Raw genomic sequence first — 72089 nt, 5'->3', positions numbered from 1 at the left:
GAAATATCCTTTCCTCTAACCTTAAGGATGCCCCAGAGTCCTTTGTACTGCCCTTGGGATGAATAGTTCTTTGAAAGCTCCTTGTATTGACCCTGAATATATTTGTATATAGTTATCATTTCCCCACAATGTGTTCACACAGAATTGGTATAAGCTGGCAGTGCCAGCCTCCTATACACACCACACAGCACCTGACAAACTTAGCTGGCTCGCAGGGTGACTTTGTTTTTTTTTTTTTTTTTTTTTTTTCTTCTCTCTCTCTCTCTCTCTCTCTCTCTCTCTCTCTCTCTCTCTCTCTCTCTCTCTCTCTCTCTCTCTCTCTCCTCTCTCACCTCTCTCACCTCTCTCACCTCTCAAACCTCTCACCTCTCTCACCTCTCTCACCTCTCTCACCTCTCTCACCTCTCTCACCTCTCTCTGCTCTTTCACCTTCACTCACTGTCACTTTGTCCTCTTTCTCTCCCTCTCATTTCACTCAACATTCATTCTCACTCTCACTCATCTCTCCCACTCCCTCTTCTCTTTAACTGCACCCTCTCTCCTCTTTCACTCATCACACTCTCTATTCCACACTCTCACCTCTCGCTTTCGCCTCTTTCACTTACTCTCTCTTCTCTCTCTCTCTCTCTCTCTCTCTCTCTCTCTCATCTCTCTCTCACTCTCTCTCTCTCTCTCCTCTCTCACCTCTCTCTCTCTCTCTCCTCCTCTCACCTCTCTCACCTCTCTCACCTCTCAAACCTCTCTCACCTCTCTCACCTCTCTCACCACTCTCACCTCTCTCTGCTCTTTCACCTTCACTCACTGTCACTTTGTCCTCTTTCTCTCCCTCTCATTTCACTCATCATTCATTCTCTCCCTCACTCTCACTCATCTCTCCCACTCCCTCCCTCTTCTCTTCCCTGCACCCTCTCTCCTCTTTCACTCATCACACTCTCTATTCCACACTCTCACCTCTCGCTTTCGCCTCTTTCACTTACTCTCTCTTCTCTCTCTCTCTCTCACCTCTCTCACCTCTCACCTCTCTCACCTCTCTCACCTCTCTCACCTCTCTCTGCTCTTTCACCTTCACTCACTGTCACTTTGTCCTCTTCTCTCCCTCTCATTTCACTCATCATTCATTCTCTCCCTCACTCTCACTCATCTCTCCCACTCCCTCTTCTCTTTCCCTGCACCCTCTCTCCTCTTTCACTCATCACACTCTCTATTCCACACTCTCACCTCTCGCTTTCGCCTCTTTCACTTACTCTCTCTTCTCTCTCTCTCTCTCTCTCTCTCTCTCTCTCTCTCTCACCTCTCTCACCTCTCTCACCTCTCTCACCTCTCTCACCTCTCTCACCTCTCTCACCTCTCACCTCTCTGCTCTTTCACCTTCACTCACTGTCACTTTGTCCTCTTTCTTTCCTCTCATTTCACTCATCATTCATTCTCTCCCTCACTCTCACTCATCTCTCCCACTCCCTCCCTCTTCTCTTTCCCTGCACCCTCTCTCCTCTTTCACTCATCACACTCTCTATTCCACACTCTCACCTCTCGCTTTCTCCTCTTTCACTTACTCTCTTTTCTCTCTCTCTTCTCTCTCCATTCCTCCTTCTCTCCCCCCCCCTCTCTCTCTCTCTCTCTCTCTCTTTCTTTCTTTCTTTCTTTCTTTCCCTCCCTCCCTTACTCTCTCTTTCTCTCTCCCTCCCTTTCTCACTCTCTCTCCCTCCCTCTCCTGTAATAATCATACAGATGGATTTGTGTGGTCAGAGAGAGTGCCAGTGTGTAGCTTCACACACAGCGGAGAGCGGTCATGGGTGAAAGCCTAAGAGGCCCCTGCATATGATGCAGAGATGCTAAAAATCAGTGATACTGACTCCAAATCAGTGACACTGACTCCAAATCAGTGACACTGACTCCAAATCAGTGAGTCTCACTGAAAATCAGCAGTTGATGTATATGTGTTTAACCCCTTCACTGTCAAAGACTATCAACGCACTGCATAGGGCCTTTGTTTTAATGTAGAAAGGGCACCAAATGCGGCCCCTTTCCCCAGTAATTTAGTTATTTTTGTGACTTGTTGCACTGGCCCTGTCTGACCAGCAGAGGGAGCTGTGACACCAGAATACACCAATGACATCAGACCACACCAATGACATCAGACCACACCAATGACATCAGACCACACCAATGACTTCATGCGCTGACTGATCTTCTCAAACAGAGTCAGATATCCCTGACATTTTATGGTGAACCCTGCTCCTGATTACCAAGTTTTATATCTAATGAATCTGGAGTCAGGTCAGCCTACATTTGATGAAAAACAAGGACTGTGTGAGCCTGTCCCTGATACTCTGCAGTCAGGACACTCTACATTACATATACATGTATGTATGTCTTTATTGATATAGCGCCATTAATGTACATAGCGCGTCACAGCAGTAATACACGTGATAATCATATAAATAACATATAATACAAATAACAGATCATGGGAATAAGTGCTTCAGACATAAAAGTAACATTTAGGAAAAGGAGTCCCTGCTCCGAGGAGCTTACAATCTAATTGGTAGGTAGGAAGAATGTACAGCGACAGTAGGAGGGCGTTCAGGTAAGTGCGTCTGCAGGGGGCCAAGCTTTATGTATCGTGTGTATAGTATTAGCCACGGTGTTACTCATATGCTTCTTTATGCAAATGTGTCTTAAGGTGGATAGAGAGGGTGCTAGTCGGGTATCGAGGGGAAGGGCATTCCAGTGGTGTGGGGCAGTCAGTGAGAAAGGTTTAAGGCGAAAGATATCCAGGACTCCCTGATCCAGTCACTGATAATCTGCAGTTAGGTGATCACCCTACATTACATATAAGCAAATAAAGCAGGGGGAGAGAGACAGGTGGGATACAAAGTCCTGGGAGAGAAGATGGGCGGGGGTTCAGATATAAGTGTGGAAATATTTTCTGTATACAGTGTAAATATTCTGGAAAAATTGTATATTTTTATTTAAGTTTGTTGCTTTTGTATTGATATGTTTGTAAGTATGTTTTGTTTTTTGTAAATAAAAAATACCCTACATTACATATAAGCATATAAAGCAGAGGGAGAAAGACAGGTGGGATTTAAAGTCCTGGGAGAGAAGATGTGTGTAAGGTTCAGATGTGTGTAAATATTTTCTGTATACAGTGTAAATATTCTGTAAAATTGTATAAATATTCTGTAAAATTGTATATTTTAATTTACTCTACAGTCAGGAGATCACACATCACATGACTCCTATAAGATCACAAGGTGTCTACTCTCACACAGGTGACAGGAGCTGTCCCGGGTGCTGAACATGAGACTGTGCATCTGCAGAAGGTTGTGTGTGGGGTATGGGAGATACAGAGACTGCTACACTAGAACAGATGCCAAGAGGAGGGTTACAGAGGCTGGCACCTGTATAACTCTACAGATGGGCACATAGCTTCAGAACCTGGCACCTCTAGGACTGGACAGCCTCAAGATCAGAGCACATTACTGCAGGGACCTCTAGGACTAGACATTGCAGGGGATGGTGGGATACAAGGATTGGCACCTCTAGTGCCATCCCAGGTAATGGAGGGGCAGGGATTCAGGCCCATTTCACCTCTAGATCCTGTCACCTCTAGGACTGTACAGCTTCGGACCAAGCACCTCTAGAACTTGACATACAAGACTCAGAGGCTGGGCCTCTTGGGTTTGATATCTCAGGAGGAAAGGGGGCCAGGGACATAGACCCTTTCTACTCCCAAGACTGGGGAGGAGCAAGTGGGCTCAGAACCTCTAGGACTGAATCAGCTCAGGAAATAGAAATACAAAGACCGGACCCTCTAGTCTAGGGCATGACGCTCTGGGAAGAGAGTGGCAGGGGCAGAGACCTAACACCTCTAGACTATACAGTGCAGGGGATCGGCAAAGATCCCCGCTAATTAGTAGAGGCGGTGAGACTGGGCAGTAGAGGGGGGGGGGGCGTGTATTTTGGGACAGGTCTATAATAAGGGGACGGCAGTTTGATGAGAGGAGGGTAGTTATAGGGGGCTGGTGGGGCTTGCTTCTCCCCCCTCCGGAATAATGTGTTCCCGGAAGAAGACTCATCCTGTTATTGGGAACAATCAATTAATTCCATTCCAAACCTTTTAGCTCTTCCCATAATGACCGACCCACTCAGCATGAAACAGCGGGTTTTAATGGCTCCTTAGGGGGGTACGAGACGTCCCTCCCTCCCCACCCCCATCAGTCCAGACAGAGGAAAAAGGAGTGCCTGTCTCCGGACTTCCAACCAGATGAACCCCTCAGTGCCAGAAGGCCTGCAACCCCTAAAGGAGTTAGGAAAATGTAAGGTATAGATCAAAGACACAGCGTCAAATACATAAATCTATTTTTTATATATATATATATATATATATATACAGTATATTCACTATAATAACTTTGTCAAAGGCTGTTGTGGGTGAGAAAATCAAGCCGGAAAAAGCCGGAAAATTCCCAGGTATGGTCCTGGTCTGGGAGCCATAGCTCTGCCCCCCCTAAGCAAGACAGTATCAATGACGGCCCCATGTCATCTAATTACATCATCTATAATTATGTAAATATGCCCCCAAAATGTGACTTTTTAGAGCGACGTCAGGGGAAATCGTCTGGATGGTTTCACACTAAATCGTATCACACACAAATATACACATATATGTGTTAACATATATAGTTATATCTATCTAATCTATCTATCTATCTATCTCTGTATCTATCTATCTATCTCTCTATCTCTGTATCTATCTATTTATCTATCTATCTATCTCTATTATCTATCCAGAGAGACGAGATATAGAGATTTGTATACAGTATATATATATAATGATATGTATGTGTTTCTATGTAGATACATATTTTCACATTGATTAAATGCTAGAATATGAGATGACCATGTGTTATTAACCATGCATTTTAAACAGATGCCATGTATACTATTTATATGATTTTTCGCCTTCATTTCCCATGCGAATATCTCGCAAACAACTGGACTCATTCAAACCAGATTTGCAGACAATCTCACAGGAGAAGAGACTATGGGTGTACCAAATGTGTTGGAAATTGGTTAGGCCGTTAGCAAGGTATATTTGTTTTTCGTCCCCATGCAATAGGATGGAATATATAATTGTTGCCTATGGGGAAATCAATAGAGACAGAGTGAGAAGGAACGGGGCAGTGAGTGTGAATCGGGGGAGCCGGGTTACATTCCCAGTGTCAGCTCCTTGTGACCTTGGGCGAGTCACTTTATCTCCCTGTGCCTCAGGCACCAACATTAGAGTGTAAGCTCTGCGGGGCAGGGGCTGTGTCTGTAACAATCCTGTGTTCTGTGTACCGCGCGCTTTACTGTAATTATGACGCGCTTTGTGTCCCATGAGGAGAAAAACGCGGTATGAAATAAAGTTATTATTATTATATAGATCATATACAAACCTCAAATTTCTCAAAAACCTACAAAATACCAAGAGGCACTTTTACTCAAGCCCTATGAGCCATAGAAAACTCCCAATAAACTGATTCGCCGTTTCTTAGATACAGGCGGCTGAAGATGCGGCTTCAAAGTGGAACATTGTTACTTTTTCACCTAATGTCGGACACGTCCATACCGCGATCGGCTGGATGGTGAAGCCATGTGTGAAAAACTAAGTACGCCTTATGATTCAATAGCTTGTAGAACCACATTTAGCAGCAATAACTTGAAGTAATTGTTTTCTGTATGACTTTATCAGTCTCTCACATCGTTGTGGAGGAACTTTGGCCCACTCTTCTTTACAACGTTGCTTCAGTTCATTGAGGTTTATGTGCATTTGTTTATGCACAGCTCTCTTAAGGTCCAGCAACAGCATTTCAATCGGGTTGAGGTCTGGACTTTGACTGGGCCATTGCAACACCTTGATTCTTTTCTTTTTCAGCCATTCTGTTGTAGATTTGCTGCTGTGCTTGGGATCATTGTCCTGTGGCATGACCCAATTTCGGCCAAGCTTTAGCTGTCGGACAGATGACCTCACATTTTACTCTAGAATACTTTGGTATACAGAGGAGTTAATGGTCGACTCATTGACTGCAAGGTTCCCAGGTCCTGTGGCTGCAAAACAAGCCCAAATCATCACCACTTCACCACTGTGCTTGACAGTTGGTATGAGGTGTTTGTGCTGATATGCTGTGTTTGGTTCCCGCCAAATGTGGCGCTGTGCATTATGGCCAAACATCTCCACTTTGGTCTCGTCTGTCCAAAGGACATTGTTCCAGAAGTCTTGTGGTTTGTTCAGATGCAACTTTGCAAACCTAAGCCGTGCTGCCATGTTCTTTTTAGAGAGAAGAGGCTTTCTCCTGGCAACCCTTCCAAACAAACCATACTTGTTCAGTCTTTTTCTAATTGTACTGTCATGAACTTTAACATTTAACATGCTAACTGAGGCCTGTAGAGTCTGAGAAGTAACTCTTGGGTTTCTTGCAATTTCTCTGAGCATTGCACGGTCTGACCTTGGGGTGAATTTGCTGGGACGTCCACTCCTGGGAAGATTGGCAACTGTCTTGAATGTTTCCCACTTTTGAATAATCTTTCTCACTGTAGAATGATGGACTTTAAATTGTTTGGAAATGGCCTTATAACCCTTCCCAGATTGATGGGCAGCAACAATTGCTTCTCTAAGATCATTGCTGATGTCTTTCCTCCTTGGCATTGTGTTAACACACACCTGAATGCTCCAGACCAGCAAACTGCTAAAACTTCGTCTTTTATAGAGGTGGTCACACTTGCTGATGATCAATAAATCAATAGCATTTGATTAGCAGCACCTGTCTGCTACTTAGCATCTTAATTTCTATGGAAGCAGTAAAGGTGTACTTAGTTTTTCACACATGGCTTCTCCATTTTGGCGTTATTTTTGTTAAATAAATCATGACCCGGTGTAATATGTCATGTGCTGTTGTTCATCTGAGGCTGTATTTACCTAATTTTTAGACCTGCTAAGGAACAGATGATTGTTATTATGTCCTGATATGTAAAACCATAGAATTCAAAGAGGGTGTACTTTCTTTTTCACACAACTGTATGTAACTTGAGTGAATTGTTGAAAATACTAACGTGTAATAGTGTTCTCCCATAACATGAACGATTAATATAACAAATTGCACAATATCACACGAGGAAAAGCAACACACAGGAAAATAATTGTTGTGTAACATACTCAACATTCCAAAGTGCTGGGAAACAGCCTCAGACCAGGAGAAGCCGGCTTGTGCAGCCAACTCAACACAGGCAAACAAATCCTTCTAAGTACAAGTCTCCTCTAAGACAGAGATACAAAGTAGGGCCCTACCCACACGTTCATAATGAGGTTCTCCATTCAACGTGACAGCCAAGAACAGTGGACAGACAAGGTTCCAGGTCCCACATGGACACCTGATGAAAAGTCCCAGCGGAACCTGACACGTTGTTCCTCCTCTGTTCTTGGCTGTCACATTCAATGGAGAACGTCATTATGGACGTGTGAGCGGAGCTTTACTTTGAACCTCTGTCCTAGAGGAGACCGGCACAGTGCCATCTTAACGCATGGGCACACTGGGCAGTTGCCCGGGGGCTCCACGAGCATAGGGGCCCCCACGCTAATCTACGCACAGACCAGAATCTAACACTAATTTTCCGATCACCCGCCTCAACATTCAAATCTCCCGCTAACTTGGTAGAAGGAGAAAAATGACGACTTGTAGTGGAGAGTTGGCAGGGCCAGGGCACCGCTTTGCCCGGGGGCCTATAATGCTGTTACGACAGCCCTGGACCTGCACTTCAAAGAAATTGTGTGTAATATACCCAACATTGGTACGCACATTTTTGTTGGGGGCCGTGATAGAAATATGATGAGAGTATTAAGATGTTAATCTAAAATGTTTGATGATAAATGTTCACCAATACATTTTATAAATGTTCGCGGAGACTTCCGGCAGCTTATTTGGATGCGCCACATCCGCAAAGGATCTCCAAAAGAGAAAAGCGTACGCTCCTTGGTGTACGTATAAAATGATTTTAATAAAACGTCTAAGAGGGGTGCGATATGCACTTACAGAATCATTTAAATGAAATTCATGGGAATTAAACTGTGTATAGTAACCATCCAGGACCTGGATACCATCGGCAGGTAGCCCGAAGCTAAAGTCCAAGGATCCGGAGAAAGGCGTCCGCCTGGGCCGAACCGCCAAATAAATTGTATCTCCAATGATGGATAGAAAGGTAGAATAATCTATAGCCATATCAGAGGAGCAGTGCTTGCCGGGGGTTCAAATAACTTCCCCGATATGCTCTCAAAGTGAAAGTAAGCTCCGCTCAACTCCGTCCACTGCCAACGACGTCACCGCGTCAAAACTCCGCCCTTCGCGTTTCGTCACCCGACACAGTAACTTCCTCGTATATAGAAGCGGCAGACTTTCAAACATTGAAATCAGGTGTTAAATTTTAAATACAAAAAAAAAAAAAAAAAACAATCGCATACGTTAAATGACATTTGCAAAGGTCAAAAATAACAAGTACTTGTCAAGAAAAAACGAGAAACGCAATTTCTTGTGACGGACACTTTCTAAGGTCCGTGTAATTATATGCAGCCAGAGTGGCAGTCCTGGGATATTTTCATTGTATAATTACATTTTTGAATATAATTGTATTGAATATACGTGTGACTGCCAATTACCAGCTGGGCATCCGGTTTTACCTGGGAGTCGGGGACTTGTAAGCTGCGGTTGTTGCTCTATAAGTTGGGTTGTCCAAAACCTATAAATGAGTGGGGTGATGGGGTTTTATGGCATAGAGCAGTGATTCCCAACAGGGGGTTCTGTGAGGTGTCTGCAATGGGTTCGCCCCCAAAAATCTTTAATGGCGGATCCAAGGCAGTATAGTGCAGGGGCCGTCAATTCCAGTCCTCAAGGGCCATCAACAGGTCGGGTATTAAAGATATCCCTGATTCAGCACAGGTGGCTCAAGCAGTGGCTCAGTCGTTGACAGCACCGCCTGTGCTGAAGCAGGGATATCTTTAAAACCTGACCAGTTGGTGGCCTTTGAGGACTGGAGTTGGCCACCCCTGGTATAGCGGGTTCCTGATCCCGTGTGGGGACTGCGCACTTAGTAAGGCCTCAGCATGGGCGGTATAGCTGTCACTTACAGCAGGAGCTTCCAAAGTCACTCCCCACAATGCTTTGCATCCACCGCAGCAAGGCATTGTGGGGCGTGACTTTGGAAGCTCCCGCAGTGAGTGACAGCTATGCCCCCCATACTGCCTGCACACACTGAGGGGCATTTGGGGGTTTTATTAAGCGGGTGTGTCCCCCACGAGCGCAGGGCACTATCCTGCTTGGGATCGGTTTGTTTGCGACAGTCTGATGAGTCGGTAAGGAGATGTATTCATTAGGCCGGGGGACTGCATTTGTCCCGGCAAAAAACGGTATAAATGGCACGCATGTGAGTCGTGCTTGTGACCGCGCCTGTGCGAACGGCGGGCGGTGAATGCACACGTGCGATGAGCGCTTATGCGCATGAGTGACATGTATGCGCTGCCGGTGCCAATAGAAAACCGTGACAGAGGCCTAACCCAGGACGCCTGGTCACCCTATCATTGGGAGTTCGGGGGGGCAAATATTTGCTAGCAAAGGGAACATAGTGTAAAAAAGGTTGTGAGCCGCTGGTGGAGGAAGAGGCATTTTGGGGCTGGAAGGAGTTGTTCTTATAACAGGGGTGTCATGGCCAGCGTCTCATTGGGGATACAACGGGGTGTCCCTTTAATAGGGGTCTTATCCCATAGAGACGAGTACATCATAGTGCTCTTATAAGGGTGGTGTTTGTATGAAGGGGATCCCTTTTATACAGAGAGGGACATCCTTCCTATAAAGCGGGTGTTCTGATTAAATGGGAGTTTTCCAATAAGGGTGGCAAGGAGGGGCTGTAAACATATGGCCTTAATAGGGGGATATTCTTATATGGGGGGGGGGGGGGGGTTCTTATAAAGAGAATTCATCCCATACAGAGAAGCACATTGTTCTAATGAGGAGATGTTCTTATAAAGGGGGTGTTTTTATAGGAAGGAATTCTCCAATCTGGGTGGCATATTTGGGCCATTAACATATGGTCCTATAAGGGGGGTATTTCTTTATATAAATAGGCACATCATTGCCATGAGGAGATGTTCTTATAAAGAGGTTGTTTTGTTATAAGGTGGGTGCTTTTTTGTAAGGGGCATGTTCTTATACAGGGGGTATCTCTTATACAACGTAATACTGGGGCTATTACAAGATGTTCTTACAATGAGGACGGTTTAGTTGCCTCTGGTGCTGAAGGAGTTAATCCCAAACACCTGCTGTTAAAGAGACAGTGACAGCCCACTCCCTGGAGCTGACCTAGAAACCAAGCCGAGCCCTCTAGGACCCAGCTGTAGCCAGTCATATGATGTGAGGAAGTGGGAAGGGGTTTGGGACTGAATGGAGGGATTAAAAAAAAGAGTGTTGGAGAGAAGAGAGAGATGGGGGGGGGGGGGGGGGATAGACTGAGGATCCATCTGAGACAGCTGAGATGGGAGAGAGAGATTCACACAGTAAAATGGATGGAGAGAGAGAGAGAGGGGGAGAGAGAGAGGGAGAGAGAGAGAGAGAGGGAGAGAGAGAGGGAGAGAGAGAGAGGGAGAGAGAGAGAGAGAGAGAGAGAGAGAGGGAGAGAGAGAGAGGGAGAGGGGGAGAGAGAGAGAGAGAGAGAGAGAGAGAGAGAGAGAGAGAGAGAGAGAGAGAGAGAGAGAGAGAGAGGTTAGAGGGAGAGAGAAGGATGGACGGAGAGAAGGAGAGAGAGGGTTATAGATAGAGAAGGTGAGAGGAAGGAGTGAGAGAGAGAGAATGTGAGAGAGCGAGAGAGAGAGGTAGGAGTGAGAGAATGTGAGAGAGAAGGATAGATAGAGGGAGAAATGGGGAGAGAGATGGGGAGAGAGGGAGATATGGACGGAGAGAGAGAGAATGATAGATAGAGGGAGAAATGGAGAGAGAGAGATGGGTATAGAGATGGGGAGAAAGAGGGAGAGATGGATGGAGAGAGGAGAGAGAGAGAGAGAAGGATGGAGAGAGAGAAGGATGGGGAGAGAGAGAGAGAGAGAGAGAAGGATGGAGAGAGAGAGAGAGAAGGATAGAGAGAGAGAGAAGGATGGAGAGAGAGAAGGGTAGATGGAGGGAGAGGGGGGGAGAGAGATAGGGAGAGATGGATGGAGAGAGAAGGATGGATAGAGAGATAGAGAGAAGGATAGATAGAGGGAGAGAGATAGAGAGACAGAGATGGATGGAGAGAGAGAGAGCGGTAAAGGAAGATAAAGGCACAAAAAACTGAAATTCACAAAAAGCACAAAGTGTTCACAAATGTAAGACCAATGTATCTCCTTCAATTTCACCAATTACATTTTTAATTCCCCATTTACACTTTCAGAGTTTTAAATCACGAACCATTTAATATAAGGAATCCCTTCATTTCACTCTGATTGCTTCTAATAACCAAACCCAGCACGGCACATCTACGCACCTTGCACCCACCCTGCACCCACCCTGCACCCACCCTGCACCCACCCTGCATCCACTGCTTCCCAAATCCTATCTCTAAGGGTGGCTAACTCTGCTTTGCCGACTGAAATATTATCTCCAACAACAATATTACTGCTCCTTCAAATGATCGCTGATCGCGTTCTAAACACGGACAGGCCGGTGTCTTAAGCGCCACACATTACATTTTTAACGTAATGCTTGGCGCACGGAGGCCTCAAACTTAATTGCGCTGGTGTGCGCTCAAATATACTACCCGTAGCTTTCTTAATGGGCTCCTTAAGCGTCGACGTTTTCGCCGGCTCACAAAATATTTGGGCGCTTAGGAATGGAAAGCGCTGGGCACACAGGTGTTAGCGCAGGGGGGGGCATCTTGAGTCCTCAAGGGCCACCCACTGGTCAGGTTCTCAGGATATCCCTGTTTCAGCACAGGTGGCTCAATCAGTAGCTTAGTCTGAGCTAGTGATTGAGCCACCTGTGCTGAAGCAGGGACTGATTGAGCCACCTGTGCTGAAGCAGGGACTGATTGAGCCACCTGTGCTGAAGCAGGGACTGATTGAGCCACCTGTGCTGAAGCAGGGACTGATTGAGCCACCTGTGCTGAAGCATGAATATCCTCAAAACCTGACCTGTTGGTGGCCCTTGAGGACTGGAGATATGTGACGACTAACAGTAGTTACATATAAATAAAATGGTACCAGTTGGGTATTGGTCATGACGCGAAGAGTCACCGATTCCTCCTGAACAAAGTACTGTACAAGTCACATGAAGACCTTCATGCGACGCCCGGTTATGAAAGGGTTCGTACTGCGTATTAGCGCTGAAAGGGTTCGTACTGCGTATTAGCGCTGAAAGGGTTCGTACTGCGTATTAGCGCTGAAAGGGTTCGTACTGCGTATTAGCGCTGAAAGGGTTCGTACTGCGTATTAGCGCTGAAAGTTTCATGCACAAAACAAATCTAAATATGATCTTGGTACGTAGGTCCCCACATGTTAAATATATTAGGTCAATAATTCAAAAGAACATTTATCCCGGGGCAAAATAAAAACATTATACATTGCATGCTGCCCTGGATGGAAAGCTATATATATATATATATATATCTATATCTAGATATCTATATCTATATCTATATATATATATACAGTTGTGTGAAAAAGAAAGTTTCTCCCTCTTTGAATTCTATGGTTTTACATATCAGGACATAATAACAATCATCTGTTCCTTAGCAGGTCTTAAACTTAGGTAAATACAACCTCAGATGAACAACAACACATGACATATTACACCGTGCCATGATTTATTTAACAAAAGTAAAGCTAAAATGGAGAAGCCATGTGTGAAAAACTAAGTACACCCTTACTGCTTCCATAGGAATTAAGATGCTAAGTAGCAGACAGGTGCTGCTAATCAAATGCCCTTGATTAATTGATCATCAGCAAGTGTGACCACCTCTATAAAAGCCGAAGTTTTAGCAGGTTGCTGGTCTGGAGCATTCAGGTGTGTGTTAAAACAATGCCATGGAGGAAAGACATCAGCAATGATCTTAGAGAAGCAATTGTTGCTGCCCATCAAACTGGGAAGGGCTATAAGGTCATTTCCAAACAATTTAAAGTCCATCATTCTACAGTGAGAAAGATTATTCAAAAGTGGAAAACATTCAAGACAGTTGCCAATCTTCCCAGGAGTGGACGTCCCAGCAAATTCACCCCAAGGTCAGACCGTGCAATGCTCAGAGAAATTGCAAAAAAACCAAGAGTTACATCTCAGACTCTACAGGCCTCAGTTAGCATGTTAAATGTTAAAGTTCATGACGGTACAATTAGAAAAAGACTGAACACGTTTGGTTTGTTAGGAAGGGTTGCCAGGAGAAAGCCTCTTCTCTCTAAAAAGAACATGGCAGCACGGCTTAGGTTTGCAAAGTTGCATCTAAACAAACCACAAGACTTCTGGAACAATGTCCTTTGGACAGACGAGACCAAAGTGGAAATGTTTGGCCATAATGCACAGCGCCACGTTTGGCGAAAACCAAACGCAGCATATCAGCACAAACACCTCATACCAACTGTCAAGCACAGTGGTGGAGGGTTGATGATTTGGGCTTGTTTTGCAGCCACAGGACTTGGGAACCTTGCAGTCATTGAGTCGACCATGAACTCCTCTGTATACCAAAGTATTCTAGAGTCAAATGTGAGGCCATCTGTCCGACAGCTAAAGCTTGGCCGAAATTGGGTCATGCAACAGGACAATGATCCCAAACACACCAGCAAATCTACAACAGAATGGCTGAAAAAGAAAAGAATCAAGGTGTTGCAATGGCCCAGTCAAAGTCGAGACCTCAGCCCAATTGAAATGCTGTGGCAGGACCTTAAGAGAGCCGTGCATAAACAAATGCCCACAAACCTCAATGAACTGAAGCAACATTGTAAAGAAGAGTGTGCCAAGATTCCTCCACAACGATGTGAGAGACTGATAAAGTCATACAGAAGACGATTAATTCAAGTTATTGCTGCTAAAGGTGGTTCTACAAGCTATTGAATCATAAGGTGTACTTAGTTGTTCACACATGGCTTCTCCATTTTGGCTTTATTTGTGTTAAATAAATCATGACACGTTGTAATATGTCATGTGCTGTTGTTCATCTGAGGTTGTATTTACCTAATTTTAAGACCTGCTAAGGAACAGATGATTGTTATTATGTCCTGATATGTAAAACCATAGAATTCAAAGAGGGTGTACTTTCTTTTTCACACAACTGAGATGAGAGATGAGAGAGAGAAGAACACACACACACACAGAGAGAGAGAGATGGTTAGGGACAGAGAGAGGGAGAAGAGAGAGGTGGATAGGAGCAGAGAGAGAGGTGGATATGAACAGAGAGAGGGAGAGAGAGAGAGGTGGATAGGAGCAGAGAGAGGGAGAGAGAGAGAGAGAGGTGGATAGGAGCAGAGAGAGGGAGAGAGATAATTAGGAACAGAGAGAGGGAGAGAGAGAGGTGGATAGGAACAGAGAGAGGGAGAGAGATAATTAGGAACAGAGAGAGGGAGAGAGAGAGGCGGATTGGAACAGAGAGAGGGAGAGAGAGAGAGAGATAGGAACAGAAAGAGAGGTGGATAGGAACAGAGAGAGAAAGAGAGGGAGAGAGATAGGAATAGAGAGAGAGGTGTACAGGAAGAGAGAGGTGTATAGGAAGAGAGAGGGAAAGAGAGAGAGAGAGCGGTTTATAGGAAGAGAGAGCGGTGTATAGGAAGAGAGAGAGAGTTGTATAGGAAGAGAGAAAGAGAGAGAGAGGTGTACAGGAAGAGAGAGAGAGGGGGGTGTATTGGGAGAGAGAGGTGTGTATAGGAAGAGAGAGAGAGTGAAGGAGAGAGAGAGAGGTGTGTATAGGAAGAGAGAGAGTGAAGGAGAGAGAGAGAGGTGTGTATAGGAAGAGAGAGAGAGTGAAGGAGAGAGAGAGGTGTGAGAGAGAGAGAGAGAGAGGTGTATAGGAAAAAGATATAGAAAGAAGTGGGGGGGGGGAAGGGGAAAGAAAGGTAGAGAGAAGGGCGAGAAGAATAGAGTGAAGCAGAGGGGGAAATAAGGGATGAGGGAAGGGCGAGGGGACAGAGAGAGAGAGAGCGAGCGAGAGAGAGAGCGAGAGAGGAGAAGGAGGGGGGAATAGAAGGAGGAGGGATGGGAGAGATACAGAGGGTTAAGGAAGGACAGAGAGAAAGAGCAGGTGGAATAGAGATGGAGGGATTGTGAGACGGAGGAAGAGAGAAGAAGAAGGGAGAACAGGGGAGAAAGGGAGGGAGGGAGAGGATAGACAAAGAGTGTCTGAGCTTGAGAGAGACGGAGAGAAAGGACGGAGAAAGAGAGATTGAAGGACAGAGGATAGACCGAAAGGGACAGAGCGAGAGAGGATACATAACAGGGGACGGAGAGAGAGAAGGATAGAGAGAGAGACAGGGAGAGACAGAGAGAGAGCAACAGGACAGGAAGAGAAGGAGAGGGGAGAGAGGGTTAAAGGAGAGAGAGAGAAGGAGAGAGAGAGAGAGAGAGACAGGGAGAGACAGAGAGAGAGCAACAGGACAGGAAGAGAAGGAGAGGGGAGAGAGGGTTAAAGGAGAGAGAGGGAGAGGGGGGAGATAGAGGGGGGAGAGAGGGGGGAGAGAGGGGGGAGAGAGAGAGGAGAGAGGGGGGATAGAGAGGAGAGGGGGAGAGAGAGAGAGAGAGGGGGGAGAGAGAGGGGGCAGAGAGGGAGGGAGAGAGGCTGGGCTTCCCCATTGCAGGCTGTGCTGGGCACTGAGTCTTATCTCCCAGCACAGGGACAATGAGCTGGCTCCTGTATGCAGACACACAGTGACTGGGGACACAGACACAGAGGGACGGGCAGCTGAGGCGCAAGGCTCCCCAGGAGCCCGAGGACAGGTCAGGACAGGGGAAGGCCCAGCCCATGGAGGGGGGAGGAGGGCAGCGCTGGCCCGGAGCTGTCTGATGTACAGGGGGAAGATGGGGTTCGTTTAAGGCCCCCCCATACCTTTCTAAGCACCGAACGAGCCTGACACCTGCACGGTCGGATACGGGATGAGAGAGGCGCAGGCGGCGGCTTTCTAGGATCCCATTACCACGGAGACCAGGTAAGGCAGGTGTGAGGGCAGCTGGGGACCTGCAGAGCATCGCGCCATTAACCCCATTCCCCGCTAGGGACCTGCAGAGCATCGCGCCATTAACCCCATTCCCCGCCAGGGACCTGCAGAGCATCGCACCTTTAACTCCGTTCCCTGCCATGGAACTGCAGAGCATCGCGCCATTAACCCCATTCCCTGCCAGAGACCTGCAAAGCATTGCACCATTAACCCCATTCACTGCCAGGGACCTGCATAGCATCGCACGATTACCCCATTCCCCGTCAGGGACCTGCAGAGCATCGCACCATTAACCCCATTCCCTGCCAGGGACCTGCATAGCATCGCACCATTAACCCCATTCCCCGTCAGGGAACTGCAGAGCATTGCGCCATTAACCCCATTCTCTGTCAGGGGCCTGCAGAGCATCGCGCCATTAACCCCATTCCCCGCCAGGGACCTGCATAGCATCGCACCATTAACCCCATTCCCCATCAGGGACCTGCAGAGCATCGCACCATTAACCCCATTCCCTGCCAGGGACCTGCAGAGCATCGCGCCATTAACCCCATTCCCTTCCAGGGACCTGCACAGCATCGAACCATTAACCCCTTCCCTGCCATGGACCTGTAAGAGCAACACACCATTAACCCCTTCCCTGCTAGGTACCTGCAGAACATTGCACCACTTCACCTGTTCCCTGCTAGAGACCTGCAGAGCTTCGCTCCATTAACTCCTTCCCTGCCAGAGACCTGCAGAACATTGCACCATTGACCTGTTTCCTGCTAGAGACCTGCAGAGCATCACTCCATTAACGCCTTCCCAGGCAGAGACCTGCAGAACATCGCACCCCTTCACCTGTTCCCTGCCAGAGACCTGCAGAACATTGCACCATTAACCCCTTTCCTGCTAAGGACTACAGAGCATTGCTCCATGACCCATTTCACTACTAATCTTAAATAAATATATATATATATCCTGCAGATCATCTCTCCTTTAACCAGGTTCCGCCTCCCCCCCTACAAACAGCCTTGCAAAATAGACCTGCAGTGTCAGTGTATTAACCCTTTCACCTGCAGAGCCTGCAGATCATCGCACCTCCCTCTCCCCACAGAGTATCACATTACTGCCTCGGGCCTGGCTTTCTGTGTCCTGGAAATTGTGTGCGTGTGTATTTGTGTGTTTAACAGCTTCCTTGCTGGCGGTGTATATTTCTGTTCACTATATATAGGGTCTGGGTGCTAGCCTGCAGAGCGTTACTCCTTGGAGCGCTCGCCTCTCACGCCTACAGAGCGTTTCTGTGCCCCCCCCCCTAAAGGGCAGCTTTGTGTGTGTGAGAGAGATATACAGTGGTTCCCTGTGTGTATATGAAAGAAAGACACCTACAGGGCAGCCCTGTGCGGGAATAAACCTACTCTGCAGCAGTGTGCATTGTGTGTGCGAGTGTGTGTGTGTGTGAGTGTGCATTGTGTGTGAGAGAGGCTTGCAGGCCGCTTAGCGTGAGTGTGTGTGTGAGTGTGCATTGTGTGTGAGAGAGGCTTGCAGGCCGCTTAGCGTGAGTGTGTGTGTGTGAGAGGCTTGCAGGGCCGCTTAGCGTGAGTGTGTGTGTTTGCATATATAAGTGTGTATACTGTACATGTGTGTGTTTGTGTGTTTGTGTGTATATAAATGTATATATTTACATGTACAGCATATATGTGTGTGTTTGTATGTATATATATTTTATGCTTCTCTTTTTCTCTTTCTTTCTCTCGCTCTGTGTGCGTGTGTATACATGTATATGTTTTACCTATATAAGTGTGTATATACGTACATATCTGTATTATATATGTGTGTGTTTGTATATACAAGTATATATTTCTATGTACAGTATATATATACTGTGTGCTCATTTGCATGTAATTTCCCAGAATCCCTTGCTGCAGTGGAAGCACTGTATGCTAGGTGATAATGATCAAAAGCAGGGCTGCAGACCTGTCTAAGGCATGAATGTGCTCACAAGCGATGTTTTTATTTGATATATATATATATATATATATATATATATATATATATATATATATATATATATATATATATATATATATATATACACTGTATATATATGTATGTGTCTGTGTATAAACATATATAGATATATAGATATAATGTGTGTGCACACAGGCAGACCTACCTGTCTGTTGTGTGCATGAATATGAAGGCACACACTCCTGCTGTGTACATGTAGGTATACTGCACAAGTAGTCTGTATGTATTGATACAGTATACAGATATACTATGTTGTATATGTGTATCTGACCGTGAGCACCCTATGTACATACACGACTTCACTGTGTGTGTGTGTTTACATGACAACACTCACATTGCAATACACCTTGTATATGGTGTGTGTATTGTGTATACAGAGACATACTGTACAAACAATGCAGGTGTGTGTGTGTGTGTGTGTGTGCTACAATGTGTTGGAGATGTGCAACATTGTGTGCGCGATTTGGGAGTGGAGACATGTAACTCAGTGTGGTGTGTGACTGTTACAGTATATATGTGTGTTGTGTAGCTGTTGTGTACACCTGTCGCCCGCTCATTTGTGACGTAAAATAACCGTTTTGTATTGCGCTGTCGTGGAGTTGCCTTATGACATCAGTCTTCCCCAAACCAATGACCACATCAGACCCCCACCCCGTCCCATCCAGCAGCAAATGGGTTAACCCACCTCGGAGGAGATCTACATCACAGGACACACGGCCGCGGCGATTCCCATGCTGCCCTCATCAGGGGCGCGTTACCAATTCAACAGGGCCTGAAATGCAATATAACACGAATAGAAATGATATATAAAAAATCAGGGCACGCACAAAACAAAAAATAAAGGTAAAGGGAGCGTGCCTACTGTCCAATGAGATACAGAAAAAGGAAAACAGGACAGGCACTCCTATTTTATATATATATATACACATATATATATATATACACATATATATATACACACATTTATATATATACACATATTTATATATATATATATATATATATATATATATATATATATATATATATATATTAATTACGCTGGCAGTTGGTTGCATGTTTTCTGAGACCTGGCACGGGATATCTTTAATAATCTCTCTCCTTGAGCTGCTGAGATGTTCTTCAGATGTAATATAATCCGGGGAGGGTTATTCAGCTGTCACCGGGAGCGCCCCCTGGGAGGGCGGCGGGGCTGCGCGGCGTGTCTGTCTGAGCAGGTGTGTGTTTGTGTGAGCTCCAGGGTTTGTCTGCAGCTGGGTGTGTTGAGGTGTGGCTCGGTGTGAGAATACACAAAGGCTGTGTAAGTATCTCTATCTTTGTGTGTGTATTGTATGTGTAGGCGTAAATGTGTATTTGTGTATGCATTGATCTGCATGTGTATGTATATAGCTGCACTGTATCCTTGCGGCGTGTACAGACAGAGCGCTGTATTCTTGCGGCGTGTACAGACAGTGCTGTATTCTTGCGGCGTGTACAGACAGTGCTGTATTTTTGCGGCGTGTACAGACAGAACGCTGTATTCTTGCGGCGTGTACAGACAGCGCTGTATTCTTGCGGCGTGCACAGACAGCGCTGTATTCATGCCGTGTGTACAGACAGAGCACTGTATTCATGCCGTGTGTACAGACAGAGCGCTGTATTCATGCCGTGTGTACAGACAGAGCGCTGTATTCTTGCGGCGTGTACAGACAGAGCGCTGTATTCATGCCGTGTGTACAGACAGAGCGCTGTATTCTTGCGGCGTGTACAGACATAGCGCTGTATTCTTGCGGCGTGTACAGACAGAGCGCTGTATTCATGCCGTGTGTACAGACAGAGCGCTGTATTCTTGCGGCGTGCACAGACAGAGCGCTGTATTCATGCCGTGTGTACAGACATAGCGCTGTATTCATGCCGTGTGTACAGACAGAGCGCTGTATTCATGCCGTGTGTACAGACAGAGCGCTGTATTCATGCCGTGTGTACAGATATAGCGCTGTATTCATGCCGTGTGTACAGACAGAGCGCTGTATTCTTGCGGCGTGTACAGACATAGCGCTGTATTCATGCCGTGTGTACAGACAGAGCGCTGTATTCATGCCGTATGTACAGACAGAGCGCTGTATTCTTGCGGCGTGTACAGACAGCGCTGTATTCTTGCGGCGTGTACAGACAGAGCGCTGTATTCTTGCGGCGTGCACAGACAGCGCTGTATTCATGCCGTGTGTACAGACAGAGCGCTGTATTCTTGCGGCGTGTACAGACAGAGCGCTGTATTCATGCCGTGTGTACAGACAGAGCGCTGTATTCTTGCGGCGTGTACAGACATAGCGCTGTATTCATACCGTGTGTACAGACAGAGCGCTGTATTCATGCCGTGTGTACAGACATAGCACTGTATTCATGCCGTGTGTACAGACATAGCGCTATTTTCATGCCGTGTGTACAGACAGAGCGCTGTATTCATGCCGTGTGTACAGACAGAGCGCTGTGTTCATGCCGTGTGTACAGACATAGCGCTGTATTCATGCCGTGTGTACAGACAGAGCGCTGTATTCATGCCGTGTGTACAGACAGAGCACTGTATTCATGCCGTGTGTACAGACAGAACGCTGTATTCTTGCCGTGTGTACAGACATAGCGCTGTATTCTTGCCGTGTGCACAGACAGAGCGCTGTATTCATGCCGTGTGTACAGACAGAATGCTGCATTCTTGCCGTATGCACAGACAGAGAGCTGTATTCATGCCGTGTGTACAGACAGAACGCTGTATTCTTGCCGTGTGTACAGACATAGCGATGTATTCTTGCCGTGTGCACAGACAGAGCGCTGTATTTATGCCGTTTGTACAGACAGAGCGCTGTATTCATGCCGTGTGTACAGACATAGGGTTGTATTCATACCGTGTGTACAGACATAGCGCTGTATTCATGCCGTGTGTACAGACATAGCGCCGTATTCATGCCGTGTGTACAGACATAGCGCCGTATTGTTGCCGTGTGTACAGACATAGCGCCGTATTCTTGCCGTGTGTACAGACATAGCGCTGTATTCATGCCGTGTGTACAGACATAGCGCTGTATTTATGCCGTGTGTACAGACATAGCGCTGTATTCATGCCGTGTGTACAGACAGAACGCTGTATTCTTGCCGTGTGTACAGACATAGCGCTGTATTCATGCCGTGTGTACAGACAGAGCGCTGTATTCATGCCGTGTGTACAGACAGAGCTCTGTATTCATGCCGTGTGTACAGACATAGCGCTGTATTCATGCCGTGTGTACAGACAGAACGCTGTATTCATACCGTGTGTACAGACATAGCGCTGTATTAATGCCGTGTGTACAGACAGAGCGCTGTATTCATACCGTGTGTACAGACATAGGGCTGTATTCATACCGTGTGTACACACATAGAGCTGTATTCATGCCGTGTGTACAGACAGAGCGCTGTATTCATGCCGTGTGTACAGACAGAGCGCTGTATTCTTGCCGTGTGTACAGACAGAACGCTGTATTCCTGCCGTGTGTACAGACAGAACGCTGTATTCATGCCGTGTGTACAGACAGAGCGCTGTATTCATGCCGTGTGTACAGACATAGCGCTGTGTTCATGCCGTGTGTACAGACATAGCGCTGTATTCATGCCGTGTGCACAGACAGAGCGCTGTATTCATGCCGTGTGCACAGACAGAGCGCTGTATTCATACCGTGTGTACAGACAGAGCGCTGTATTCATGCCGTGTGTACAGACAGAGCGCTGTATTCATGCCGTGTGTACAGACAGAGCACTGTATTCATGCCGTGTGTACAGACAGAACGCTGTATTCTTGCCGTGTGTACAGACATAGCGCTGTATTCTTGCCGTGTGCACAGACAGAGCGCTGTATTCATGCCGTGTGTACAGACAGAATGCTGTATTCTTGCCGTGTGTACAGACATAGCGCTGTATTCTTGCCGTGTGCACAGACAGAGAGCTGTATTCATGCCGTGTGTACAGACATAGCGCTGTATTCTTGCCGTGTGCACAGACAGAGCGCTGTATTCATGCCGTGTGCACAGACAGAGCGCTGTATTCATGCCGTGTGTACAGACATAGCGCTGTATTCTTGCCGTGTGCACAGACAGAGCGCTGTATTCATGCCGTGTGTACAGACAGAGCGCTGTATTCTTGCCGTGTGTACAGACATAGCGCTGTATTCTTGCCGTCTGCACAGACAGAGCGCTGTATTCATGCCGTGTGTACAGACATAGCGCTGTATTCATGCCGTGTGTACAGACATAGCGCTGTATTCTTGCCGTGTGTACAGACATAGCGCTGTATTCTTGCCGTCTGCACAGACAGAGCGCTGTATTCATGCCGTGTGTACAGACATAGCGCTGTATTCATGCCGTGTGTACAGACATAGCGCTGTATTCTTGCCGTGTGCACAGACAGAGCGCTGTATTCATGCCGTTTGTACAGACAGAGCGCTGTATTCATGCCGTGTGCACAGACAGAGCGCCGTATTGTTGCCGTGTGTACAGACATAGCGCCGTATTGTTGCCGTGTGTACAGACATAGCGCCGTATTCTTGCCGTGTGTACAGACATAGCGCCATATTCTTGCCGTGTGCACAGACATAGCGCTGTATTCATGCCGTGTGTACAGACAGAGCGCTGTATTCATGCCGTGTGTACAGACATAGGGTTGTATTCATACCGTGTGTACAGACATAGCGCTGTATTCATGCCGTGTGTACAGACATAGCGATGTATTCTTGCCGTGTGTACAGACATAGCGCTGTATTCATGCCGTGTGCACAGACAGAGCGCTGTATTCATGCCGTGTGTACAGACATAGCGCTGTATTCTTGCCGTGTGTACAGACATAGCGCTGTATTCATGCCGTGTGTACAGACAGAACGCTGTATTCTTGCCGTGTGTACAGACAGAGCGCTGTATTCATGCCATGTGTACAGACAGAGCGCTGTATTCATGCCATGTGTACAGACAGAGAGCAGTATTCATGATGTGTGTACAGACAGAGCGCTGTATTAATGCCGTGTGTACAGACATATCGCTGTGTTCATGCCATGTGTACAGACAGAGCGCTGTATTCATGCCATGTGTACAGACATAGCGCTGTATTCATGCCATGTGTACAGACAGAGCGCTGTATTCTTGCCGTGTGTACAGACAGAGCGCTGTATTCATGCCGTGTGTACAGACAGAGCGCTGTATTCATACCATGTGCACAGACAGAGCGCTGTATTCATGCCATGTGCACAGACAGAGCGCTGTATTCATGCCGTGTGTACAGACAGAGCGCTGTATTCTTGCCGTGTGTACAGACATAGCGCTGTATTCATGCCGTGTGTACAGACAGAGCGCTGTATTCATGCCGTGTGTACAGACAGAGCGCTGTATTCATGCCGTGTGTACAGACATAGCACTGTATTCATGCCGTGTGTACAGACATAGCGCTGTTTTCATGCCGTGTGTACAGACAGAGCACTGTATTCATGCCGTGTGTACAGACAGAGCGCTGTGTTCATGCCGTGTGTACAGACAGAGCGCTGTGTTCATGCCGTGTGTACAGACATAGCGCTGTGTTCATGCCGTGTGCACAGACATAGCGCTGTATTCATGCCGTGTGTACAGACACAGCGCTGTATTCATGCCGTGTGCACAGACATAGCGCTGTATTCATGCCGTGTGTACAGACATAGAGCTGTATTCATGCCGTGTGTACAGACATAGCGCTGTATTCATGCCGTGTGCACAGACATAGCGCTGTATTCATGCCGTGTGCACAGACATAGCGCTGTATTCATGCCGTGTGTACAGACAGAGCGCTGTATTCATGCCGTGTGCACAGACAGAGCGCTGTATTCATGCCGTGTGCACAGACATAGCGCTGTATTCATGCCGTGTGTACAGACAGAGCGCTGTATTCATGCCGTGTGCACAGACATAGCGCTGTATTCATGCCGTGTGTACAGACATAGCGCTGTATTCATGCCGTGTGCACAGACATAGCGCTGTATTCATGCCGTGTGCACAGACATAGCGCTGTATTCATGCCGTGTGCACAGACATAGCGCTGTATTCATGCCGTGTGTACAGACAGAGCGCTGTATTCATGCCGTGTGCACAGACAGAGCGCTGTATTCATGCCGTGTGCACAGACATAGCGCTGTATTCATGCCGTGTGCACAGACATAGAGCTGTGTTCATGCCGTGTGTACAGACATAGCGCTGTATTCATGCCGTGTGCACAGACATAGAGCTGTGTTCATGCCGTGTGTACAGACATAGCGCTGTATTCATGCCGTGTGCACAGACATAGCGCTGTATTCATGCCGTGTGCACAGACATAGCACTGTATTCATGCCGTGTGTACAGACATAGCGCTGTTTTCATGCCGTGTGTACAGACAGAGCGCTGTGTTCATGCCGTGTGTACAGACAGAGCGCTGTGTTCATGCCGTGTGTACAGACAGAGCGCTGTGTTCATGCCGTGTGTACAGACAGAGCGCTGTGTTCATGCCGTGTGTACAGACAGAGCGCAGTATTCATGCCGTGTGTACAGACAGAGCGCTGTGTTCATGCCGTGTGCACAGACATAGCGCTGTATTCATACCGTGTGTACAGACAGAGCGCTGTATTCATGCCGTGTGCACAGACATAGAGCTGTATTCTTGCCGTGTGCACAGACAGAGCGCTGTATTCATGCCGTTTGTACAGACAGAGCGCTGTATTCATGCCGTGTGCACAGACATAGAGCTGTATTCATACCGTGTGCACAGACAGAGCGCTGTATTCATGCCGTTTGTACAGACAGAGCGCTGTATTCATACCGTGTGTACAGACATAGCGCCGTATTCATGCCGTTTGTACAGACAGAGCGCTGTATTCATACCGTGTGTACAGACATAGCGCTGTATTCATGCCGTGTGTACAGACATAGCGCTGTATTCATGCCGTGTGTACAGACAGAGCGCTGTATTCATACCGTGTGTACAGACATAGCGCCGTATTCATGCCGTGTGTACAGACATAGCGCCGTATTCATGTCGTGTGTACAGACATAGGGCTGTATTCATGCCGTGTGTACAGACAGAGCGCTGTATTCTTGCTGTGTGTACAGACAGAGCGCTGTATTCTTGCGGCGTGTACAGACAGAGCGCTGTATTCATGCCGTGTGTACAGACAGAGCGCTGTATTCTTGCGGCGTGTACAGACAGAGCTCTGTATTCATGCCGTGTGTACAGACAGAGCGCTGTATTCATGCCGTGTGTACAGACAGAGCGCTGTATTCTTGCGGCGTGTACAGACATAGCGCTGTATTCATACCGTGTGTACAGACAGAGCGCTGTATTCATGCCGTGTGTACAGACATAGCACTGTATTCATGCCGTGTGTACAGACATAGCGCTGTTTTCATGCCGTGTGTACAGACAGAGCGCTGTATTCATGCCGTGTGTACAGACAGAGCGCTGTGTTCATGCCGTGTGTACAGACAGAGCGCTGTGTTCATGCCGTGTGTACAGACATAGTGCTGTATTCATGCCGTGTGCACAGACAGAGCGCTGTATTCATACCGTGTGTACAGACATAGCGCTGTATTCATGCCGTGTGTACAGACATAACGCTGTATTCTTGCCGTGTGTACAGACATAGCGCTGTATTCTTGCCGTGTGCACAGACAGAGCGCTGTATTCATGCCGTGTGTACAGACATAGGGTTGTATTCATACCGTGTGTACAGACATAGCGCTGTATTCATGCCGTGTGTACAGACATAGCGCCGTATTCATGCCGTGTGTACAGACATAGCGCCGTATTGTTGCCGTGTGTACAGACATAGCGCCGTATTCTTGCCGTGTGTACAGACATAGCGCTGTATTCATGCCGTGTGTACAGACATAGCGCTGTATTCATGCCGTGTGTACAGACAGAACGCTGTATTCTTGCCGTGTGCACAGACATAGCGCTGTATTCATGCCGTGTGTACAGACAGAGCGCTGTATTCATGCCGTGTATACAGACAGAGCGCTGTATTCATGCCGTGTGTACAGACATAGCGCTGTATTCATGCCGTGTGTACAGACATAGCGCTGTATTCATGCCGTGTGTACAGACATAGCGCTGTATTCATGCCGTGTGTACAGACATAGCGCTGTATTCATACCGTGTGTACAGACATAGCGCTGTATTAATGCCGTGTGTACAGACAGAGCGCTGTATTCATACCGTGTGTACAGACATAGGGCTGTATTCATACCGTGTGTACACAAATAGAGCTGTATTCATGCCGTGTGTACAGACAGAGCGCTGTATTCATGCCGTGTGTACAGACATAGCGCTGTATTCTTGCCGTGTGTACAGACAGAACGCTGTATTCCTGCCGTGTGTACAGACAGAACGCTGTATTCATGCCGTGTGTACAGACAGAGCGCTGTATTCATGCCGTGTGTACAGACAGAGCGCTGTATTCATGCCGTGTGTACAGACATAGGGCTGTATTCATGCCGTGTGTACAGACAGAGCGCTGTATTCTTGCCGTGTGTACAGACATAGCGCTGTATTCTTGCCGTGTGTACAGACATAGCGCTGTATCTTGCCGTGTGTACAGACAGAGCGCAGTATTCATGCCGTGTGTACAGACAGAGAGCTGTATTCTTGCCGTGTGTACAGACATAGCGCTTTATTCTTGCCGTGTGTACAGACATAGCTCTGTATTCATGCCGTGTGTACAGACAGAGCGCTGTATTCATACCGTGTGTACAGACAGCGCTGTATTCATGCCGTGTACAGACATAGCGTTGTATTCATGCCGTGTGTACAGACATAGCGCTGTATTCATACCGTGTGTACAGACAGAGCGCTGTATTTATACCGTGTGTACAGACAGAGCGCTGTATTCATACCGTGTGTACAGACAGAGCGCTGTATTCATGCCGTGTGTACAGACAGAGCGCTGTATTCATGCCGTGTGTACAGACAGAGCGCTGTATTCATGCCGTGTGTACAGACAGAGCGCTGTATTCATGCCGTGTGTAAAGACAGAGCGCTGTATTCATGCCGTGTGCACAGACATAGCGCTGTATTCTTGCCGTGTGCACAGACAGAGCGCTGTATTCATGCCGTGTGTACAGACAGAGCGCTGTATTCATGCCGTGTGTACAGACAGAGCGCTGTATTCATGCCGTGTGTACAGACAGAGCGCTGTATTCATGCCGTGTGTACAGACAGAGCGCTGTATTCATGCCGTGTGTACAGACAGAGCGCAGTATTCATGCCGTGTGTACAGACAGAGCGCTGTATTCATGCCGTGTGTACAGACATAGCGCTGTATTCATGCCGTGTGTACAGACAGAACGCTGTATTCATGCCGTGTGTACAGACATAGCGCTGTATTCATGCCGTGTGCACAGACATAGCGCTGTGTTCATGCCGTGTGTACAGACAGAGCGCTGTGTTCATGCCGTGTGTACAGACAGCGCTGTATTCATGCCGTGTGTACAGACATAGCGCTGTATTCATGCCGTGTGTACAGACAGAGCGCTGTATTCATGCCGTGTGTACAGACAGAGCGCTGTATTCATGCCGTGTGTACAGACATAGCGCTGTATTCATGCCGTGTACAGACAGAGCGCTGTATTCATGCCGTGTGTACAGACAGAGCGCTGTATTCATACCGTGTGCACAGACATAAAGCTGTATTCTTGCCGTGTGCACTGACAGACCATTGTATTCATGCCGTGTGTACAGACAGAGCGCTGTATTCATGCCGTGTGTACAGACATAGCGCTGTATTCATGCCGTGTGCACAGACATAGCGCTGTATTCATACCGTGTGTACAGACAGAGCGCTGTATTCATGCCGTGTGTACAGACATATCGCTGTGTTCATGCCGTGTGTACAGAGCGCTGTATTCATGCCGTGTGTACAGAGCGCTGTATTTATGCCGTGTGTACAGACAGAGCGCTGTATTCATACCGTGTGTACAGACAGCGCTGTATTCATGCCGTGTACAGACATAGCGTTGTATTCATGCCGTGTGTACAGACATAGCGCTGTATTCATACCGTGTGTACAGACAGAGCGCTGTATTTATACCGTGTGTACAGACAGAGCGCTGTATTCATACCGTGTGTACAGACAGAGCGCTGTATTCATGCCGTGTGTACAGACAGAGCGCTGTATTCATGCCGTGTGTACAGACAGAGCGCTGTATTCATGCCGTGTGCACAGACATAGCGCTGTATTCTTGCCGTGTGCACAGACAGAGCGCTGTATTCATGCCGTGTGTACAGACAGAGCGCTGTATTCATGCCGTGTGTACAGACAGAGCGCTGTATTCATGCCGTGTGTACAGACAGAGCGCTGTATTCATGCCGTGTGTACAGACAGAGCGCTGTATTCATGCCGTGTGTACAGACAGAGCGCAGTATTAATGCCGTGTGTACAGACAGAGCGCTGTATTCATGCCGTGTGTACAGACATAGCGCTGTATTCATGCCGTGTGCACAGACATAGCGCTGTGTTCATGCCGTGTGTACAGACAGAGCGCTGTGTTCATGCCGTGTGTACAGACAGCGCTGTATTCATGCCGTGTGTACAGACATAGCGCTGTATTCATGCCGTGTGTACAGACAGAGCGCTGTATTAATGCCGTGTGTACAGACAGAGCGCTGTATTCATGCCGTGTGTACAGACATAGCGCTGTATTCATGCCGTGTACAGACAGAGCGCTGTATTCATGCCGTGTGTACAGACAGAGCGCTGTATTCATGCCGTGTGTACAGACATAGCGCTGTATTCATGCCGTGTGTACAGACATAGCGCTGTATTCATGCCGTGTGTACAGACATAGCGATGTATTCTTGCCGTGTGTATGACAGAGCGCTGTATTCATGCCGTGTGTACAGACAGAGCGCTGTATTCATGCCGTGTGTACAGACAGAGCGCTGTATTCATGCCGTGTGTACAGACAGAGCGCTGTATTCATGCCGTGTGTACAGAGCGCTCTATTCATGCCGTGTGTACAGACAGAGCGCTGTATTCATGCCGTGTGTACAGACATAGCGCTGTATTCATACCGTGTGTACAGACATAGCGCTGTATTAATGCCGTGTGCACAGACATATCGCTGTATTCATGCCGTGTGTACAGACATATCGCTGTGTTCATGCCGTGTGTACAGACAGAGCGCTGTATTCATGCCGTGTGTACAGACAGAGCGCTGTATTCATACCGTGTGTACAGAGCGCTGTATTCATGCCGTGTGTACAGACATATCGCTGTGTTCATGCCGTGTGTACAGATAGAGCGCTGTATTCATACCGTGTGTACAGACATAGCGCTGTATTCATGCCGTGTGTACAGACATATCGCTGTATTCTTGCCGTGTGCACAGACATAGCGCTGTATTCATACCGTGTGTACAGACATATCGCTGTGTTCATGCCGTGTGTACAGATAGAGCGCTGTATTCATACCGTGTGTACAGACATAGGGCTGTATTCATGCCGTGTGCACAGACATAGCGCTGTATTTTTGCCGTGTGTACAGAGCGCTGTATTCATGCCGTGTGTACAGACAGAGGGCTGTATTCATACCGTGTGTACAGACATAGCGCTGTATTCATGCCGTGTGCACAGACATAGCGCTGTATTCTTGCCGTGTGCACAGACATAGCGCTGTATTCATGCCGTGTGTACAGACAGACAGAGCGCTGTATTCATGCCGTGGGTACAGACAGAACGCTGTATTCATACTGTGTGCACAGACATAGCGCTGTATTCATGCCGTGTGCACAGACATAGCGCTGTATTCTTGCTGTGTGCACAGACATAGCGCTGTATTCTTGCCGTGTGCACAGACATAGCGCTGTATTCATGCAGTGTGTACAGACAGAGCGCTGTATTCATGCCGTGTGCACAGACATAGCGCTGTATTCATACCGTGTGTACAGACAGAGCGCTGTATTCATGCCGTGTGTACAGACAGAGCGCTGTATTCATGCCGTGTGTACAGACATATCGCTGTGTTCATGCCGTGTGTACAGACATAACGCTGTATTCTTGCCGTGTGTACAGACATAGCGCTGTATTCTTGCCGTGTGCACAGACAGAGCGCTGTATTCATGCCGTGTGTACAGACATAGGGTTGTATTCATACCGTGTGTACAGACATAGCGCTGTATTCATGCCGTGTGTACAGACATAGCGCCGTATTCATGCCGTGTGTACAGACATAGCGCCGTATTGTTGCCGTGTGTACAGACATAGCGCCGTATTCTTGCCGTGTGTACAGACATAGCGCTGTATTCATGCCGTGTGTACAGACATAGCGCTGTATTCATGCCGTGTGTACAGACAGAACGCTGTATTCTTGCCGTGTGCACAGACATAGCGCTGTATTCATGCCGTGTGTACAGACAGAGCGCTGTATTCATGCCGTGTATACAGACAGAGCGCTGTATTCATGCCGTGTGTACAGACATAGCGCTGTATTCATGCCGTGTGTACAGACATAGCGCTGTATTCATGCCGTGTGTACAGACATAGCGCTGTATTCATGCCGTGTGTACAGACATAGCGCTGTATTCATACCGTGTGTACAGACATAGCGCTGTATTAATGCCGTGTGTACAGACAGAGCGCTGTATTCATACCGTGTGTACAGACATAGGGCTGTATTCATACCGTGTGTACACAAATAGAGCTGTATTCATGCCGTGTGTACAGACAGAGCGCTGTATTCATGCCGTGTGTACAGACATAGCGCTGTATTCTTGCCGTGTGTACAGACAGAACGCTGTATTCCTGCCGTGTGTACAGACAGAACGCTGTATTCATGCCGTGTGTACAGACAGAGCGCTGTATTCATGCCGTGTGTACAGACAGAGCGCTGTATTCATGCCGTGTGTACAGACATAGGGCTGTATTCATGCCGTGTGTACAGACAGAGCGCTGTATTCTTGCCGTGTGTACAGACATAGCGCTGTATTCTTGCCGTGTGTACAGACATAGCGCTGTATCTTGCCGTGTGTACAGACAGAGCGCAGTATTCATGCCGTGTGTACAGACAGAGAGCTGTATTCTTGCCGTGTGTACAGACATAGCGCTTTATTCTTGCCGTGTGTACAGACATAGCTCTGTATTCATGCCGTGTGTACAGACAGAGCGCTGTATTCATACCGTGTGTACAGACAGCGCTGTATTCATGCCGTGTACAGACATAGCGTTGTATTCATGCCGTGTGTACAGACATAGCGCTGTATTCATACCGTGTGTACAGACAGAGCGCTGTATTTATACCGTGTGTACAGACAGAGCGCTGTATTCATACCGTGTGTACAGACAGAGCGCTGTATTCATGCCGTGTGTACAGACAGAGCGCTGTATTCATGCCGTGTGTACAGACAGAGCGCTGTATTCATGCCGTGTGTACAGACAGAGCGCTGTATTCATGCCGTGTGTAAAGACAGAGCGCTGTATTCATGCCGTGTGCACAGACATAGCGCTGTATTCTTGCCGTGTGCACAGACAGAGCGCTGTATTCATGCCGTGTGTACAGACAGAGCGCTGTATTCATGCCGTGTGTACAGACAGAGCGCTGTATTCATGCCGTGTGTACAGACAGAGCGCTGTATTCATGCCGTGTGTACAGACAGAGCGCTGTATTCATGCCGTGTGTACAGACAGAGCGCAGTATTCATGCCGTGTGTACAGACAGAGCGCTGTATTCATGCCGTGTGTACAGACATAGCGCTGTATTCATGCCGTGTGTACAGACAGAACGCTGTATTCATGCCGTGTGTACAGACATAGCGCTGTATTCATGCCGTGTGCACAGACATAGCGCTGTGTTCATGCCGTGTGTACAGACAGAGCGCTGTGTTCATGCCGTGTGTACAGACAGCGCTGTATTCATGCCGTGTGTACAGACATAGCGCTGTATTCATGCCGTGTGTACAGACAGAGCGCTGTATTCATGCCGTGTGTACAGACAGAGCGCTGTATTCATGCCGTGTGTACAGACATAGCGCTGTATTCATGCCGTGTACAGACAGAGCGCTGTATTCATGCCGTGTGTACAGACAGAGCGCTGTATTCATACCGTGTGCACAGACATAAAGCTGTATTCTTGCCGTGTGCACTGACAGACCATTGTATTCATGCCGTGTGTACAGACAGAGCGCTGTATTCATGCCGTGTGTACAGACATAGCGCTGTATTCATGCCGTGTGCACAGACATAGCGCTGTATTCATACCGTGTGTACAGACAGAGCGCTGTATTCATGCCGTGTGTACAGACATATCGCTGTGTTCATGCCGTGTGTACAGAGCGCTGTATTCATGCCGTGTGTACAGAGCGCTGTATTTATGCCGTGTGTACAGACAGAGCGCTGTATTCATACCGTGTGTACAGACAGCGCTGTATTCATGCCGTGTACAGACATAGCGTTGTATTCATGCCGTGTGTACAGACATAGCGCTGTATTCATACCGTGTGTACAGACAGAGCGCTGTATTTATACCGTGTGTACAGACAGAGCGCTGTATTCATACCGTGTGTACAGACAGAGCGCTGTATTCATGCCGTGTGTACAGACAGAGCGCTGTATTCATGCCGTGTGTACAGACAGAGCGCTGTATTCATGCCGTGTGCACAGACATAGCGCTGTATTCTTGCCGTGTGCACAGACAGAGCGCTGTATTCATGCCGTGTGTACAGACAGAGCGCTGTATTCATGCCGTGTGTACAGACAGAGCGCTGTATTCATGCCGTGTGTACAGACAGAGCGCTGTATTCATGCCGTGTGTACAGACAGAGCGCTGTATTCATGCCGTGTGTACAGACATAGCGCTGTATTCATGCCGTGTGCACAGACATAGCGCTGTGTTCATGCCGTGTGTACAGACAGAGCGCTGTATTCATGCCGTGTGTACAGACAGAGCGCTGTATTCATGCCGTGTGTACAGACAGAGCGCTGTATTCATGCCGTGTGTACAGACATAGCGCTGTATTCATGCCGTGTGCACAGACATAGCGCTGTGTTCATGCCGTGTGTACAGACAGAGCGCTGTGTTCATGCCGTGTGTACAGACAGCGCTGTATTCATGCCGTGTGTACAGACATAGCGCTGTATTCATGCCGTGTGTACAGACAGAGCGCTGTATTAATGCCGTGTGTACAGACAGAGCGCTGTATTCATGCCGTGTGTACAGACATAGCGCTGTATTCATGCCGTGTACAGACAGAGCGCTGTATTCATGCCGTGTGTACAGACAGAGCGCTGTATTCATGCCGTGTGTACAGACATAGCGCTGTATTCATGCCGTGTGTACAGACATAGCGCTGTATTCATGCCGTGTGTACAGACATAGCGATGTATTCTTGCCGTGTGTATGACAGAGCGCTGTATTCATGCCGTGTGTACAGACAGAGCGCTGTATTCATGCCGTGTGTACAGACAGAGCGCTGTATTCATGCCGTGTGTACAGACAGAGCGCTGTATTCATGCCGTGTGTACAGAGCGCTCTATTCATGCCGTGTGTACAGACAGAGCGCTGTATTCATGCCGTGTGTACAGACATAGCGCTGTATTCATACCGTGTGTACAGACATAGCGCTGTATTAATGCCGTGTGCACAGACATATCGCTGTATTCATGCCGTGTGTACAGACATATCGCTGTGTTCATGCCGTGTGTACAGACAGAGCGCTGTATTCATGCCGTGTGTACAGACAGAGCGCTGTATTCATACCGTGTGTACAGAGCGCTGTATTCATGCCGTGTGTACAGACATATCGCTGTGTTCATGCCGTGTGTACAGATAGAGCGCTGTATTCATACCGTGTGTACAGACATAGCGCTGTATTCATGCCGTGTGTACAGACATATCGCTGTATTCTTGCCGTGTGCACAGACATAGCGCTGTATTCATACCGTGTGTACAGACATATCGCTGTGTTCATGCCGTGTGTACAGATAGAGCGCTGTATTCATACCGTGTGTACAGACATAGGGCTGTATTCATGCCGTGTGCACAGACATAGCGCTGTATTTTTGCCGTGTGTACAGAGCGCTGTATTCATGCCGTGTGTACAGACAGAGGGCTGTATTCATACCGTGTGTACAGACATAGCGCTGTATTCATGCCGTGTGCACAGACATAGCGCTGTATTCTTGCCGTGTGCACAGACATAGCGCTGTATTCATGCCGTGTGTACAGACAGACAGAGCGCTGTATTCATGCCGTGGGTACAGACAGAACGCTGTATTCATACTGTGTGCACAGACATAGCGCTGTATTCATGCCGTGTGCACAGACATAGCGCTGTATTCTTGCTGTGTGCACAGACATAGCGCTGTATTCTTGCCGTGTGCACAGACATAGCGCTGTATTCATGCAGTGTGTACAGACAGAGCGCTGTATTCATGCCGTGTGCACAGACATAGCGCTGTATTCATACCGTGTGTACAGACAGAGCGCTGTATTCATGCCGTGTGTACAGACAGAGCGCTGTATTCATGCCGTGTGTACAGACATATCGCTGTGTTCATGCCGTGTGTATATTCATGCCGTGTGTACAGACAGAGCGCTGTATTCATGCCGTGTGTACAGACAGAGCGCTGTATTCATGCCGTGTGTACAGACATATCGCTGTGTTCATGCCGTGTGTACAGACATAGCGCTGTATTCTTGCCGTGTGTACAGACAGAGCGCTGTATTCATGCCGTGTGTACAGACATAGAACTGAATTCTTGCCGTGTGCACAGACAGAGCGCTGTATTCATACCTTGTGTACAGACATAGCGCTGTATTCATGCCGTGTGTACAGACATAGTGCTGTATCCATGCCGTGTGTACAGACATAGCGATGTATTCTTGCCGTGTGTATGACAGAGCGCTGTATTCATGCCGTGTGTACAGACAAAGAGCTGTATTCTTGCCGTGTGTACAGACAGAGCGCTGTATTTATGCCGTGTGTACAGACATAGCGCTGTATTCATACCGTGTGTACAGACAGAGCGCTGTATTCATGCCGTGTGCACAGACATAGCGCTGTATTCTTGCCGTGTGCACAGACAGAGCGCTGTATTCATGCCGTGTGTACAGACATAGCGCTGTATTCATGCCGTGTACAGACAGAGCGCTGTATTCATGCCGTGTGTACAGACATAGCGCTGTATTCATGCCGTGTGCACAGACATAGCGCTGTATTCATACCGTGTGTACAGACAGAGCGCTGTATTCATGCCGTGTGTACAGACATATCGCTGTGTTCATGCCGTGTGTACAGAGCGCTGTATTCATGCCGTGTGTACAGAGCGCTGTATTTATGCCGTGTGTACAGACAGAGCGCTGTATTCTTGCCGTGTGTACAGACATAGCGCTGTATTCATGCCGTGTGTACAGACATAGCGCTGTATTCATGCCGTGTGTACAGACATAGCGCTGTATTCATGCCGTGTGTACAGACAGAGCGCTGTATTCATGCCGTGTGTACAGACAGCGCTGTATTCATGCCGTGTGCACAGACAGAGCGCTGTATTCATGCCGTGTGCACAGACATAGCGCTGTGTTCATGCCGTGTGTACAGACAGAGCGCTGTGTTCATGCCGTGTGTACAGACAGCGCTGTATTCATGCCGTGTGTACAGACATAGCGCTGTATTCATGCCGTGTGTACAGACAGAGCGCTGTATTCATGCCGTGTGTACAGACAGAGCGCTGTATTCATGCCGTGTGTACAGACATAGCGCTGTATTCATGCCGTGTACAGACAGAGCGCTGTATTCATGCCGTGTGTACAGACAGAGCGCTGTATTCATGCCGTGTGCACAGACATAGAGCTGTATTCTTGCCGTGTGCACTGACAGAGCGTTGTATTCATGCCGTGTGTACAGACATAGCGCTGTATTCATGCCGTGTGTACAGACATAGCGATGTATTCTTGCCGTGTGTATGACAGAGCGCTGTATTCATGCCGTGTGTACAGACAAAGAGCTGTATTCTTGCCGTGTGTACAGACAGAGCGCTGTATTTATGCCGTGTGTACAGACATAGCGCTGTATTCATACCGTGTGTACAGACAGAGCGCTGTATTCATGCCGTGTGCACAGACATAGTGCTGTATTCTTGCCGTGTGCACAGACAGAGCGCTGTATTCATGCCGTGTGTACAGACAGAGCGCTGTATTCATGCCGTGTGTACAGACAGAGCGCTGTATTCATGCCGTGTGTACAGACAGAGCGCTGTATTCATGCCGTGTGTACAGACAGAGCGCTGTATTCATGCCGTGTGTACAGACAGAGCGCAGTATTCATGCCGTGTGTACAGACAGAGCGCTGTATTCATGCCGTGTGTACAGACATAGCGCTGTATTCATGCCGTGTGTACAGACAGAGTGCTGTATTCATGCCATGTGCACAGACATAGAGCTGTATTCTTGCCGTGTGCACTGACAGAGCGTTGTATTCATGCCGTGTGTACAGACAGAGCGCTGTATTCATGCCGTGTGTACAGACATAGCGCTGTATTCATGCCGTGTGCACAGACAGAGCGTTGTATTCATGCCGTGTGTACAGACATAGCGCTGTATTCATGCCGTGTGCACTGACAGAGCGTTGTATTCATGCCGTGTGTACAGACATAGCGCTGTATTCATGCCGTGTGTACAGAGCGCTGTATTCATGCCGTGTGTACAGAGCGCTGTATTTATGCCATGTGTACAGACAGAGCGCTGTATTCTTTCCGTGTGTACAGACATAGCGCTGTATTCATGCCGTGTGTACAGACATAGCGCTGTATTCATGCCGTGTGTACAGACAGAGCGCTGTATTCATGCCGTGTGTACAGACAGCGCTGTATTCATGCCGTGTGTACAGACAGAGCGCTGTATTCATGCCGTGTGCACAGACAGAGCGCTGTATTCATGCCGTGTGTACAGACATAGCGCTGTATTCATGCCGTGTGTACAGACAGAGCGCTGTATTCATGCCGTGTGTACAGACAGAGCACTGTATTCATGCCGTGTGTACAGACAGAACGCTGTATTCATGCTGTGTGTACAGACAGAACGCTGTATTCTTGCCGTGTGTACAGACAGAGCGCTGTATTCTTGCCGTGTGTACAGACAGAGCGCTGTATTCTTGCCGTGTGTACAGACAGAGCGCTGTATTCTTGCCGTGTGTACAGACAGAGCGCTGTATTCTTGCCGTGTGTACAGACAGAGCGCTGTATTCTTGCCGTGTGTACAGACAGAGCGCTGTATTCTTGCCGTGTGTACAGACAGAGCGCTGTATTCATGCCGTGTGTACAGACAGAGCGCTCTATTCATGCCGTGTGTACAGACATAGCGCTGTATTCTTGCCGTGTGTACATAGCGCAGTATTCATGCCGTGTGTACAGACAGAGCGCTGTATTCATGCCGTGTGTACAGACAGAGCGCTGTATTCATGCCGTGTGTACAGAGCGCTCTATTCATGCCGTGTGTACAGACAGAGCGCTGTATTCATGCCGTGTGTACAGACATAGCGCTGTATTCATACCGTGTGTACAGACATAGCGCTGTATTCATGCCGTGTGCACAGACATATCGCTGTATTCATGCCGTGTGTACAGACATAGCGCTGTATTCATGCCGTGTGTACAGACATATAGCTGTGTTCATGCCGTGTGTACAGACAGAGCGCTGTATTCATGCCGTGTGTACAGACAGAGCGCTGTATTCATACCGTGTGTACAGAGCGCTGTATTCTTGCCGTGTGTACAGACATATCGCTGTGTTCATGCCATGTGTACAGATAGAGCGCTGTATTCATACCGTGTGTACAGACACAGCGCTGTATTCATGCCGTGTGTACAGACATATCGCTGTATTCTTGCCGTGTGCATAGACATAGCGCTGTATTCATACCGTGTGTACAGACATATCGCTGTGTTCATGCCGTGTGTACAGATAGAGCGCTGTATTCATGCCGTGTGTACAGACAGAGCGCTGTATTCATACCGTGTGTACAGACATAGCGCTGTATTCATGCCGTGTGCACAGACATAGCGCTGTATTCTTGCCGTGTGCACAGACATAGCGCTGTATTCATGCCGTGTGTACAGACAGAGCGCTGTATTCATGCCGTGTGTACAGACAGAGCGCTGTATTCATGCCGTGTGTACAGACAGAGCGCAGTATTCTTGACGTGTGTACAGACATAGAGCTGTATTCATGCCGTGTGCACAGACAGAGCGCTGTATTCATGCCGTGTGTACAGACATAGCGCTGTATTCATGCCGTGTGTACAGACATAGCGCTGTATTCATGCCGTGTGTACAGACAGAGCGCTGTATTCATGCCGTGTGTACAGACAGCGCTGTATTCATGCCGTGTGTACAGACATATCGCTGTGTTCATGCCGTGTGTACAGATAGAGCGCTGTATTCATGCCGTGTGTACAGACAGAGCGCTGTATTCATACCGTGTGTACAGACATAGCGCTGTATTCATGCCGTGTGCACAGACATAGCGCTGTATTCTTGCCGTGTGCACAGACATAGCGCTGTATTCATGCCGTGTGTACAGACAGAGCGCTGTATTCATGCCGTGTGTACAGACAGAGCGCAGTATTCTTGACGTGTGTACAGACATAGAGCTGTATTCATGCCGTGTGTACAGACAGAGCGCTGTATTCATGCCGTGTGTACAGACAGAGCGCTGTATTCATGCCGTGTGCACAGACAGAGCGCTGTATTCATGCCGTGTGCACAGACAGAGCGCTGTATTCATACCGTGTGTACAGACATAGCGCTGTATTCATGCCGTGTGCACAGACATAGAGCTGTATTCTTGCCGTGTGTACAGACAGAGCGCTGTATTCATGCCGTGTGCACAGACATAGCGCTGTATTCTTGCCGTGTGTACAGACAGAGCGCTGTATTCATGCCGTGTGTACAGACAGAGCGCTGTATTCTTGCCTTGTGCACAGACAGAGCGCTGTATTCATGCCGTGTGTACAGACATAGCGCTGTATTCATGCCGTGTACAGACATAGAGCTGTATTCTTGCCGTGTGTACAGACAGAGCGCTGTATTCATGCCGTGTGTACAGACATAGCGCTGTATTCTTGCCGTGTGTACAGACAGAGCGCTGTATTCATGCCGTGTGTACAGACAGAGCGCAGTATTCATGCCGTGTGTACAGACATAGCGCTGTATTCTTGCCTTGTGCACAGACAGAGCGCTGTATTCATGCCGTGTGTACAGACATAGCGCTGTATTCATGCCGTGTGTACAGACATAGCGCTGTATTCATGCCGTGTGTACAGACATAGCGCTGTATTCTTGCCTTGTGCACAGACAGAGCGCTGTATTCATGCTGTGTGTACAGACATAGCGCTGTATTCTTGCCGTGTGTACAGACATAGCGCTGTATTCTTGCGGCGTGTACAGACATAGCGCTGTATTCATGCCGTGTGTACAGACAGAGCGCTGTATTCATACCGTGTGTACAGACAGAGCGCTGTATTCATGCCGTGTGTACAGACAGAGCGCTGTATTCATGGCGTGTGTACAGACAGAGCGCTGTATTCATGGCGTGTGTACAGACAGAGCGCTGTATTCATGCCGTGTGTACAGACAGAGCGCTGTATTCATGCCGTGTGCACAGACAAAGAGCTGTATTCTTGCCGTGTGTACAGACAGAGCGCTGTATTTATGCCGTGTGTACAGACATAGCGCTGTATTCATACCGTGTGTACAGACAGAGCGCTGTATTCATGCCGTGTGCACAGACATAGCGCTGTATTCTTGCCGTGTGCACAGACAGAGCGCTGTATTCATGCCGTGTGTACAGACAGAGCGCTGTATTCATGCCATGTGTACAGACAGAGCGCTGTATTCATGCCGTGTGTACAGACAGAGCGCTGTATTCATGCCGTGTGTACAGACAGAGCGCTGTATTCATGCCGTGTGTACAGACAGAGCGCAGTATTCATGCCGTGTGTACAGACAGAGCGCTGTATTCATGCCGTGTGTACAGACATAGCGCTGTATTCATGCCGTGTGTACAGACAGAGCGCTGTATTCATGCCATGTGCACAGACATAGAGCTGTATTCTTGCCGTGTGCACTGACAGAGCGTTGTATTCATGCCGTGTGTACAGACAGAGCGCTGTATTCATGCCGTGTGTACAGACATAGCGCTGTATTCATGCCGTGTGCACAGACAGAGCGTTGTATTCATGCCGTGTGTACAGACATAGCGCTGTATTCATGCCGTGTGCACTGACAGAGCGTTGTATTCATGCCGTGTGTACAGACATAGCGCTGTATTCATGCCGTGTGTACAGAGCGCTGTATTCATGCCGTGTGTACAGAGCGCTGTATTTATGCCATGTGTACAGACAGAGCGCTGTATTCTTGCCGTGTGTACAGACATAGCGCTGTATTCATGCCGTGTGTACAGACATAGCGCTGTATTCATGCCGTGTGTACAGACAGAGCGCTGTATTCATGCCGTGTGTACAGACAGCGCTGTATTCATGCCGTGTGTACAGACAGAGCGCTGTATTCATGCCGTGTGTACAGACAGAGCACTGTATTCATGCCGTGTGTACAGACAGAACGCTGTATTCATGCTGTGTGTACAGACAGAACGCTGTATTCTTGCCGTGTGCACTGACAGAGCGTTGTATTCATGCCGTGTGTACAGACAGAGCGCTGTATTCATGCCGTGTGTACAGACATAGCGCTGTATTCATGCCGTGTGCACAGACAGAGCGTTGTATTCATGCCGTGTGTACAGACATAGCGCTGTATTCATGCCGTGTGCACTGACAGAGCGTTGTATTCATGCCGTGTGTACAGACATAGCGCTGTATTCATGCCGTGTGTACAGAGCGCTGTATTCATGCCGTGTGTACAGAGCGCTGTATTTATGCCATGTGTACAGACAGAGCGCTGTATTCTTGCCGTGTGTACAGACATAGCGCTGTATTCATGCCGTGTGTACAGACATAGCGCTGTATTCATGCCGTGTGTACAGACAGAGCGCTGTATTCATGCCGTGTGTACAGACAGCGCTGTATTCATGCCGTGTGTACAGACAGAGCGCTGTATTCATGCCGTGTGTACAGACAGAGCACTGTATTCATGCCGTGTGTACAGACAGAACGCTGTATTCATGCTGTGTGTACAGACAGAACGCTGTATTCTTGCCGTGTGTACAGACAGAGCGCTGTATTCTTGCCGTGTGTACAGACAGAGCGCTGTATTCTTGCCGTGTGTACAGACAGAGCGCTGTATTCTTGCCGTGTGTACAGACAGAGCGCTGTATTCTTGCCGTGTGTACAGACAGAGCGCTGTATTCTTGCCGTGTGTACAGACAGAGCGCTGTATTCTTGCCGTGTGTACAGACAGAGCGCTGTATTCATGCCGTGTGTACAGACAGAGCGCTCTATTCATGCCGTGTGTACAGACATAGCGCTGTATTCTTGCCGTGTGTACATAGCGCAGTATTCATGCCGTGTGTACAGACAGAGCGCTGTATTCATGCCGTGTGTACAGACAGAGCGCTGTATTCATGCCGTGTGTACAGAGCGCTCTATTCATGCCGTGTGTACAGACAGAGCGCTGTATTCATGCCGTGTGTACAGACATAGCGCTGTATTCATACCGTGTGTACAGACATAGCGCTGTATTCATGCCGTGTGCACAGACATATCGCTGTATTCATGCCGTGTGTACAGACATAGCGCTGTATTCATGCCGTGTGTACAGACATATCGCTGTGTTCATGCCGTGTGTACAGACAGAGCGCTGTATTCATGCCGTGTGTACAGACAGAGCGCTGTATTCATACCGTGTGTACAGAGCGCTGTATTCATGCCGTGTGTACAGACATATCGCTGTGTTCATGCCATGTGTACAGATAGAGCGCTGTATTCATACCGTGTGTACAGACATAGCGCTGTATTCATGCCGTGTGTACAGACATATCGCTGTATTCTTGCCGTGTGCATAGACATAGCGCTGTATTCATACCGTGTGTACAGACATATCGCTGTGTTCATGCCGTGTGTACAGATAGAGCGCTGTATTCATGCCGTGTGTACAGACAGAGCGCTGTATTCATACCGTGTGTACAGACATAGCGCTGTATTCATGCCGTGTGCACAGACATAGCGCTGTATTCTTGCCGTGTGCACAGACATAGCGCTGTATTCATGCCGTGTGTACAGACAGAGCGCTGTATTCATGCCGTGTGTACAGACAGAGCGCTGTATTCATGCCGTGTGTACAGACAGAGCGCAGTATTCTTGACGTGTGTACAGACATAGAGCTGTATTCATGCCGTGTGCACAGACAGAGCGCTGTATTCATGCCGTGTGTACAGACATAGCGCTGTATTCATGCCGTGTGTACAGACATAGCGCTGTATTCATGCCGTGTGTACAGACAGAGCGCTGTATTCATGCCGTGTGTACAGACAGCGCTGTATTCATGCCGTGTGTACAGACATAGCGCTGTATTCATGCCGTGTGTACAGACATATCGCTGTATTCATGCCGTGTGTACAGACATAGCGCTGTATTCATGCCGTGTGCACAGACAGAGCGCTGTATTCATGCCGTGTGCACAGACAGAGCGCTGTATTCATGCCGTGTGCACAGACAGAGCGCTGTATTCATACCGTGTGTACAGACATAGCGCTGTATTCATGCCGTGTGCACAGACATAGAGCTGTATTCTTGCCGTGTGTACAGACAGAGCGCTGTATTCATGCCGTGTGCACAGACATAGCGCTGTATTCTTGCCGTGTGTACAGACAGAGCGCTGTATTCATGCCGTGTGTACAGACAGAGCGCTGTATTCTTGCCTTGTGCACAGACAGAGCGCTGTATTCATGCCGTGTGTACAGACATAGCGCTGTATTCATGCCGTGTACAGACATAGAGCTGTATTCTTGCCGTGTGTACAGACAGAGCGCTGTATTCATGCCGTGTGTACAGACATAGCGCTGTATTCTTGCCGTGTGTACAGACAGAGCGCTGTATTCATGCCGTGTGTACAGACAGAGCGCAGTATTCATGCCGTGTGTACAGACATAGCGCTGTATTCTTGCCTTGTGCACAGACAGAGCGCTGTATTCATGCCGTGTGTACAGACATAGCGCTGTATTCATGCCGTGTGTACAGACATAACGCTGTATTCTTGCCGTGTGTACAGACATAGCGCTGTATTCTTGCCTTGTGCACAGACAGAGCGCTGTATTCATGCTGTGTGTACAGACATAGCGCTGTATTCTTGCCGTGTGTACAGACATAGCGCTGTATTCTTGCGGCGTGTACAGACATAGCGCTGTATTCATGCCGTGTGTACAGACAGAGCGCTGTATTCATACCGTGTGTACAGACAGAGCGCTGTATTCATGCCGTGTGTACAGACATAGAGCGGTATTCATGCCGTGTGCACAGACAGAGCGCTGTATTCATGCCGTGTGTACAGACAGAGCGCTGTATTCATGGCGTGTGTACAGACAGAGCGCTGTATTCATGGCGTGTGTACAGACAGAGCGCTGTATTCATGCCGTGTGTACAGACAGAGCGCTGTATTCATGCCGTGTGCACAGACATAGCGCTGTATTCTTGCCGTGTGTACAGACAGAGCGCTGTATTCATGCCGTGTGTACAGACAGAGCGCTGTATTCTTGCCGTGTGTACAGACAGGGCGCTGTATTCATGCCGTGTGTACAGACAGAGTGCTGTATTCTTGCCGTGTGTACAGACATAGCGCAGTATTCATGCCGTGTGCACAGACAGAGCGCTGTATTCATGCCGTGTGTACCGACAGAGCGCTGTATTCTTGCCGTGTGTACAGACATAGAGCTGTATTCATGCCGTGTGCACAGACATAGCGCTGTATTCATACCGTGTGCACAGACAGAGCGCTGTATTCATGCCGTGTGTACAGACATAGAGCTGTATTCTTGCCGTGTGCACAGACAGAGCGCTGTATTCTTGCCGTGTGTACAGACATAGCGCTGTATTCATGCCGTGTGCACAGACATAGCGCTGTATTCATACCGTGTGTACAGACATAGCGCAGTATTCATGCCGTGTGTACAGACATAGAGCTGTATTCTTGCCGTGTGTACAGACATAGAGCTGTATTCTTGCCGTGTGTACAGACATAGAGCTGTATTCATGCCGTGTGCACAGACATAGCGCTGTATTCATGCCGTGTGCACAGACATAGCGCTGTATTCATGCCGTGTGTACAGACAGAGCGCTGTATTCTTGCCGTGTGTACAGACAGAGCGCTGTATTCATACCGTATGTACAGACATAGAGCTGTATTCATGCCGTGTGCACAGACAGAGCGCTGTATTCTTGCCGTGTGTACAGACATATCGCTGTATTCATGCCGTGTGTACAGACATATCGCTGTATTCATGCCGTGTGTACAGACATAGCGCTGTATTCATGCCGTGTGTACAGACATAGCACTGTATTCTTGCCGTGTGTACAGACAGAGCGCTGTATTGTTGCCGTGTGCACAGACACGGTTTGCGTGTGTAGAGGCTGAGTGGTTAACTTGCTCCTGTAGGTGACACAGTGATGGATCGGGCCGGCTCAGGTAGGTGCAGGAGAGCAGTTTGGGAACCTGAGACTCTTCAGACAATGAGGCTGGAGTCGGATGTCACTCTGCTTCTTTTCCCAGCCGGATCCCACCGCAGAGTGACACTGACACAGTGACAAAAGGACTGATTGTGCTCCCAGTCTGTACATCACAGGGACACACAGTGACTCATGGGACCGAGTGTCAATAACTGTGTGTATTCCGCTGGCACACATTGGGGCCAGCTGGTACTGAGGGCACAGTGCGCCTGCCCCTCCCATCGTAGCGTGGCATAAGCCAGGTATTTCCCATGTACACTGTGCCCTTCCCTCCCGCAGAGTGACACGGGGAGACCCTCACAGACTCCCATCATCCATAGGCCAGGTCCCCAGTGGCCGTGTGCGGGCGCGCAAAGCGCTGTGGCGCGTACGCTGGCAGGGAAGGCAAGAATTTTGTCTTCCTGTGCCGCGATCACGTGGTCGGCGCCCACCAATGGAAGGGCAGCTATGCTCCCGTCATGGCCCCTCCCCCTCGCGCTCCCTTACAGACCGGCGATCACGACTGTAGTCTGTGCACGCGTCGCCATCCCGCCAGGCGCACTTGCAGCAGGGAGGACTGGGGGGGGCGTGTTTTAATGGGTTACATCATGAATTAAAGAAAATAAATATATATATAATATATATATTACAATTAAAATAAATAAATGCTGGGTGTCAGCAATCCGTTCTTGTCACCGCGGTGGAAGGACGTTTGCCAGAGGAATGCGCTGGAGATCGTGGGGTAGGGGAGAGAGGAGCCCCCCCCGCTTCCACATGGCGCATCGATTGGGGGAGGCGCCACCAATGCCCATGCTAGGAAACTGGGTGCTTGTGACGGTAAGGGGTAGATTTGGCTGCTTTGAATAAAGATGAAGTCCGCCATTACCCCTACCCTTCAGTAATACAACGTGTAGCTATGTATATTGCGCCCACGTTGGGCTGATGCATTGTGTAGCCCGGATCCAGCACTTCAGGGGTTAAATTCGTGTTCAGGATGAAATGTGCTGCCCGCTTCATGCGACTCTTTCCATGTAACAAAACTTACGTTGCATTTAACCCACCAATCAGGGGGCCAAGTAATATTGCGGGCGCCTGCCATTGGAACTCCATATGTATCTCCATGATGTCACCATGGTGTATAAAAGGTAGGGGGTGGCCCCTGCTCATTGGTTCATTAGGTTCCTGAGTTCCTGTTAAGGGGTCTCTGATAGCAGTTCCTGGAAGACACTGCGGGGGACCAGAACGGGCGAAACTTCCTAACGGAGGTCTCCACACCTAGGCCTGTAGAGTGTTCCCCAGTTCGGTGCGTGTGTGTTTTATGTGTTGGATAGTTGTGGATACTATTTTCCAATAAATTCATTTTTATTAACCCTGTAGTTCTGTCTGGCGAATTGATCTCTGGTGTATTTGTCCTGGTCTCCCGTGACTGTGGTGTCCTCTCATGGTTGAGAGGTGGCGATAGAGCCCAGTGGTGAGAGAGAGGGCTTGGTGGTGTCCTCTCGTGGTTGAGAGGTGGCGATACAGCCCAGTGGTGAGAGACAGGGCTTGGTGGTGTCCTCTCTTGGTTGAGAGGTGGCGATAGAGCCCAGTGGTGAGAGACAGGGCTTGGTAGTGTCCTCTCATGGTTGAGAGGTGGCGATACAGCCCAGTGGTGAGAGAGGTGAGAGACAGGGCTTGGTGGTGTCCTCTCATGGTTGAGCGGTGGCGATACAGCCCAGTGGTGAGAGACAGGGCTTGGTGGTGTCCTCTTATGGTGGGAGAAGCGGTGATACAGCCCAGTGGTGAGAGACAGGGCTTGGTGGTGTCCTCTCTTGGTTGAGCAGTGGCGATACAGCCCAGTGGTGAGAGACAGGGCTTGGTGGTGTCCTCTCGTGGTTGAGAGGTGGCGATACAGCCCAGTGGTGAGAGACAGGGCTTGGTGATGCGGGCGGTGATGCAGCCCGTGCTTGGTGGCAGAGTTTGGTGCTGTTCTTTCATGGAAGTAGAGGCAGTGCTCATACTCCATGGTGATCAGTAGGGCGTGGTGGGGGTGACCTCTCATGGAGTGTTGGTCATGGAATTTGGATTGGCTCACCAAGCAGGTACGGCCGGAGCCTGGTATACAAGTTCGTCTGGAACTCTACATATTTGTTGGGCTGGCAAGGTCCTCTCCATGTATATACAACAATGTGAATACAGTGCTGATGCTCACACTCCACACTTGTGTCTTGGTGTTTTTGTGAGTAACATCACTCATAACACAGAAGAAACCAATGTCATTGTGTTTGTGTGTGTATATATATATATATATATATATATATATATATATATATATATATATACACCCTGTATATATAGCCTATACACACATACATATATGCTATATACATAGTATAGAGATATGGAATATATTATACATGTATCAAATATACAGTTAGGTCTGGAAATAATTGGACACTGATACAAGTTTTGTTATTTCGGCTGTTTAACAAAATAAATTCAAGTTACAGTTAAATAATGAATATGGGCTTAAAGTGCTGTCTATCAGCTTTAATTTGAGGGTATTCACATCCAAATTGGAGGAAGTGTTTAGGAATTACATCTCTTTAATATGTAGCCCCCTCTTTTTCAAGGGACCAAAAGTAATTGGACAATTGACTCAAAAGCTGTTTGATGGACAGGTGTGGGCTATTCCTTTGTTATATAATCGTCAATTAAGCAGGTAAAAGGTCTGGGGTTGATTACAGGTGTGGCATTCGCATTTGGAAGCTGTTGCTGTGAACCCACAACATGCGGTCAAAGGAGCTCTCAATGCAAGTGAAACAGGGCATCCTTAGGCTGCAAAAAAAAGAAAGTCCATCAGAGAGAGATAGCAGGAACATTAGGAGCGGCCAAATCAACAGTTTGGTACATTCTGAGAAAAAAAGAATGCACTGGTGAGCTCTGCAACACAAAAAGGCCTGGACGTCCACGGAAGACAACAGTGGTGGATGATCGTAAGATCCTTTCCATGGAAAAGAAAAACCCCTTCACAACATCCAGCCAAGTGAAGAACACTCTCCAGGAGGTAGGCATATCATTATCCAAGTCTACCATAAAGAGAAGACTTAACGAGAGCAAATACAGAGGGTTCACCACCAGGTGAAAACCATTTATAAGCCTCAAGAATAGAAAGGCCAGATTAGACTTTGCCAAACAATATATAAAAAAGCCAGCCCAATTCTGGAACAGCATTCGTTGGACAGATGAAACTAAGATCAACCTGTACCAGAATGATGGGAAGAAAAAAGTATGGAGTAGGCTTGGAACGGCTCATGATCCGAAGCATACCACTTCATCTGTAAAACACAGTGTTTTGTATGCTCAGATTCAGCCAAATTCAGCGAAGTTGATTGGACGGTGCTTCATTTTACAGATGGACAATGACCCAAAACATACTGCGAAAGCAACCCAGGAGTTTTTTTAAGGCAAAGAAGTGGAATATTCTGCAATGGCCGAGTCAATCACCTGATCTCAACCCGATCGAGCATGCATTTCACTTGCTGAAGACAAAACTTAAGGCAGAAAGACCCACGAACAAACAACAACTGAAGACAGCTGCAGTAAAGGCCTGGCAAAGCCTCACAAAGGAGGAAACCCAGCGTTTGGTGATGTCCATGCGTTCCAGACGTCAAGCAGTCATTGCCTGCAAAGGATTCTCGACAAAGTATTAAAAATGAACATTTTATTTATGATTGTGTTAATTTGTCCAATTACATTTGAGCCCCTGAAATAAGGGGACTGTGTATGAAAATGGTTGCAATTCCTAAATGTTTCATACGATATTTTTGTTCAACCCCTTGAATTAAAGCTGAAAGTCTACACTTCTATTGCATCTCGGTTGTTTCATTTCAAATCCATTGTGGTGGCGTACAGAGCCAAAACGATGAAAATTGTGTCAGTGTCCAATTATTTCCGGACCTAATTGTATGTATGTATGTATGTATGTATATATATATATATATATATATATATATATATATATATATATATATATATATATATATATATATATAAACCCTGTCTTCCCATAAGAGAAGGCACAAAAGCAGCAACACTCAGATCTAGCAAAAAGACATGTATTAGCAGTGACAAAACAGCACACTATAAACCCAACGTTTCGGTCCTGGCAGGACCTTCCTCAGGGGGGTGCTACCAGACAATGACACCCAGAGAACATATATACCCCATAGTTCACCATGTGAGGACAATTAGAGGCAGCTAATTGTACAATCCTGGAGCTCCACGAGTGCAATCAGTGTATGAGGTAGCACGGTGGCCATCTTGGAAATCAGGAGACAGAGCGATGTATGCTATCGCACATGGGCAGATGAGTACAGGCTCCCCCGGTGGACAAAAAAATCCTAGTATCCAATGTTGCTAGGAAACGCATGTGTGGCATCATGAAGTCCTGGGAAGTCAGCTCAAAGTAAAGTTGCGGATGTGCAAGGCTCTGTGACAGCACCAGAACGTCACGCCAATCTGGTACCCCATTCAGTGTCAATTGCATCAGCGTGGCAGCTCCCTAAAGAAAATGACAGTGAAGGAACAAGTGAATCAACACATAAGGGGAATAAAAACAATTTCCAGAGCTGAGGGTGACTGTTTAGATGGCAAGGGGAGGGAGGGCAAGGGGAGGTAGGGATAACAAGGGAAAGTAGGAGGTAGAGCAAAAACATGCATATAAATTAGGCAATTGTAAATGGCATACTGGTGTAACGGGTATTCCCCCCCCCCCAATCGCAGATCTGATGTGGGTGCAAGGAACATACGGTGTTACCATAGGTGTGGTGCATTACCTGTTGGCTCGCAGGAGGGCTGAGCTTCCGCCACGGGGAACCTGGGGCAATTATACAAAGGGGTAACCACTTACTCAATTCAGCGCCTCCACCTGCGATGGCTCCCACCAGAGGGGGAGTGGTTCCTCGCAGGACAATCACAACAATCAATACTCATACACAGATATATAATAACTAATACTATTTACTTAGGTTAGAACAGAATATAACACATCATGACAGGTATCACATAACCGGTGTCCCTCTCACGAGGAGACACTAACTGCGACGTCCAGCAGGACGCTTCCCCAACACCAGGTGATCCCACCCAGTGTCCAAAGAACCCCACCCAATGTCCCGCACTCTTGCAGACAGAGTCAATGGGTGACTGCGCAGTCACTATTATACTAAGCGCCCGTTGGTGCACTTATGACTGTATAGTACCTGCCGAGCACTCCGGTACTCGGATCAGCAACTGGCTTCGCAAAGGGTCAGACGTGTGATGAATCCGTCTGATCCTCCAACCGAACTCCTTTGTACGCGGACCGCCAGGGCGGTCTCCCTCTGGAATAGTCTCTGCGGACCCCAACGTGGGTCCGAACCGCTTTACAGGAACCGCAGCGTCCGCTGAGTCCCTAACTAACACTTGGTACTAACGTGACAGGAACCCTAACCTAGGGCCTGTCCCTGTGGTACCGCAACCTAAAGTGGCTTTGGGGAAAACTCCTAGAGGCCTACCGGGGTTAATAACCTGCCCCACTCCCCTAACTCTTCTCAGCCTTGACTGTACTTACTAAGACCTAACGAGTCCCAGCGCCTACAGCCGCAAGCTGTAGCTCACTGGATGCTGCAGCCAACGTGCTGCGCAACAAGGTGCCTGCCTGTCAGACCTCACAGCACTAACAGCCGTGACTCTGACAAGGCAGCACTCTACACTAAGGGCAGCGTCCCTATCTTGGGCCTCCCTAAGCATTTACCCACTAAACTAGTGGGGAGTTGGGGCCTACCTGGGGTGTGGGTACCTATGTGGGGCAGGAGCTGCACTCGCTCCCCGCACCCTTCCTTCCCTCACAGCTCCCTGACTCCAACTATCTATAACCTTCCTTTCCCAGCTCCCACTAATGTAAGTGGCAGGGTCCCTAACCTGAGGGCTGTCCCTGGCAACACTCACCTTACTGGGGAGCTGAGCTATCTCGGGCCCTGGGGGTGCTGGCCTAGTACAGGGAGTCCCTGACTCCTGTACCCTACCTCCTTCCCTTGGCTGCTCCGGTCTCTGACTGATCTAACGTGCTCCAAGCCCGCCAAATGTATCTCTTTTCCCAGGGGTCTCCTAAGCCCTATTGGCTCCCTGGGGTCACATGGGGCTCGCAAAGGCTCTTGGGATATGTAGTCCCAGCTCAGAGCCTTCCCTGGTAGGCTAGGGGTTCGCGGGCTTTTCCCTACCTTCACTGCGCTTGCGCAAGCTTTCCCGGGCTGCCTCGACCTTCCCTCAGCTCTCCCTGCTCTCACGCGAGCTATCCCTGTCTCGGGGGCTTTCCCTGCGCCTACGCGTCCTTGCGCATGCGCAACAGGGTTCTTAATGGCGGCGCCCTGCTTGTCCGGCCGCCGGGACCTTAGAGACGCGATCGCGGCCTTAGCAACCGCCCGATCGCGTCCCCGGCAACCGGCCGCAGGCAGGAGAAGCCGCGCTGCTCCCTGCTCCAGCCCCCACCCTTGGAAGCAGCCGTCGGGTCTCTCGACACCCGCGACCGAGCTGCCCAAGGGGAGGGGGGTCTCCAGGAGCCACGGGAGCTCCAGGCTACACTGGTTAAATATTAATATTCATACTGCGCCATTGGGGAACAATAATGCAAAGTCCCGGCAATGGAAACCTAATTATGAGCATCTATGCATTAATGAAGAGAAAAGGACACAGAACCAAAATTCAAAAGATGCAATCACAAAAAACATCCTAATTTGAAATCTTCATTTAGTCCTCGCGGAGCCATTGTGTTCAGTTCAAAAATCATGCGAGTTTCAAGTTGTAACAGCAATTTGCCCCTGTCTCCTCCACGGGGGCCAGCATGTGCTTGCATGATGGGCATGCATCGTAGCGTTGCCAAGCTATGCTTGTGATCTTTAAAATGTCTCGCTACCGGTTGCAGTTTGAGATCCTCATTATTCGTACTGTCAAGTAATGCCTTCCTGATGGAGGAGCGGTGCAAGCTCATACGCTCCTTCAACATGCGTGTGGTTTTACCAATATAATACAGGTCACATGGACACCGGATGATGTATACAACGAATTTACTCTCACAGTTCATGTAATCCTTTATTTTAATGGCTTTTCCACTGTGTGGATGGACAAAGCTTTTCCCCAATATCATGTGTTGACAGTTTATACAGCCATGACATTTGTGTACACCGGGAGGTTTGGAGAGCCAATTTGTAGGGCTGGCATACTTGGATACCGGATCTGCCTGTGTCAATAGGTCACCTATGTTTCGGCCCCTGCGGTAACAGAATAATGGTGGTTTGGTGAAGGTTTTCCCAATTCTTTTGTCGTTTTCCAAGATGTGCCAGTGTTTCGTGATACTTCTACGAATAGTACATGATGAAGTACTAAAAGTGGTATTAATCCCAAAACGATCTGAAGTGCTGGTTTGGATGGTTGGTTTGAGGAGTTGATCACGGGAAAACCTTCTTGCCTTGGCTATGGCCTCTTTGACCTCTTTGTGGTTATAACCTCTTGCAAGGAACCTGTGTGTCATACACTGTAGCGCTTCCTCACACTCATCACTCCTACTGGTGATCCTCAAGACCCTAAGAAATTGAGAATACGGCAACCCCTTCTTCAGAGCGTCAGGGTGGTGACTACTGGCCAGAAGTAGGGTATTTCTGTCTGTTGCTTTATGATGAATCTTCGTCAGCAGCCGGGTAGGTCCCTTGTAAACAACAGTGTCAAGAAAGACGATCTGCTCATTGCTGTAGTTGAGGGTAAATCTTATGTTTGACGGAATAGAGTTCAGGTATTCCAAAAATTGCAACAGGTCTGCTTCAGAGCCATCCCATATCAGGAACAGATCGTCAATATATCTCATATATGTCCTGATATTATTAGCATATGGGGAATCATACAGGATATGGGTTTGTTCGTATTGGGACATAAACAGATTGGCATACGATGGGGCCATGTTAGACCCCTTCGCTGTGCCCATACATTGTAGAAATAATTTTTTCTCGAATTTGAAAAAAGTCTTATGGAGCACAATTTCTATAAGCAGAAGTAAAAATTCTATTGGCGGACCAGTATAGCCAACGAATTTGTCTAGATGATCCTTTACTGCTTCCATACCCTCAGCATGCCCAATATTCGTATAAAGGCTCGAAACATCCAATGTGACCAGGAGGCAGTTAGTAAGGTCAAAATCCAAGGCTTCCAATTTATTAATAAAGTCAGTGGTGTCTTTTATATAGCTTGGCGTACAGACCACAATCGGCTGTAGATGAAAGTCAATATACTGAGAGAGGGGGTGACATAGGGAGCCCATTGCCGCAATGATGGGTCTCCCTGGTGGAGAGGTCAAAGACTTATGCACTTTGGGTAAAATGTATATCACTGGAGTGATCGGGAATTCCTGTGTTAAGAATTTCCCCGTTTCCTCCGATATCCACCTATTGTTAATGCCAAGTTGTATTATGGTATCAATCTCTTTTTTATAAATGTGGGATCACCTTTCAGTGCTTTGTAATGCAAGCATACATTAAGTTGCCGCATTATTTCTGCTCTATATTGCTCATAGTCCATCACAACTATGCCACCCCCTTTGTCCGCTGACTTAATAATAATTGCTGTATTATCCTTAAGTGACTTGATTGCAAGGTGCTCCTCTTTGGTGAGGTTAAAAAAGCTTCTTTTTTGATTTTTAACAGCATCCCTGGTATATATATATATATATATATATATTGCTTTCCTGTGGAGGGTTTTTGTCACTTTTTTTACTCACCATAACTTAACTCAGTATATATATATATATATGAAAATATAGCTGTATGCTCATCTGCATGTCTTAGGCAGGTCTGCAACCCCGCCTTTCCCCATTATCACCCAGCACACAGCACTTCCACTGCAGCAAGGGATTCTGGGAAATGACATGCAAATGAGCACACAGTGCCACTTTTATATATAGATAGTCCTACTTAGTATTGATTTACATTGAAGCACATGCATCTTTAAGCGTCTTTGCCGGAGGGGCCGGGGGCCTACTTGCTTTGTGTGTTATATTGCTGTGAAGGGGTTAACGGGGCAATTTGTGTCTGTGTCCCAGCAGCGGGAGGATGAGTGCGGGGTCGGTTGAGCAGGAACCGGTTCGGAAGTTGGGGTGCTGCGGGGTTCCTGTGATCACGGAGGACATGCAGGCGCTGGCTATTCGCAGCCTGTCCGGGAGCGAGGTGCAGAAACACTATGAACTCATCCGGGAGCTGGGCAAGGGGACGTACGGCCGGGTGGAGCTGGTGTCCCACAAGAGCACAGGTAACAAGGGGGGTGGGGGGTGCAGGGGGATGTGAGAGGGAGAGACAGGTGAAGCATGGGAGGAAGAGAGGACAGGCGGGGGACATGGGAGGACATTCTGAGAAGGGGACACCGGGAGAATGCAGGGGACACATGGAGAGGGACATGTGGGAGGGACACGGGAAATGCAGGAGACACGTGTAGGAAGGAGGTTGGCACCTGGGAAAGGTAGCAGATGCATATAGGGGACACATGGTAGGAATGGAAAAGCAGGGGACCCTGGGGAGGGACATAGGTAACATGCAGGGGACACTTGTGAGAGGGACGCAGGTGACACACAGGATATGTATGTGAGAGGGACACGGGTGACACAGAGGATATGTATGTGAGAGGGACACGGGTGACACAGAGGATATGTATGTGAGAGGGACACGGGTGACACACAGGATATGTATGTGAGAGGGACATGGGAGACACACAGGATATGTATGTGAGAGGGACATGGGTGACACACAGGATATGTATGTGAGAGGGACATGGGTGACACACAGGATATGTATGTGAGAGGGACACGGGTGACACACAGGATATGTATGTAAGAGGGACATGGGAGACACACAGGATATGTATGTGAGAGGGACATGGGTGACACACAGGATATGTATGTGAGAGGGACACGGATGTGAAGGGACAGCTCTCCCAGCTTCATCTTTGAGCAATACAGGCAGATAAGAGTGTGCCAGTGTATCTATCCTGTATACATCGCTCTGTGTTAGAAGGTCACCTAACCCTGCTGATGCCGAGCTCCGCTTGTCCCCGTGCTGTGCAGGTAACAAGATGGCCCTGAAGTTTGTGAATAAGAACAAGACGAAGCTGAAGAGTTTCCTGCGCGAGTTCAGCGTGACGAGCGCCCTGTCCTGCAGCCCTTTCATTGTACGCGCGTTCCACGTCCTCTTCCAGACGGAGGAGTGTTACGTCTTCGCCCAGGAGTACGCCCCCGCTGGGGACCTTTTCGATATCATCCCGCCGCAGGTGAGCAGTAACACGACTTAGATGGAGTGCTGCTCTCTCTGATCCCCATTCCCCATATCACTGTGTATTACTCACTCTGTGTATAGGCACAGCACTGTGTGGTTGGGTGTGCACGTGATCCTATATATATATATATATATACTGTATATGGTTAGGTGAGTACAGGCGTGCCCCTGTATGTAGTTGGGTATATGTGGTCATGTGTGTATGGGTGAAAATATAAACACATGACTATCTGATGCTCAGTGTGTATAGACATGTGTGCGTGTGATAGGTGTGTATAGACATGTGTACGTGTGATAGGTGTGTATACACACGGTTTCATGTGTTAGGTGCATATAGCCATGTCTTCATGTGATAGTAGGTGTGTATAGTCACATCTGCGTGTTATAGGTGTGTATAGACATGGCTATGTGTGACGGTAGGTGTTTATAGACATGGCTGTGTGTGACGGTAGGTGTGTATAGACATGGCTGTGAGTGATGGTAGGTGTGTAGTGACATGGCTGTGAGTGATGGTAGGTGTGTAGAGACATGACTGTGTGATGGTAGGTGTTTATAGACATGGCTGTGAGTGATGGTAGGTGTGTATAGACATGGCTGTGAGTGATGGTAGGTGTGTAGAGACATGGCTGTGTGTAATGGTAGGTGTGTATAGACATGGCTGTGTGTATAGACATGGCTGTGTGTGATGGTAGGTGTGTAGAGACATGACTATGTGTGATGGTAGGTGTGTATAGACGTGGCTGTGTGTGATGGTAGGTGTGTATAGACGTGGCTGTGTGTGATGGTAGGTGTGTATATACATGGCTGTGTGTGATGGTAGGTCTGTATACACATGGCTGTGTGTGTGGTAGGTGTGTATAGACATGGTTGTGTATAATGGTAGATGTGTATAGACATGGCTGTGTGTGTGGTAGGTGTGTATAGACATGGTTGTGTATAATGGTAGGTGTGTATAGACATGGCTGTGTGTATAGACATGGCTGTGAGTGATGGTAGGTGTGTATATACATGGCTGTGAGTGATGGTAGGTGTGTATAGACATGGCTGTGGGTGATGGTAGGTGTGTATATACATGGCTGTGAGTGATGGTAGGTGTGTATAGACATGGCTGTGTGTGATGGTAGGTGTGTATAGACATGGCTGTGAGTGATGGTAGGTGTGTATAGACATGGCTGTGTGTGATGGTAGGTGTGTATAGACATGGCTGTGAGTGATGGTAGGTGTGTATAGACATGGCTGTGAGTGATGGTAGGTGTGTATAGACATGGCTGTGAGTGATGGTAGGTGTTTATATACATGGCTGTGTGTGATGGTAGGTGTTTATATACATGGCTGTGAGTGATGGTAGGTGTGTAGAGACATGGCTGTGAGTGATGGTAGGTGTGTATCGACATGGCTGTGGGTGATGGTAGGTGTGTATAGACATGGCTGTGAGTGATGGTAGGTGTGTATAGACATGGCTGTGAGTGATGGTAGGTGTGTATAGACATGGCTGTGAGTGATGGTAGGTGTGTATAGACATGGCTGTGTGTGATGGTAGGTGTGTATAGACATGGCTGTGAGTGATGGTAGGTGTGTATAGACATGGCTGTGAGTGATGGTAGGTGTTTATATACATGGCTGTGGGTGATGGTAGGTGTGTATAGACATGGCTGTGAGTGATGGTAGGTGTGTATAGACATGGCTGTGAGTGATGGTAGGTGTGTAGAGACATGGCTGTGAGTGATGGTAGGTGTGTATAGACATGGCTGTGAGTGATGGTAGGTGTGTATAGACATGGCTGTGAGTGATGGTAGGTGTGTATAGACATGGCTGTGAGTGATGGTAGGTGTGTATAGACATGGCTGTGAGTGATGGTAGGTGTGTATAGACATGGCTGTGAGTGATGGTAGGTGTGTAGAGACATGGCTGTGTGTAATGGTAGGTGTGTAGAGACATGGCTGTGAGTGATGGTAGGTGTGTATAGACATGGCTGTGAGTGATGGTAGGTGTGTAGAGACATGGCTGTGAGTGATGGTAGGTGTGTAGAGACATGGCTGTGTGTATAGACATTGCTGTGAGTGATGGTAGATGTGTAGAGACATGTCTGCGTGCTATAGGTGTGTATAGACGTGGCTGTGAGTAAGGATAGTTGTGTATAGATGTGAGTCTATTACAGGGGCATGGTGGTCTTTCTGGATTTATGTAGGTGTATTGGTTTGGTTTTGTGAGTGTTGGTATGGCTGTGTTTGTGAGAGGTGTGCATAAGTGTGTGGGATTAGTTATACTTGTGTGGCTGGGTGTGCAGCTGTAGTTGTCTATGCGTGTAGTGTTTGGCTGTAGTTTGGATTGTCTTGGTGTCTGGGTGTCAATGGCTGTAGTTTTGGTTGAGTGGGTGTGTGCATGTGTCATTGGCTGTAAGTTGGTTTGGCTGGGTATGTGTAGGAGTGAATGGCTGGTTGTTGGTTTGGTAGTGTGTGGGTGCTGCTGTGGCTGGGTGTGTATGTATGATTGGCTATGGGTTGATTTGTCTGTGTGTAACTTTGACACTAGACATCTGTGAAGGATTGATTGTGTTTTCCATTTACGTTACTTCTCTGATGACTTTTGAGGTTTGTTCTGTGGAGCCCGTTCTTAGTGACCTTCAACTCACCCCTCTCCTTCCTCACATGCCCACAGGTGGGTCTCCCAGAAGACATGGTGAAGCGCTGTGTGCAGCAGCTGGGCCTGGCTCTGGACTTCATGCACAGCAAGAGCTTGGTTCATCGTGACATCAAACCCGAGAACGTCCTACTCTTCGACCGTGAGTGTCGGCGGGTCAAGCTGGCCGACTTCGGCATGACCCGCAAAGTGGGCTGCCGTGTGAAGCGGGTGAGTGGCACCATCCCATATACTGCGCCTGAGGTGTGCCAGGCCAGCCGCTCTGAGGGCTTCCCAGTAGAGACCAGTTTGGACGTCTGGGCCTTTGGCGTACTCATCTTCTGTGTCCTTACTGGAAATTTCCCCTGGGAGTCGGCATCGTCGGGAGATGCTTTCTTTGAGGAATTTGTGCACTGGCAGAAGGGACGCCTGCCCGGGCTGCCCTCCCAGTGGCGGCGGTTTTCCGACAACGCCCTGCGGATGTTCAAACGCCTTCTGGCCTTAGAGTCAGAGAAGAGGAGCCCAGTCAAAGAGGTTTTCTTCTACATCAAGTACGACTTGCTCTCTGAGGCCAGGCGTAGACCTTCCTACCGGTCCCGCAAGCAGGCGGGAGACAAGTTGCCGGTGGCACCCCAACGTCATGAGAATCCCACCCCGCTGAAGAGGACAATCCTCACTGAAGGAGGCTCCTCTCCCCGCACCTCCCACTCTCTGCCAGATTCCAGCCAGTCCTCATCTGGGGCTGGCAGGGCGGAGGTGCGGCAGGACAAGAGCAAAGCTCAGATGCTACTGGCCACTGCCATAGAGATCTGTGTGTAGGGCGGGCTCTCAATGGGATACTGCTGCTGGTTGATGTCATCAACCCCAGCCATGGTCACTTCCTGTCCAGGACTTAAAACAGGTCTGATCACATGGGGGACTACATAGTCTTGAGCCTACAAGCAAAAAATTAGAAGCTGGCGGGGGAGGGGGATAGAGAAGGAGTGAACTATTATTCCAGGTTTGGGAGGGTGTTACTGGGCATTCTGATCGGACCTGGATATAACCTTAGTAGGATTGGTATTTCTTTACTACTTTGACCCCTTTCTGCCTCGGGATCGAAGGACCAGAAACCTTAAACCCACGCAGAAGGCTGTAGGATGAGTATGGGCAGTGGAAGCTACACACTGAACCTCCAAGCAGATACAGCACAGGCAGTGTCAGGGCGTGCCTTGCCTCACACCCTCTACAAACCCGCCAGGACATTCATACACAGAACAGTAACAGCCCAGGCAAGGTCAGTGCAAAGCTCCCCCACACCCATTGTCCAGCCAACCCCTACACTACAGCAAGGGCTGTGTCAGTAACAGTCCTCTCTACACCCTGCGTCCAGCCAAACCCTGCAGGACAATAATAGACAGGACCTCGAAGGCAGCGTCAGTTCAGGCCTCCCCCTAAACTTCTCCCATTCGACCATCCAGACTTAAAAGGGCTTGCAGTACAGCACTTTCAATAGTTTACAGGCTGTATCAGAGACCACTTCTTAACTTATAAGAGTGGTGTCTCGTTCATGGAAATAGATCTGTGGAAGAAGAACCCCCACCCCTCTTATGAGATACAAGGTCACACCTCACAATCCCTACACACATATCAGAAATGGGTCTTTTTTTAATTTATTTTTTATTGTGGATGTTATATATTTTTTATGGGACAAACTGAGAAAATATTTCAGGTTTCATTTTATTAATGGTACTTATTAGACACCCCTCTGAAAACTTCCGATATAGAACATTCCACGTTATTAGGCTGAGCTGGCTTGCTGAGCTGGCCGTTCTCATTGGCTGCTGAAGATTTAGCCAATCAGAGTGCTGGAATTATTTTTGTGTGTGCAACACGAAAAGCTCTCACGGGGAAAGATAAGAGGTTTCCCCACACTGTTGTAACACGCTGTGTGATTGGCTAACGCACGGCTTGGATATGGAACACTCTGATTGGCTTAGACAATTGTGAAGAGGGCACTTATTGGCTCAGGCACTTGCCATGGAGACGCTTAACCTGACAGAACCTCTGCAAGCTCTTGAGAATGTTCCATTCATCCATAATATATAGGGGTGCTCAACCTCGATTTATAAACAGTTTAACCGTGTCCAGTTCTTATGTGATAAGAGGAAACTCCATCTACTGTATGGGGCTTTTGGAAGCCAGAAAAGTTAAGATCGCCTATCTACCCTTGAAGAATAACATTTAATCCTCATATACCTGTAGTTCTGACACTGTACTCAGCGCTGTATATATAATTTTTGCATGCACAATTAGTCCCTGCCCCACAGAGCTTACAATCTATCAATGTCTGATACATAGGAAGATAAAGTGACTTGCTCACGGTCACGTTGAAAACCAACACTGGGATTTAAACTGGTTTCCCGAACTTTGAAGCCATTGACCAAACCACTTCAGTGGTTAGCGTTTAACACGCCCTCTTATCGCACAAGAAGTGGATTGTGGGATCAAACTCATGCATCGGTAAGGCACACCCTGCCCACTCTGTTTGTCTACCCATACACACCTCGGACCCTCCCCCTGCTTCAGACTGGCCAAAGGGGTCTGTTGCACACCATAGCAATAAGGAATTTAAGGAGTTGGGTCACCACAACTACCTTCCCCCTTGAAAGGCTGAGAAGGATGGGGAGGGGGGAGGGGGTTCTGTTTAACCCCTTCAGTACAAACTCCTGCAGCATGCTGAGAAATTGATAGTAAGCATTCCCCCTCCCGAACACTGCCTATGCAGAGCCCATGTAGCTAAGTGTGTATTAGTGTCAGTTTGTGGTGTTATAGGCAATGCATTCCACTCTGTGTATGTGTGTACAATTCGGCTTTTAAGCCTTTCACTGCTTGGGCATCCACTGGCGCCAACGGGCAGGTGCAAGTACAGTGACATGTCTGCCCTATGGGCTCTTTAAGCCCAATTTTGGCTAAAGAATCAGGGTATTTGATCAAATGTAGCACTTCTATTGGACCATGTTCTAAAGGGGCTATTTCAGTCTTTTATTGTCAGGGAGAGGGATCCCTCAGTCTGCTAGTGTCACACACACAGGGAGAACACACTCCTCAGTCTGCTAGTGTCACACACACAGGGAGAACACCCTCCTCAGTCTGCTAGTGTCACACACACAGGGAGAACACCCTCCTTAGTCTGCTAGTGTCACACACACAGGGAGTACACCCTCCTCAGTCTGCTAGTGTCACACACACAGGGAGAGCACCCTCCTCAGTCTGCTAGTGTCACACACACACAGGGAGAGCACGCTCCTCAGTCTGCTAGTGTCACACACACACAGGGAGAGCACCCTCCTCAGTCTGCTAGTGTCACACACACAGGGAGTACACCCTCCTCAGTCTGCTAGTGTCACACACACAGGGAGAGCACCCTCCTCAGTCTGCTAGTGTCACACACACACAGGGAGAGCACGCTCCTCAGTCTGCTAGTGACACACACACAAACACACACACACACACACACAGGGAGAGCACCCTCCTCAGTCTGCTAGTGTCACACACACAGGGAGAACACCCTCCTCAGTCTGCTAGTGTCACACACACAGGGAGAACACCCTCCTCAGTCTGCTAGTGTCACACACACAGGGAGAACACCCTCCTCAGTCTGCTAGTGTCACACGCGCGCGCGCACACACACACACACACACACACACACACACACACACACACACACACACACGGAGAGCAGCCTCCTAAGTCTGCTAGTGTCACGCACACAGGGAGAACACCCTCATCAGTCTGCTAGTGTCACACACACATGGAGAACACCCTCCTCAGTCTGCTTGTGTCACACACACACACACGCACACACACACACACACACATACACACACACACACACGGAGAGCACCCTCCTCAGTCTGCTAGTGTCACACACACAGGGAGAGCACCCTCCTCAGTCTGCTAGTGTCACACACACACACAGGGAGAGCACCCTCCTCAGTCTGCTAGTGTCACACACACAGGGAGAGCACCCTCCTCAGTCTGCTAGTGTCACACACACACAGGGAGAGCACCCTCCTCAGTCTGCTAGTGTCACACACACACACACAGGGAGAGCACCCTCCTCAGTCTGCTAGTGTCACACACACACAGGGAGAGCACCCTCCTCAGTCTGCTAGTGTCACACACACAGGGAGTACACCCTCCTCAGTCTGCTAGTGTCACACACACAGGGAGAACACCCTCCTCAGTCTGCTAGTGTCACACGCGCGCGCGCACACACACACACACACACACACACACACACGGAGAGCAGCCTCCTAAGTCTGCTAGTGTCACGCACACAGGGAGAACACCCTCATCAGTCTGCTAGTGTCACACACACATGGAGAACACCCTCCTCAGTCTGCTTGTGTCACACACACACACACGCACACACACACACACACATACACACACACACACGGAGAGCACCCTCCTCAGTCTGCTAGTGTCACACACACAGGGAGAGCACCCTCCTCAGTCTGCTAGTGTCACACACACACAGGGAGAGCACCCTCCTCAGTCTGCTAGTGTCACACACACAGGGAGAGCACCCTCATCAGTCTGCTAGTGTCACACACACACAGGGAGAGCACCCTCCTCAGTCTGCTAGTGTCACACACACACACACAGGGAGAGCACCCTCCTCAGTCTGCTAGTGTCACACACACACAGGGAGAGCACCCTCCTCAGTCTGCTAGTGTCACACACACAGGGAGAACACCCTCCTCAGTCTGCTAGTGTCACACACACAGGGAGAACACCCTCCTCAGTCTGCTAGTGTCACACACACAGGGAGAACACCCTCCTCAGTCTGCTAGTGTCACACGCGCGCGCGCACACACACACACACACACACACACACACACACACACACACACACACACACGGAGAGCAGCCTCCTAAGTCTGCTAGTGTCACGCACACAGGGAGAACACCCTCATCAGTCTGCTAGTGTCACACACACATGGAGAACACCCTCCTCAGTCTGCTTGTGTCACACACACACACACACGCACACACACACACACGGAGAGCACCCTCCTCAGTCTGCTAGTGTCACACACACAGGGAGAGCACCCTCCTCAGTCTGCTAGTGTCACACACACACAGGGAGAGCACCCTCCTCAGTCTGCTAGTGTCACACACACAGGGAGAGCACCCTCCTCAGTCTGCTAGTGTCACACACACACAGGGAGAGCACCCTCCTCAGTCTGCTAGTGTCACACACACACACACACAGGGAGAGCACCCTCCTCAGTCTGCTAGTGTCACACACACACAGGGAGAGCACCCTCCTCAGTCTGCTAGTGTCACACACACACACACACAGGGAGAACACCCTCCTCAGTCTGCTAGTGACACACACACAAACACACACACCCACCCACAGGGAGAGCACCCTCCTCAATCTGCTAGAGTCACACGCGCACACACACACACACACACACACACACAGGATCCTCCTCAGTCATTTAGTGTCACACACAAGAAGAGGGGCTCCATCAGTCTGCTAAGTGTGAGACACACACAAGAACAACGCTTCTTCAGTCTCCTTGTGTAACACACAGTGAGAGGGGCTCCCTCCCTCTGCTAGTGTAAAACAGATGGTGAGGACTCCCTCAGTTTGCAAGTGTCACACATAGGGAGAGGGTCTCCCTCAGTGTGAAAGCTTAACACACAAGGAGGGGTCTCCTTTAGTCTGCTAATGTCACACACACAGGGACAGGGGCTACCTTCGTGTTACTCACTGAGAACAGGGATTTCCACGCTTTATACTGTTACCACACACAAGGAGTGGAAGGAACTCCCTTCCATACAGCATAATTGTCAACAGCTTCATTTCCCAGAAGCCACCACTGCGCTTTCAGGGGCTCCCTGTCAAGGCTTCAGCAAATACAAACTCGTGCAAAGGGCTACAGCGTTACTAGCAAAAGCAGAAGTGCCGTCACTCCTGAGGAAAGACTGACTGCCGTAACAAAAGGAGCGGCTTACACACCACATTCAAAATGGCCGACCTGTGGTTTAAGCCCCCTCAACTCACAACAGAGGAGCCAAGGTCAGGAAGAGAGGACATTCTCCAAATCTACAAAAACTGTTGAAAAATGTGTTTACTTTTTTGGCGGGATAGGCGGTCACAGCACAATGTCCCTTCCTCTTTGTCTCTTCCTGGTGTTAGGGCTTTGGTGTATAGGCCAAAGTGAGGCCTACACATCCTTTCTTCCTCTCGAGTGAGACCCTGTACATTAAAACACCGAGTATATATAGACAATTTAAGTAGCAAACTTCCCTTTTTGCCTTAGACGTCTTCAATGTTCACGATATTAGTGCAATAATGTAGATAAGGTGATAACTGATAAACTTTTTAACTCATGTGTAGGATATTTCTGACTCCAGCTTAGGGCTAGCGTAGAAATGTTACCGCAGTTCTAGTCGACCTGTTAAAAAAATAAATAATATAAAACTATGTATAGAGATAGTAAAAAAAAACAAACAAAAAAACAACATATTCCTAAGTGTGGTCTCTTTTTGTTTTAATGTGAATATAATGCTTTTTTTCCTGTATCCCTCTATAAACACTTGTAAGGCAGGCTGCATCTAAATGAAATATTGTTTTCATTTGATAGAAAAAGAAAACGTTAAATATTTACGTGACCTGTGTAACTGAAGAGGTTAATTAAACCTTTTAGTTTCCATTAAAAGTAGTAAATGTTAATTTATAAATGATATTGTCTGAAGTGTAATGGCCATGTCTCGCTCTATGTTAGGGAGACAGTATTACTTTAGGAAAATGCAGTAATTTACCATGCCCAATCCTGGGCACAAAATGGCCGGAGGGTCAATGCTCTCTCACTGCTGCATAATGATATATTTTTGTGTCTCTCACAGCACACCAGTGATTGCTACTTTCTAATACTGTACTGTATATACTTTTCTACTTTACACTGATAAATATTTCTGTTTTCCAGTGTTAGACAATGGAACATGAGCACATACCACTCAATTTCCTCCCAAATCTCCCTAACATAGTTTTCCTCAGATGTTGGCAATCTTGGCCAGGGGAGTCGCCATTTTGAATGTGTTGATGTAATTTGTATTATGGAGCAGCAGTGAGGTTCCAGGCATCCATGTACAATAAGGGAGTGCACCCGTCCCTATTTCTCTGAGGCAAAGACTAGAGACAACCCGAGGCCCTAGCCATAGTCTCAGCAGTGCTGCAGATTGAAGCATCCTGTCACAGGAAGCGACATCAGCAGCTTCAAGATGGCTTCCCCCTGACATCAACAATCCACAACCGATTTCATTTTGTTTAACCGATGAAATGCTTGAGAACCGGTTATTTCAAATCACAGATGCCAGATTAATTTGGAGTCCGTCATACTGCTCTTTAGTATCAGAGTCTCAGACTTCAGTGGGTTTCTCATTGGTAAACATCAGTACTTTTCTATAAAAATGCCGTGACCCTGCAGACTGCGAGGGAGTTCCCCTCCCCCTCTATTCCCAGTGACCCAGACAAACCAATACATAAATCACCACAAAGGCAGGGTCTGGAGGGACAAAGCAGCGGCTTTTTATTAAACATTGAATAACCTGATAAGGGCTACCCCCTGCCAGAGCGCTTGCTCATTGGGTAAAGGCCAAAGGTCCTTGAACCGATGGCCCGTAACCCCCTCCAGCCGAGTGACCTCTCGGCCTAGCTGTTTGGCGACAGTGCCCCCTCCCCAAGAACTCATGTTTAAATGAGCCCCGCCCACTCGCCACCCAGCAACCCCCGGGCTTTACCAAACACGGAGCCCCGTCTGGCAAGGATAACCGCACTTACCCCCCCAACTGCCGCCGCGACAAAGGCAACAAACGCCTGACAACTTTGACCCCGTAGGGCCAACATCAATGAAGACTCATCTCCCTTCCTTCAGGAACTTCCGCCCTTAACTCTCATGTTTCACTTTCCTCATTTACTTAACGTCTTTTTTTTGTTTTTTTAAATATTCCTCTTTTCTTTTTGAAAAATTCAACAATGTAACATCCACATATTAACAGTATGCATTAAAAAAAAAGGGGAAGGCTGGGATGGGAATTAATGGCAAGGGCACAGACTGACCTCGCGCCCCTGCCTCTGTCCTATATGACCTTTCCCTGGCTCCTCCCCCCCCCCAGACTGCTCCACCCCCGCCGCCGAGGGGGAGGCTAGGCAGGATGCTTAAGGTAAGAGGGGAGCCTGGTACAGTCACAGTGCCCTGACGCTAAAGGCTCGCGGCTGCTTTTTGTGTTGGTCCAGAAATGCCAAACGTCATTGATTAAGGCCCTGGGATGTTGGCGCAACCCTTTTTAAACAAACCTTGTGTGCTGTGCCCATTTGGGTCTTTAATATCTATCCTGTAGGGTATGCACAGCCGTTTCTTTCTCAAGAACACGTAATGCCAATAATGCATTATAAATAAGAGACTTAACGTGGGCCTAGAGACTTTACCTCGTCATTACATAATCAATTACTACATAGCGAATGGCTGTGAACAAATTGAGTCTGCAAGAAAGGCTTTTCCGTCCTGCATCTGATGTCAATATATGTTCAGTTTTGCCACATACGTATTTGGATTTGGAAAGGACCAATAGGAAGGGTGAGGGCAGGGGTGGGCAACTTCAGCTCTCCATGGCCACAACAGGTCAGGTTTTCAGGATATCCTTCAGCACAGGGGGCTCAATTGGCCCCTGCTTCAGCACAGGTGGCTCAATCAGTCCCTGCTTCAGCCCAGGTGGCTCAACCAAAGACTGAGCCACCTGTGCTGAAGCAGGGATATCCTTAAAACCTGGCCTCTTGGTAGCCCTTGAGAACTGGAGCTGGCCAACCCTTGGATTAGGGACCGACATATTATAAAGACAGACAGACAGGTCAACCTTAAACAACCAAAATCATTGAGATTCACGGGTTCTGGGTCCCAAAAAATGGCATTTTAATGGGAAAAGTGTTCAGATTTACCAGCGAGACCCCATTGGAGAACGAGTCGAGCAAATTAGGCATCATTTAAGCCTCAACCAAGTCTGCCGAGTCCGTCACCCGACTGACGTCAACTGCAAGAAAGTACTGTAGTAGGCAGAGTTTCTGCGCCTGGAGACGTCCGCAAGCAGCCGTGTGTTATCGCACGTGCCCACAAGTGGACGTTCGGGGGCGGTGTGAACATCAGAAACCCACAAGGAAGAGATCTCTCATTCGTTAGATATTCCGCCCCTTATAAGTTTTTGTTTGGTGTAGATTTCACTTACAAAAAAACTAAAAGATACTATCAGAAACAATGCAGCCTGCCTTAACAGTGGGTCCCCCTTTCAACCCGAAAAAATAAGAAAAGAAAAAGCATTGTGTTTTTCCCCCAAACGTGCGTTTCGTTAGTGTGCCGATTGTGTCATTTTGTGTTTCTGTGCCGCAACTTAGGGAAGAGCGTTAGCAAAAAAAAAAAAGTGATAGGGAGAAATGTATTCCTTGTACTGAACTCCTCAGTCCCGCGATGTTCGAGAACTGCCAGTGGCAGAGAAACGTTTCTACAATGTGCGTGTGTTTTATTTATATTTTTCCTTGTAGGATATCAATTAAAATTGAAAATGCTACAACTGGCGTGTTCTGTGTCCGTAGGGTTGGTCAACGGGAATTGGGTTTGCAGGGACCTTACTGCAGAGAAAGGACACAACAGGACCGCAGAGACCTGAATATGGGTCAAATATGGGGGGGGGGGGGAAGTGACACCCTGTGTGTTCATATGCACTTCACTACCCAGAATCCCTTGCTGCAGTGAAAGCGTTGGATGTTGAGCGGCTATGGGGAAAAGCAGGTTTGCTGACCTGTTTGAAAACATGTGAATGTGCTCACAAGTGATATGTTGTCCATATTTGCTGTATGGAAAGGGGGAGAGAGAGGGGGAGAGAGAGAGAGCGAGAGAGAGAGAGAGGGGGAGAGAGAGAGTGAGAGAGAGAGGGAGCGAGATAGAGGGATAGAGAGAGGGAGACCAGTACAGAAGTAGCACAGGTTATTGCACCTTCTTGCAACGCAGAATATCTCAGATTTCCCATAGGGTTCAACAGCAGTGATATAATAACGCAGAGTATCACAGGATATCTCCCCATAGCACCGCCAGCGGGTGCAGTAACACCTGTACATACAAGACCCAAAGAATGTCCAAGATTGCACGGGACATACTCTTTAGTAGAACGCAAAACTCATATGTTCAGCAGAATTCATTGGTAATGTACCACGGATACCATATGCAAAGACCAGGACTGAACGTGGCATCGTCTATTGGTCCTACACGTGATTGGCTCTGTACCCGTGCCACCCCTACAGATGTTACTCACCCAACCCACTTACAAAATGGTGGCAGCCAGGCACACCACTGATACGATGGTTGATCCAGCGCTTGTGCAAAGCCCCTAACAATAGAGATTTTCGATTTCTTACCCTCCCAATTTCTGTACTGTCAGCCAAAGAGGAAGCAATTTTCCTTATTATATAATTATACACACATGCTGACGAAGGGGCGAGATTTTCCTATATTTAGCTGATTTAACACACACACACAAAAAAAACTGTTAAATAAAGCTGTAAAAATAAAACGTGGGTGATAATACGTGATTAAATCGCGTTATTTACAAGTCTGGTCTGATATTTATAACTACAGAACTTAAACAGCAGAACAAAAATAATACGGAACAATAATAGATTTCTAAAAGGGACAATCTTGTTTTTCAAGCTGCAGACCAAGCAATATCCTACATGTGTTTTTTATTTTCTTAAATTAATCAGTTCTGTACTATGAGAAAAGACTTGTAGCATTTAAAAAAAAATCAACTCTGAATGACATTTTTAATGTATTATAATGTAACAAGAATTTTTGGTTTCTATAGCAACCATTTACAAAGTCACATCCCCTTCCTCTTCTGAAGCAGGCTCTGGCACACCCCTTATTGAGCCCTGCACCAATTGTATCTAGTGACTGCCTGGTCACATGATCTTCCCCATAGAACTTTGCGTCTTTGGTCCTCTTCTGCTGCAAAAGTACAGACATTTAGTGAACCCCCGAACCAAATCTCAGCCGATCGATCACAGGAGAATGGATCAATTGGCAAATTAGCTAATTACTTATTATTGTGTGGATTGTATTGATGCGCATATTAAAGGGGAAAAATAAATAAATTAAAAAAACGGCAGCTTGGACAGCTGCTTTAAGGAATTTTTTAAAGTACAGTTTAAAAGCGTTTTCTTTAGCTGCTAACCGGTCTTCCTGCAGCCCTTTGTTTTTCACTTTTGAATAATCTTTCTCACTGTAGAATGATGGACTTTAAATTGTTTGGAAATGGCCTTATAACCCTTCCCAGATTGATGGGCAGCAACAATTGCTTCTCTAAGATCATTGCTGATGTCTTTCCTCCATGGCATTGTTTTAACACACACCTTAATGCTTCAGACCAGCAAACTGCTAACACTTCGGCTTTTATAGAGGTGGTCACACTTGCTGCTGATCAATTAATCAAGGGCATTTGATTAGCAGCACCTGCCTGCTACTTAGCATCTTAATTCCTATTATGGAAGCAGTAAGGGTGTACTTAGTTTTTCACGCATAGCTTCTCCATTTTGGCTTTATTTTTGTTAAATAAATCATGACACGGTGTAATATGTCCTGTGTTGTTGTTCATCTGAGGTTGTATTTACGTAATTTTAAGACCTGCTAACGAACAGATGATTGTTATTATGTCCTGATATGTAAAACCATGGAATTCAAAGAGGGTGTACTTTCTTTTTCACACAACTGTGCATACATACAATTCCATTGAAAAATTGATGTTTCGCTCAAGACACCAACCTTCTTCAGCACAAAACGACCTTCCTCAGCACAGGGCGACCATCCTCAGCCCAAAACGACCTTCATCAGTGCTAGGATGGCCTCACGATATGGTCAAAAAGAGTCTGTACAGTGTAGTTGACGTTTAAACAAACCCCGCATCAAAACAATATATCTTGGGCACACTATCCCTTTAAGGCAAACCAAATCATAAAAGGAAAACCTACTCTACGGTAGGGAGTCTAACTACACAGCAATGTCCCTAACTAAGCAACTGGATAGGTAGGCTAATTGCAGTTTTAAACATTACATTCAGATGTCTGGAATAAGAATATATAGTCCTTATCTGGGGTGTGGGAACTCTACCCCAGGAGAGTCCAGGAAATCCCTGTGGATACTGCGACACTTTGACATGACAGCTCTGACAAGGGCAGGGGTGGGGGGGGGGGGTGTGAAGGGCAGGGGTGAAGGGCAGGGGTGGGGGGGTGAAGGGCAGGGATAGGGGGGGTGAAAGGCAGGGGTAGGGAGGGGTGAAGGACAGGGGTAGGGGGTGAAGGGCAGGGGTGGGGGGTGAAGGGCAGGGGTAGGGGTGGGGGGTGAAGGGCAGGGGTAGGGGTGGTGAAGGGCAGGGGTAGGGGTGGTGAAGGGCAGGGGTAGGGGGGGTGAAGGGCAGGGGTAGGGGGGTGAAGGGCAGGGGTAGGGGGGATGAAGGGCAGGGGTAGGGGGGGTGAGGGGCAGGGGCAGGGGGGGTGAAGGGCAGGGGCAGGGGGGGGTGAAGGGCAGGGGGTGAAAGGCAGGGGCAGGGGGGGGTGAAGGGCAGGGGGTGAAAGGCAGGGGCAGGGGGTGAAGGGCAGGGGGTGAGGGGCAGAGGCTGAAGGGCAGGGGCAGGGGATGAAGGGCAGGGGGTGAAGGGCAGGGGCTGAAGGGCAGGGGTTGAAGGGCGGGGGCAGGGGTGAAGGGCAGGGGCAGGGGTAAAGGGCAGGGGCAGGGCAGGTTGAAGGGCAGGGGGGGTGAAGGGCAGGGGGGTGAAGGGCAGGGGTAGGGGGGTGGGGAAGGGCAGGGGTAGGGGTGAAAGTGAGGCACAAATTGTTGTCAGGAGTAAAATGTCCACACACACACACACACATCCGAGGAGGCTGCTTGGCCCCCCCAGCGGCCGGGCAGTTAAGGTAGCGCCGGGGAGTTAAGGTAGCACCGGGGAGTTAAGGGAGCGCCGGGGAGTTAAGGGAGCGCTGGGGAGTTAAGGGAGCACCGGGGAGTTAAGGGAGCGCCAGGGAGTTAAGGTAGCGCCGGGGAGGTAAGGGAGTGTTGGCGGCTGGGGTAGGAGGGCCGTGCCGCGCTTACCCTCCGTGTTTCTGGGAGCCGGTTGAGAGCGAGGGGGGAGGAACCTGCAGTTGGCGGCAGGGTCAGGAGGGCCGCGCTTCCCTTCCGTCCGGGAGCCGGTGCAGGGCGGCGCACGTGATGGGGGGGGGAGAGTGTGTGTGTGTGTGTGTCCGCCTCAGGCCAATGAGAGGTGTGCGGGGGCGGGCGGGCCAAGGGAGCAATCTCATTGGCCTGGCCCAAGGTCCAATGGGATTGCCGCTAGGGACACAGGGAGGGACACAGGGAGACACATACAGACATAGACACATAAGACACTTTCACAAATATATAGTAGATGAAAGTATCAAGAGTAAGCTAAACTCACATGTTCCAATAAAAAAACAGGCATGGGAGAGAACCGCCGAAATGCAGAAGGAGCCGGTCTGTGCACAGCTTCACAGCGTGTCACTCGCACCTCACGGTTGATTTCCGCGTACGTCACTTCCGTGGTCGCGTCATAGGTGAGGGCGGAAGCGCAGTCTGCCTCTGGAGTCAGCCCCAATCTTGCCAGTCCTTCAGCTCTCCGGTTCTCAACGCTAATGCTAACTCTACGCGTTTCGCTAATTGCTTCGTCGTTGACCTGCTGCCGCCCCCCCGCAGCCACCAGTCCGACCTGAGACCATCCCCAAGGTAAATCTGATTTTTATATGTATTGGGGGTGTATTTTTTATATGTATTTGGGGTGGGGGTATATTTTTTATTTGTATTGGGGGCTATATATTTATATGTATTCATTCATATACTCACACACACGTATATATGTAAACACATGCACACACCTGGATTTTCTCTTACAACTCCTATTGTACTTTCAGTGTCTCGTTTGCCAATACCTCCTCCATTGATCTCCCTGTGGGGGTACCCCAAGGGTCTGTCCTGGGACCTCTTCTCTGTACACTCTCTCTCTAGGTGACCTAATCACATCTCTTGGGTTCAAATATCACCTCTATGCAAACGACACACAAATGTACTTTTCAACCCCTGACCTTACACCTGCTGTACAGACCAAAGTCTCTGAATGTCTCTCCGCTATATCATCCTGGATGGCCCTCCGCCGACAAAATGTCAAAGACGAAGCTCCTCATACTTCCTCCCAAGCCTG

General features: G+C 48.3%; 1 protein-coding gene across 4 annotated transcripts; it reads left to right on the top strand.

The window, feature by feature from the left end:
* The first annotated feature begins 15774 nt into the window (after nt 1-15774).
* Nucleotides 15775-67403, top strand: LOC142463517 (serine/threonine-protein kinase SBK1-like). Of its 4 annotated transcripts, none has more exons than XM_075566373.1 (4): nt 15775-16183; nt 53942-54144; nt 54953-55155; nt 57819-67403. In XM_075566373.1, exons 2-4 carry the CDS (start codon nt 53949-53951, stop codon nt 58596-58598), a joined length of 1179 nt encoding a protein of 392 aa, XP_075422488.1. In that variant the 5' UTR covers nt 15775-16183; nt 53942-53948; the 3' UTR covers nt 58599-67403. The 4 variants fall into 4 exon arrangements, with proteins under 4 accessions (XP_075422488.1, XP_075422487.1, XP_075422489.1 ...); XM_075566372.1 differs by having other exon boundaries at nt 53939-54144; XM_075566374.1 differs by lacking the exon at nt 15775-16183 and adding an exon at nt 19393-19499 and having other exon boundaries at nt 53939-54144.
* The last annotated feature ends 4686 nt before the right edge of the window (nt 67404-72089 follow it).

Source organism: Ascaphus truei, chromosome 11, assembly GCF_040206685.1.
Source record: "Ascaphus truei isolate aAscTru1 chromosome 11, aAscTru1.hap1, whole genome shotgun sequence".
NCBI classification, from domain to species: domain Eukaryota; kingdom Metazoa; phylum Chordata; class Amphibia; order Anura; family Ascaphidae; genus Ascaphus; species Ascaphus truei.
This window is presented reverse-complemented; position numbering and strand designations above follow the sequence as displayed.

Coding starts and splice junctions, on each gene's coding strand:
- LOC142463517 (XM_075566373.1), top strand. CDS start 53,949: ATGAGTGCGGGGTCGGTTGAGCAGGAACCGGTTCGGAAGTTGGGGTGC. Junction 54,145..54,952: donor GGTGTCCCACAAGAGCACAG/GTAACAAGGGGG, acceptor CGTGCTGTGCAG/GTAACAAGATGGCCCTGAAG. Junction 55,156..57,818: donor TCGATATCATCCCGCCGCAG/GTGAGCAGTAAC, acceptor ACATGCCCACAG/GTGGGTCTCCCAGAAGACAT.